The sequence below is a fragment of the Mirounga leonina genome, unplaced genomic scaffold (assembly GCF_011800145.1).
Source record: "Mirounga leonina isolate KUSES-001 unplaced genomic scaffold, KU_Mleo_1.0 Mir_199, whole genome shotgun sequence".
Classification (NCBI taxonomy): Eukaryota; Metazoa; Chordata; class Mammalia; order Carnivora; family Phocidae; genus Mirounga; species Mirounga leonina.
In genome coordinates, this window is record NW_023270498.1 from 10,847,420 (window position 1) to 10,919,508 (window position 72,089).

The 72,089-nt window shown below is 39.2% G+C and overlaps 1 long non-coding RNA gene across 2 annotated transcripts; it reads right to left on the reverse strand.

Moving 5' to 3' along the window:
- Positions 1-18,627: 18,627 nt before the first annotated feature.
- Positions 18,628-59,353, reverse strand: LOC118024547. 2 transcript variants are annotated; one of them, XR_004683134.1, is made up of 4 exons: positions 58,772-59,353; positions 50,104-50,254; positions 26,417-26,499; positions 18,628-20,546 (listed from the first exon to the last, which is right to left on the reverse strand). It is a non-coding gene; the product is annotated as an uncharacterized LOC118024547 (long non-coding RNA). The 2 variants fall into 2 exon arrangements; XR_004683133.1 differs by lacking the exon at positions 58,772-59,353 and adding an exon at positions 52,988-53,977.
- Positions 59,354-72,089: the final 12,736 nt, after the last annotated feature.

Sequence of the window (72,089 nt, forward strand, 5' to 3'; positions counted from 1 at the left end):
GGGAGTGGGAGGGAAGTTCTGCTCTACGCAGTCATTCAGAGAGCCAGGCCGCCTCCATCTTGTGATTCTACCATCTTCTAGAGCCCGGGGGCTCTCTACTCAGTCAGGGGGCTGGAGGAAAAGAATGAGAGGTTTTTAATGAGCCAGGATGGGGAGTAGGATGCATCACTTGCTACCACACTCCTTTAGTCAGAACTTGGTCATATGGACCCAGCTAACTGAAAGGGAGGTTGGGGAAATGTAGTCTTTTTATAGGTGAGAACATAAAGAATGGGTCTGGAGAACATCTAGCCGACTTCCAGTATACCAAGCTAAGGGACAGCAAGGGCCAGCCTACATTAGGAGGGACAAAGAGGGAGGTTAGCTATTTTGTTTTAAAAGATTAATGTGCTTTAGGCACTGATTATGTTTTTCAGCATATTCTTATCTAAACTATAATTGGTCAAAATTTCCCCTGAGAAAATACTTGCAGCTCATATATCTGATAAGAACCCTCATCTTGAATATATTAATATATTAATGTATTAATAACTCCTTGAATATATTAATATATTAATAACTACCAAAATCAATAAGAAAAAAAAAATTCACTTGTTTTAATGTTCAAAAGCCTTGAAAAGGCATTTCATAGAAGAAGATACCATAATGGTTAACAAGTGTGTGAAAAGGTGCCCAACATCATTTCTTAACAGGAAAACCCAAATTAAAATCAAAATGAGATCCACTGTAGAGCCTTCAGAATGGCTAAAATTTTCAATTATTATTTTTATACAAACTTTGGAGAGAAAGTAGAGCAATTGGAATTCTCATATGTATTGGTGGGATCATAAAGCATTACAACCACTTTAGAAAAGTTTTTGGAAGTTCCCACCAAACATATACATAAACTGTAACCCAGCAATTTCTAGCTTAAGAATTGAGTGGATTCCAATTCCAAAAAAAATCGAGGGTGTATATCCAGCAAGGGCCTTGTAACTGAGTTTGTATAGAGCTGTATTTATAATAGCAAATAACTGGGATTTTTTTTAAATGTCCATTAATAAGAAAATATACTAACTGAATGTGATCTTCAGTAGCTACACTGAAGATTTGTGCATTTCAATTGTATGCAAACATGTTTTAATTTGAATTTTTAAAAGTTCGGTTTTTTGAGGAATAGTTTATATACAGTAAATTTTCCCCTTTTTGTTCAGCTCAGATCCATGAGTTTTAACAAATGGATATACCACTATAATCAAGATACTATATTTCTCTATCACTCCAAAAAGATTCCTTGTGGCTTTTTGTAGTCAATTCCCTCATCCCACACCCCTAGCATTCACTCATCTGATTTGTGTTCCCATATTTTTTTGTTTTCTCAGGATGTCATATAAATAGAATCATACTTATGTAGACTTTTTTGTGTATGGTTTTGTCACTCAGCATAATGCTTTTCAGATCCATTAATAATGCACATATTGGTAATTATTTTTTTTTATTGTTGAGTGGTATTCCATGGTATGGATTTAGCACACTTTGTTAATATATTCACCAATTGATGTATATTAGAGTTGGTTCCAGGTTGGGTCAATTATGAATAAAACTGCTATAAATATTTACATATAAGTGTCATGTGGACATATATTTTTATTTCTCTTGGATAAATACCTAGGAGTAAGATTACCAGCTCATAAGTCAAGAAGATGTTGAACTTTATAAGAAATTTCCAAACTGTTTTTCCAAAGTGGCTGTAGTATTTTTTATTGCCCCCAGCAATGAATGAGAGTTCTAGTTGGTCTACATCCCCACCCTGCTCTTGGTACTGTCAATTTATTTTAATTTTAGCTGTTCCAAATGGTATGTAGTATCATTTTGATTTTAATTTGTCTTTACCTAAAACTAATGATATTGAACATCATTCATCTATTTATTTGCCAACTGCAAATCTTTTCTCCTGAAGTGACTATTCAGATCTTTTGCTCGTTATTTATTGGGTTGGTTGATTTCTAGCAAACAATATACGGAAATTATATATGTTATAAACAAGCTCTTTTTCAGTTACATGTTTTGCAAATAATCTCTTCCAGTCTGTAGCTTGGCTTTTCATTTTCTTTTTTTTTTTTAAGATTTCTTTTTAAAGATTTTATTTATTTATTTGACAGAGACAGAGAGAACATAAATGGAGGTAAGGGACAGAGGGAGAACTTCCCACTGAGCAGGGAGCCATATGTGGGGCTTGATTCCAGGACTCTGGGATCATGACCTGAGCCAAAGGTAAACGTTGAATCAGCTGAGCCACCCAGGTGCCCTGGCTTTTCATTTTCTTGACAGTGTCTTTCAAAAAGCAAAAGGTTTTAATTTTAATGATGTTCAATTTACCAGTTTTTCTATTATGATTTATGTTTTCTGTGTCCTAAGATATATTTTCTTAACCTAAAGTCACACAAATTTCTTCCATGTTTTCTTTTGGAAGTGCTAAAAATTTTAGGTCTGTGCCTTTATCACTCTATTATCTCTCAGCTCCAAATTAATTCTCTTTGCCTGCTCTGTGAAAATGGATCCAGGCCCATTAAATATTTTTCCTTTGCCTACGGCCGCTGAAGCCCTGTCAACAGAAGGTACTAGAGAACCTGCAGGAGGAAAGGGATTTTGCTTTCTGGTTTTAGAGTGCTCACACCACGGGCTCTTGGAGTACACACTGCTTCTCCAGGGCTAGCTCCTGCAGGGCACTGCAGTCAAAGCACCAAGCAGCTGGTGACATCCCCTGGCAGCGCCCATGGACATTTGGGTAGCCAGTGCCTCTGGTGAGACACGGCCTTGTGAACAAGTTGTAGAGGGCAGCTTCCCAGTATGTTCCACCAGCCCAGCACCACAGTGATTCTTTGCCATCCAAGGACCCACAGCCATGCCTTAACAATGTCTAGAACAAGGCCCTGGAGAAGATGGCTTCTCTTGATAACTGCTATGTCTCCATCCTCAGTTTTTATTTTTTACAAACCAATCGATTGTTACTTTAATCCCTGAATATAAAGTCAATCATTCTGTGTACTAACATTTCATATTTTTGTATGGTATCAAATATTAGTGAATGGTATTATGTACATACCTACTATTCTAGAGGTATTTGTTGGAAGGATTATTCCTTCTCCATTAATTACCTTGGAACCATTGTCAAAAATCAATTGACTGGGGAGCAAGATGGCGGAGGAGTAGGAGACCTGGATTTCGTCTCCTCTTAGGAATTCAGCTGGATAGGGATCAAACCATTCTGAACACCTACAAACTCAACAGGAGATCGAAGAAAAGAATAGCAACAACTCTCTCATCAGAAAAGCAACCACTTTCTGGAAGGTAGGACGTGCGGAGAAGTGAATCTGAGGCGATATTCGGGAGGATAGATGGCGGGGGAGGGGCCTCCGTCAGCCACTTCTGGCAAGTGATAGAGCCGCGGAGCACAAAATCGGAACTTTTAGAAGTCGGCTCCGCTGAGGGACGTCACTCCGGTGGCTAAGCTGGGGGTGGAACCCTCGCGGGACAGTGTGGTCTCAGGACCCTCGGGGTCACAGAAAGACCGAGGGAGCCTGAGTGTGGCAGAGCTCCCAGGTAACGGAGCGGGGAAGCTGGCTGCAGAGACGGAGCCGAGGTGTGGGCTCATAGCTCGGGATGGACATAAACCATGATCCACGGCACAGTCGGGCCACTGATCCTCCAGCAGGGACCCAACGAGTGGCAGATCCGGGGAGACTCCCCTTCCTCCCCCGGGAGGAGAGGTGCGGGGGCGCACCACAGGGATATGCTCGGTTTGGAGACTCCACCCGGGGTCGGGTGCCAGAGGTAGAAATGCTCGGTCACAGGCCGGGTGAGCACAGAGGGTGGCCGGAGACCAGGGAGATGGAAGTGAGTGACGGCTTTTCTCTGGGGGCTCACTGAGGAGCGGGTCCCCGAGTTCTCGGCTCCTCTGAGGCACAGATTGGGAGACCGCCATTTTTATTCTCCGCCTCCAAAGCTGTACGGAAAGCTTTCAGGGAACAAAAGCTCCGGAGAGCAAACCGGAACAGATTACTTAGCCCGGACCGGCAAGGGCAGGGCAATTCCGCCTCCGGCAAAGATATTTGGGAACCACAGCAACAGGGCCCTCCCCCAGAAGATCAGCGAGAACAGCCAGCCAAGACCAAGTTTACTGATCAATGAGAATGGCAGAACTCCAGCGCTAGGGGAATACTGCACATAGAATTCATGGCTTTTTTACCATGATTCTGTAGTCTTTCAAAGTTAATTTTTTTTAACTGTCTTTTTTTTTTTTTTTGAATTTTTCTTTCTCCCTTTTTCAACCAACATCTTCTCAATCCGTTTTTTAAAAAACATTTTTATTTTTCATTTTTAGAGTCATATTCTATCCCCTCATAGTAGTTACCCGTATTTTTGGCATATATATATAAGTTGTTCTTGCTTTAAAGTTTTGAGATAGTTTCTTCTAACAGATCAAAATATACCCTAAATCTCTAGTGTATGGTTTTTTCCTACTCCCCTGCCTGATCACATTCTCTCCCTTTTTTTTCTTTTTTTTTTTTAAATCCTCTTCTTGCTTTTTTCAAACAACTTCTTATCAATTCCTTTTATAAAATTTTTTATAATTTCCATCTTTACAGTCATATTCCATCCCTTCATCATATCAACCTTATTTTTTGTACATATATAAGTTTTTCTTTCTTTAAAATTTTGGGAGGCACTTTCTTCTAACAGACCAAAATACACCCAAAATCTAGTGTGTGGCACTGATCTATATACCAGCCTGATCATATTTGATCACATTCTGGGGTTTTTTTGTTGTTGTTTTGTTTTGTTCTGTTTTTGTTTGTTTTTATCTTCATTTTTTCTTTTTCTTGTTTTCTTTTTCTTTTTTCTCTCTTTCCCTTTCTTTTCCCACTGCTTCAGGTCTTTTCTGATTTCTTTAGAGTATATTTTCTGGGGACATAGTTACTCTGCTAGCATTTTGTTCTCTCATTAATCTATTCTCCTCTGCACAAAATGACAAGATGGAAAAAATCACCTCAACAAAAAGAAAAAGAGGTAGTACTGACTGCCAGGGACCTACTCAATATGGACATTAGTATGATGTCAGATCTAGAGTTCAGAATCATCACTTTAAAGATACTAGCCGGGCTTGAAAAAAGCATGGAAGTTATTAGAGAAACCCTTTCTGGAGAAGTAAAAGAACTAAAATCTAACCAAGTTGAAATCAAAAAGGCTATTAATGAGGTGCAATCAAATATGGGGGCACTAACTGCTAGGATAAATGAGGCAGAAGAGAGAATCAGTGATATAGAAGACCAAATGATGGAAAATAAAGAAGCTGAGAAAAAGAGAGATAAACGACTACTGGATCACGAGGGCAGAATTTGAGAGATAAGTGATATGATAAGACGAAACAACATTAGAATAATTGGGATCCCAGAAGAAGAAGAAAGAGAGAGAGAGGCAGAAGGTATAATGGAGCAAATTATAGCAGAGAACTTCCCTAATTTGGGGAAGGAAACAGGCAACAAAATCCAGGAAGCACAGAGAACCCCTCTCAAAATCAATAAAAATAGGTCAACACCCCGACATCTAATAGTAAAACTTACGAGTCTCATAGACAAAGAGAAAATCCTGAAAGCAGCTCGAGAGAAGAGATATGTAACCTACAAGGGTAGAAACATTAGATTGGCAACAGACCTATCCACAGAGACCCGGCAGGCCAGAAAGGACTGGCAGGATATATTCAGAGCACTAAATGAGAAAAATATGCAGCCAAGAATACTCTATCCAGCTAGGCTGTCATTGAAAATTGAAGGAGAGATAAGAAGCTTCCAGGACAAACAAAAACTAAAGGAATTTGCAAACACGAAACCAGTCCTACAAGAAATCTTGAAAGGGGTCCTCTAAGCAAAGAGAGAGCCTAAAAGCAACATAGACCAGAAAGGAACACAGATAATATACAGTAGCAGTCACCTTACAGGCAATACAGTGGCACTAAATTCCTATCTTTCAAGAGTTACCCTGAATGTAAATGGGCTAAATGCCCCAATCAAAAGACACAGGCTATCAGATTGGATTAAAAAACAAGACCCATCGATATGCTGTCTGCAAGAGACTCATTTTAGAACCAAAGACACCTCCAGATTGAAAGTGATGGGGTGGAAAACCATTTACCATGCTAATGGGCACCAAAAGAAAGCTGGGGTGGCAATCTTTATATCAGACAAATTAGATTTTAAACCAAAGACTGTAATAAGAGATGAGGAAGGACATTATATCCTACTTAAACGGTCTATCCAACAAGATCTAACAATTGTAAATATCTATGCCCCTAACATGGGAGCAGCCAATTATATAAGGCAATTAATAACAAAAGCAAAGAAACACATCAACAACAATACAGTAATAGTGGGGGACTTTAACACCCCCCTCACTGAAATCGACAGATCGTCTAAGCAAAAGATCAACAAGGAAATAAAGACTTTAAATGACACACTGGACCAAATGGACTTCACAGACATATACAGAACATTCCATCCCAAAAAAACAGAATACACATTCTTCTCTAGTGCCCATGGAACATTCTCCAGAATTGATCACATCCTAGGTCATAAATCAGGTCTCAACCAGTACCAAAAGATTGGGATCATTCTCTGCCTGTTTTCAGACCACAATGCTTTGAAACTAGAACTCAATCACAAGAGGAAAGTCAGAAAGAACTCAAATACATGGAGGCTAAAGAGCATCCTACCAAAGGTTGAATGGGTCAACCAGGAAATTAAAGAAGAATTAAAAAAATTCATGGAAACCAATGAAAATGAAAACACAACTATTCAAAATCTTTGGGATGCAGCAAAAGCAGTCCTAAGAGGAAAGTATATAGCAATACAAGGCTTTCTCAAGAAACAAGAAAGGTCTCAAGTACACAACCTAACCCTTCACCTAAAGGAGCTGGAGAAAGAACAGCAAATAAAGCCTAAACCCAGCAAGAGAAGAGAAATAATAAAGATTAGAACAGAAATCAATGAAATAGAAACTAAAGGAACAGTAGAACAGATCAATGAAACTAGGAGCTGGTTCTTTGAAAGAATTAACAAGATTGATAAACCCCTGGCCAGATTTATCAAAAAGAGAAGAGAAATGACCCAAATCAACAAAATCATGAATGAAAGAGGAGAGATCACGGGGCACCTGGGTGGCTCAGTCATTAAGCGTCTGCCTTTGACTCATGTCATGATCCCAGGGTCCTGGGATCGAGCCCCGCATCCGGCTCCCTGCTCAGCGGGAAGCCTGCTTCTCCCTCTCCTGCTCCCCCTGCTTGTGTTCCCTCTCACACTGTGTCTCTCTCTGTCAAATAAATAAAATCTTTAAAAAAAAAAAAAGAGGAGAGATCACAACCAACACCAAAGAAATGCAAATAATTATAAGAACATATTATGAGCAACTCTATGCCAGCAAATTAGATAACCTGGAAGAAATGGATGCATTCCTAGAGATGTATCAACTACTAAAACTGAACCAGGAAGAAATAGAAAACCTGAACAGACCTATCACCACTAAGGAAATTGAAGCAGTCATCAAAAATCTCCCAAAAAACAAAGCCCAGGGCCAGATGTCTTTCCAGGGGAATTCTACCAAACATTTCAAGAAGAATTAATACCTATTCTTCTGAAACTGTTCCAAAAAATAGGAACGGAAGGAAAACTTCCAAACTCATTTTATGAGGCCAGCATTACCTTGATCCCAAAACCAGACAAAGACCCCATCAAAAAGGAGAATTACAGACCAATATCCCTGATGAACACAGATGCAAAAATTCTCACCAAAATACTAGCCAGTAGGATCCAACAGTACATCAAAAGGATTATTCACCACGACCAAGTGGGATTTATCCCTGGGCTGCAAGGTTGGTTCAACATCCACAAATCAATCAACGTGATGCAATACATTAATAAAAGAAAGGACAAGAATCATATGATCCTCTCAATAGATGCAGAAAAAGCATTTGACAAAGTACAGCATCCTTTCTTGATCAAAACTCTTCAAAGTATAGGCATAGAGGGTACATACCTCAATATCATAAAAGCCATCTATGAAAAACCTACAGTGAATATCATTCTCAATGGGGAAAAATGGAGAGCTTTCCCCCTAAGGTCAGGAACACAGCAGGGATGTCCACTATCACCACTGCTATTCAACATCGTATTGGAAGTCCTAGCCACAGCAATCAGACAACAAAAAGAAATCAAAGGCATCAAATCGGCAAAGAAGAAGTCAAACTCTCACTCTTTGCAGATGATATGATACTTTATGTGGAAAACCCAAAAGACTCCACCCCAAAACTGCTAGAACTCATACAGGAATTCAGTCAAGTGGCAGGATATACAATCAATGCACAGAAGTCAGTGGCATTCCTATACACCAACAACAAGACAGAAGAAAGAGAAATTAAGGAGTTGATCCCATTTACAATTGCACCCAAAACCATAAGATACCTAGGAATAAATCTAACCAAAGAGACAAAGGATCTGTACTCAGAAAACTATAAAATACTCATGAAAGAAATTGAGGAAGACACAAAGAAATGGAAAAACGTTCCATGCTCATGGATTGGAAGAACAAATATTGTGAAGATGTCAATGCTACCTAGAGCAATCTACACATTCAAAGCAATCCCCATCAAAATACCATCCACTTTTTTCAAAGAAATGGAACAAATCATCCTAAAATTTGTATAGAACCAGAAAAGACCCCGCATAGCCAGAGGAATGTTGAAAAAGAAAAGCAAAGCTGGCAGCATCACAATTCCATACTTCCAGCTCTATTACAAAGCTGTCATCATCAAGACAGTATGGTACTGGCACAAAAACAGACACATAGATCAATGGAACAGAATAGAGAGCCCAGAAAGGGATCCTCAACTCTATGGTCAACTTATCTTTGACAAAGCAGGAAAGGATGTCCAATGGAAAAAAGACAGTCTCTTCAACAAATGGTGTTGGGAAACTTGGACAGCCACATGCAGAGGAATGAAACTGGACCATTTCCTTACACCACACACAAAAATAGACTCCAAATGGTTGAAAGACCTCAATGTGAGAGAGGAGTCCATCCAAATCCTAAAGGAGAACACAGGCAGCAACCTCTTCAACCTCAGCTGCAGCAACTTCTTCCTAGAAATATCGCCAAAGGCAAGGGAAGCAAGGGCAAAAATGAACTATTGGGATTTCATCAAGATAAAAAGCTTTTGCAAAGCAAAGGAAACAGTCAACAAAAGCAAAAGACAACCGACAGAATGGGAGAAGATATTTGCAAATGACATATCAGATAAAGGGTTAGTATCCAAAATCTATAAAGAACTCATCAAACTCAACACCCAAAGAACAAAGAATCCAATCAAGAAATGGGCAGAAGACATGAACAGACATTTTTCCAAAGAAGACATCCAAATGGCCCACAGACACATGAAAAAGTGCTCAATATCGCTCGGCATCAGGGAAATCCAAATCAAAACCTCAATGAGATACCACCTCACACCAGTCAGATTGGCTAAAAATAACAAGTCAGGAAATGACAGATGCTGGCGGGGATGCGAAGAAAGGGGAACCCTCCTACACTGTTGGTGGGAATGCAAGCTGGTGCAGCCACTCTGGAAAACAGTATGGAGGTTCCTCAAAAAGTTGAAAATAGAGCTACCATATGATCCAGCAATTGCATTACTGGGTATTTACCCCAATGATACAAAAGTAGGGATCCGAAAGGGTACGTGCACCCCAATGTTTATAGCAGCAATGTCCACAATAGCCAAACTGTGGAAAGAGTCAAGATGTCCATTGACAGATGAATGGATAAAGAAGTGGTATATATATACAATGGAATATTATGCAGCCATCAAAAGGAATGATCTTGCCATTTGCAATGATGTGGATGGAACTGGAGGGTCAAACAGAGAAAGACATGTATCATATGACCTCACTGATATGAGGAATTCTTAATCTCAGGAAACAAACTGAAGGTTGCTGGAGTGGGGGGTGGGGTGGGAGGGATGGGGTGACTGGGTGATAGACACTGGGGAGGGTATGTGCTCTGGTAAGCGCTGTGAATTGTGCAAGACTGTTGAATCTCAGATCTGTACCTCTGAAACAAATAATGCAATATATGTTAAGAAAAAAAAAAAGAAGAGAAGAAGGTAGCAGGAGGGGAAGAATGAAGGGGGGAAATCGGAGGGGGAGATGAACCATGAGAGACGATGGACTCTGAAAAACAAACTGAGGGTTATAGAGGGGAGGGGGCTGGGAGGATGGGTTAGCCTGGTGATGGGTATTGAGGAGGGCACGTTCTGCATGGAGCACTGGGTGTTATGCACAAACAATGAATCATGGAACACTACATCTAAAACTAATGATGTAATGTATGGGGATTAACATAACAATAAAAAATTTTTTTAAAAAGAGTACTATAGAATAAAAGAACTTGAAGACGAAAGCATGTATTGCTTTCAGAAAGCTGACAAAAATGCAATTGATTATGAAAAGAAGAAAACAATTTTATATCAGAAAAATAATGACTAGGTATTGTTTATTGCTTCTTTGAAATGGACAAAAGCAGTATAAAACAATGAATGAGTTGGGGGATATGTTTTGTAAAATCAGTAAATAAATCAATCACTATTAAAAATAATCAATTGACTGTACATGTGCAGATCTATGTCTGGTATTTATGTTCTGTTCCATCGATCTATTTGTCTGTTATTTCACTGATACCATGCTACCTTGATTATTACAATTTTAAGTTAAATCTTGAAATCAGCTGGTATGAATTGTTCAAGTTTGTTGTCTTTCAATATTGTTTTAGCCATATTAGGTCCTTTGCTTTTAGGTGTGGAATCAGCTTACCAGTTTCTACCCAAAAAATTGTTGATTGGGATTACATTGATCAATTTGGTATGAACCAACATCTTAATATAGAGATTTACAATCCATGATCATGATAAAGCCCCACTTTTATTAAATCTACTTTGATATCACTCATGAATCAATTTTAGCATACATATCTGGCACATATTCTGCACTAAGTATTAGGTATTTTTAGTGCTAAGTATTTTTATATTAAGTATATTAATATTAAGTATATTAATATTATATTAAGTACTCCATGTTTTGTTATTATAAATGGTACTTTAAACTTTTTTAATTTTAATTTTTAACTTTTTTAAATAGTGACTTTGTATCCTATGACCTTGCCAAATTTATGTTATAGGAGCTTTATTTGTAGATACTTTTAGATTTTCTGCTGCCTTAAGAGGCATTGATTAATCCTTTAGTCCCTTGGGATTGAGCTGCTATAACAAAGTACTATAGATCAGGTGGCTTATAAACAACAAAAATTTATTGCTCACATTTCTGTAGGCTGTTAAGTCCAAGATCAGAATATCAGCATTGTCAGGTTCTGGTGAGAGCCTTTTTCTGGGGTTGCAGACTGCTGATGTATATCCTCACATGGTAAAAAGAGAGATAGCTAACTTTCTGGCCTTTTTATAATCCCATTCATGTCAGCTCCATCTTTATGATTCAATTACCTCACAAGGGTCCCACCTCTAAACACCATCACATTGGGATTAGAGTTTCAACATATGAATTTGTGGGGATCACAAACATACAGTCCATTGCGTCCACAAAGACCATCGTTGATCTGCAAATAAATAGATTTTTTTTCTTTCTTTCCATCTGTACACCTTTTCCCCCCTTTTACTTCCCTTATTGCATTGGCTAATAACTCCACTATAAAGGTTGAATAGGAGTAGTGAGAGCAGACTGACTTTCTTTGCTTAAAAAGAAAGCATTGTTTACAAGTATAAAAGCATTCAATCTTTCATTAAGACACAATAATTAGAAATAGCAACTATAAGTTTTTCCTATATGCCTTTCACCAGGTTAGGGAAGTCCCTGTTTATTCCAAATTTTCTGAGAATTTTATCATAAAGGGATCTTAAATTCTGTTAAATGCCTTTTATGCATTAATGAGATGATCATATGATTTCTCTCTTTTAGTCTGTTGTTAATGTGAATTACATCACTTGGTTTTCTAATGTTGAACCTTGCATATCAGGGATTCCTAGCCCATTGCTTAATCTAAAACACCTATCCTTGGTTTCCAGGAAGATGTTATTCAGATTATCAATGAACATAAAATCAGTTATTGTTAGTTATGATTTATGACACAGACTTTATGTTTCATTCATTCAGTCCATCAACAAGTATTTATTGAGACCTACCATTCTTCTGAATTAGGTAGTTAGGGAGATCTGTGCTTGGCTTTCTGATGAGATAGTTTCTCAGTTTTTAGCAATATGACTTTCAGCAAGTCATTTAACTCTTCAAAGCCTCATTTTTTAAAATCCATCAAACAGAAACAGTAATTACATGACCTTTTCCTAAATCCCCACAGGGCTCATTTCTTTCAGTTCTGTTCTCATGGTACCATTGTACAGAAGCCTTCCCTGACCACCCATGAAATTATGGCCCTTCGCTCACTCTCTTATTCCCAGCTTTTTTCCATGAAACTTGGAGTATGAATTCATACCTTCTGAGCCCCTCCAGTATAATTTAAGCTCCACAAGTTCAAAGCCTTCTTCTGCTTTGAACACTAGTTCCCAAAGCCTAGAATTATACTTGATACACAGATATAATCAAAATATATGTTGCATGAAGAGTAAACTAAGTGAGACTCTACATGTAACCTTATCTGGCCCAAAGTAAGTGTTCATTAAAATTAATTATTATTATAAATATTTGTTCTTCATTGTGCTTTCTCATATATGTTCTTATCATAAATTGTCAGGTGGCACACTCAAATAGGGTATTTAAGGAGACAAATATATAAATGGATTCTTTAGAGAAGGTGACTTGAGGTGGGCAAGTTGTCAGGAAAATTAACAAGGGAAAGTAAGGTCCCTGGGACTAGCAGCATCGAGGAGCCCTTGCCATTGTAGATTTCAGGGGCAAGGAGAGGGAATGGTTAGGTAATGCAGAAAGAACAGCTGTAGCTGGAAGAGAGGGTCATCTGACAGCCCTGGCAGACTTCGGTGGAATAATACCATCCCCCAATGCCATGAAATGGATACCCAACATCACTGCTTCCAACCACTGGCTGAGCCCAGAAACTAGAGGGCAGGGGAACCCCAGTGAGTCACTCCATAAAGGTCAGTCTCTCAGGGAACCGAGCAGAGTAGAGAGGTACGGAATCAGTCTAGAGAGGAACATGGAAACCATCCACCACCCATAACACATAAAGCAATTGTATGAGTTCAAACTGTCAACAACCAGGAAATTTTACTAAGTGCTACCTTTCCAGGCGACCTTCCAGAAACATCTTTTTGCCCAATCCTTTCCTCCCTGACCTACTAACTCCAGAAGTGTTGCTTGGCTGGGATGTATGCCTTGGGTGAATATGCTTTGTTCCTCTAAGACTCTATGAAGAGCATGTGCATACAGACGGTGGTAGTGCTCCCAGGCAGTTTCCTGATTCTGTTCTCCTGATCTGCATCTCTTGCCATACAAAATAAAAGAGATCTGTGAACCCAGCAGCCTCCTGTATTCATGCTGCGGTACACTATGTCTGTGCATTGTTAAGCAGCTGCCATAATTTCCCCCAGAGGTTGCTACATTTCAGAGCTGGATGAGGTAATAGGGATATTTAGCCCAAGTTAAGCTTGTAAAAGTGCTTTGGGAATCTTTGGAATGAAAAGAACTGTGCATACCCAAAGAGTTTGTTATTAATTACACAATATATGCCCAGGATTGGAAAAAGATCTTCGCATGGGTGTCTCCTGTTAGTAAACATGACTACTTCTTTGCATGGATTAATCTGAGAACTGAAATGCAATAATAATAATAATAATAATAATAATAATAATAATAATAATAATAATAAACTTTAGGCAGTGATTAGTGATGGAAAAACTTGAGATCATTTCCCTACCTACAAGATGGAAATACTGATGACTGTCATGTCATCAAGACTGGGGGAGAGTGTCATGGCAATAGCATGTATGAATTAATTTATGAGGAGTTCTTTCAAGGTGTCAGATAATGTTCTTGGAAAGTGGCTAGATCATTCCAAGGACCCTTACAGAGCCATCCTTCTAAAAACAAAATATAACTTCTCCCTCCATCTGGGTTATATCTTGGAAAACAGCCAGGCATGACTCAATTAATTGAGTGGACTGAGGAGCTTGAAGACAGTGAGACTGAGGAGCGGCTGGGACCTTAAAACCAGTTCTTCCCTCCTGGGGTGGGACAGGTGGTAGGCAGCTTGACCCAGCTGCTGATGCTTGGAGGAAGTCCAGCCCAGCAGGCAGAGTTAAATGTCCAAGAGAGAGAAAGAGACCAAGCCAACAGTCAATTTCAGAGGGTCTAACTGAAGTGTCCTCACTGAGTAGAACAGTACAACAAGGAATGGCAGATACAGGGATGTTCAACCAGACCAGAGCCACTGTGGATGTCCTTCAGCAAGGACAGTGACCACCAACATGAGGCTCAAGTGCAGAATTTTATTCTACAGAGAGAAGACTAGCAATTTTAAGCCAGGGTCTGTGATGACATAGGAAGTCCATGATGAAAGACAACTAGCTGCAGGGAACAGTCCCAGACTGTTCCAGAATGATCCAGAATTCCTAATATAGAGTGTATTTGGGGAAGGCAGTCTGGTTGGAAGGGGAGATTTGAGGCTGTATTTACATATAATTTTATCTAAGGTTGATAAAATAATAGTTTTCCATATCACAGAATGTAGTAATTACAGAAGAAAGGGGACTGGAGCCCTACTTATAGTCATTCTTTCTCTCTCTCTCACACACACACATACGCACTCACAGGCTACCTCCACGCACTTGTACTAGCCCAAAACTAGCCATCAGAACTGAAGTCCCAAATTAGAACAGACAAGCAGACAGCACTATTGTGGTGAGTATCTCAGCTCAGTCAGCTCTGCCAAGCGCCAGGTGGTGCCTAAAAGGCCCATCCTAATACACACCCTGTGTTTCTGACTTTCGCTCCTGATGGTCCTTTTCCCCAGCATGCACAATACAAATGAGAGTCTTGTTGAATTATCATCTTTGCAGCATTCCCTGAGGCACACAATCATACATATAGTAAGTGATCAATAAATATCTTAAATTAGACACTTGAGCAGAATGATGCATTCAAGACTCTTCACATCTGATATATTCCATCAGCCACTTCCCTTTCTCTCTCTCTCCCCAGTAATCAAATGCCTGTTTGACATGGAGGTGGTTCTTGAGCCCCATTCAGTTCAGGGGTTTCTGGCCCTGGAGCACTTAGGCAAACCTGTTTGACTTCAGTCTCTTTCTTCAGAGGTTGGGTCAGTTTCATGGGCAAGAAGAGTTTTTGGCTGAGAATTCCTATGGTGAGTTATCAGTTAGAAAACCCCAGCTCCTGGTAGAGAGCTGGTTCCTTGTGACCATGACCATTGGCATCATCTTTAACACAATTTTAATGAGATAAGTAAGATGCCCCAGTACAACCCTAAACCTGGGCTGTGCCCAGGCATCAGGATTACCTATGCTAATAAATAAAGGTGTCTGGACCCACCCATGGAGATCCAATTCTGTAAGTATGGGATGGTATCTGGGCACTGTAACCAGAGGCAGGAATGCAATCAAATTCCAGATGACAGCCATTTTGGAATGAAAAAGATTTCTAAGAGTTCCAAGACAATGTACTCTTCCCTATGAAGCAATGAAGAGGGTTTGAATCCGGGAGCCTCTGGCCCTGTGTTGTGTGTGGATTTCATGGATCTGTCCTAAGTGTCAACTAAATTCATCTTGACCTTAGAACAGATGTTTCCACTTAATTTTTCAGAGCCATAGATGGTAATCAACTTACAGCAAATCTTTGTCTCAAGTACAGCCACCTGGCTTCCCAGAGCAAAATCGGCAGCATTGCAGCAAATCTGTGGGTGGAAAACTTGGAGAAAAGCAGAGGAATGGAATGCATTGTAAATGCCAGGCATTGTAGGTACTCAGAAAGAAAAATTGATTTAGATCAGAAAGATTGCAAGATACATTTGATAATCAAGGACCTTGGTGGCCAAGTAGGATTTGAGCATCAGAATCCCCTTAGGAGATAAAGCTCAGACACTGGGGGATAGTGTTCCTCAGATTTTAATGCGCATACAAACCACCTGGGGTCTTGTTAAGATGTAGATTCAGCTTCAGTAGTGTGTCCTGAGACTCTGCATTTCTAAAAGTGTTCTGGATAATGCTGATAACACCGCAGATCCAAGGGCCACATTTTGACCCAGCAGCCACAGGCCTCTGAGTCAACTTCTGTAGACAAATTATCAGCTTTGGTGAATTATCAGCTAAAGGCCACAGTGACTTTAAGACCAAAGAGAAATTTGCCTTACATCAGGTCATCCAGGGAACAATGACTTTCTTACCCATTGAGATGCAAAGTAATTTTGTATCCTCTGGTACCCCTTTTTCTGATCAGAGAACGTGTCATGTAGACTCTGATGTTTTGCAATTGTAAGTAAAGGTAATATCAAGATGATTTCAAATATGGAATAAAAATAGAGTCTGTTTCTTAGGCAATGTTTAACTCAAGCTCCGCTTCATTTTATTTTATTTTATTTTATTTTATTTTATTTTATTTTATTTTATTTTATTTTATTTTATTTTATATTTGTTTGGTGGAAGGAGTTTTGATTCAGTAACATCATCATTTCCACCTTTTTTACATTCAAATGAAGAGCTGGATTTTAGTAGGACCTGGGTAAGTATTCAGCTCAGTGCCTCCACCATATTCTGTTCCCCCAGTTTTGTGGCAAATGGTGGCTGGCTGAGTTTTGGACTGCTGCCTCCACTCACAGGTCCATGTAGGGGTTGCATTCATGACTGGAACTCATTAGAAAAGCCATGGTAAAGAAACTGAGCAATCAGCCAGTGAATGTGACTAACCGGGGAGAGCCAATTCGGTTAAGGTGGGGTCTCATATCCCCAAATATGACACACAATGGCCCAACCCATTCCCTAAAGGATGGAACCATGGCTGCAGTTTTATATGCCCATCTGAGCCTGCTCTGACATTTCATGTGGCACTATCCTCTTTACCACGGCATTTCTATAAGTCAAAATTTAATATATATTGTTTAAGAACTTTTTCAGTGTAGTCATAAAGAGGGAAAATGAGTTGTTCCCCAAAAATCTTGCTAGGATTTATGAGTGGAATATGGAATTTATTAGAATCAAGCTCATAGAAACTACCATGTGGTCTATCACCTTGCTGTAAGAATGGCTAATACTTATATACCCCAGATGATTAAGAGCTTATATGCTACATATAGTAGGCAGTAGAGAAAAGAATTCTGTAACTTTCTTGAAGAATGTCACTTGCAGTTAAGAGCCCCCACAGTAAGGAAATTCTTCTGCCACTTGATTGTATTTCTTTGCACTGAAAGTTTTAAAAGAAAAAAGGAACAAAAGATCACAACCCAACTATCACGAATCCATTTCCAATATTACACTTGTTAGTGTACATCTTTTTTAGCGTATTCCCTTTGGGGCCTAGAACAGAATGACAAAACCACCACTCAGTATGACAAACAAACAAGCCTTTGTGAGCAAAACCACAAATGTCCTGTACTAACAGCTTCCAGGCATTCTTTTTTGATCAATACAAATAAAATGTGTGGGTTTTTTTTTTTTTAAATCTATGTTTATAAAGAACATATAGACTTGCATATCCCAAGAAAAGAGAGAGGCCTGTACCGGCCAATATGGCAGCCAACAACCACATCAGCTATTTCCATATACATCTAAATTAATGAAAATTTAATTATATAGAAAGTTCAGTTCCTCAATCACACCAGCCACATTTCAAGTGCTTGGTATGTATGGCTAGGAGCTATCACGTATTAGTGCAGACATGGAACATTTCCACCATCAGAAAAGACATAGAACATTTCCACTATCAGAAAAAAGTTTTATGGGGCCACGTTGGTCTAACAGGATGCAGACCAGACAGTGATTACCACTAATAATCTGGGATTATTATCTCTAGAAGTTGAGATTGAAGAGTAGTGGAAAGATTGTTGTTTTTTTAATTTATACACCTGTTTATGTCAGTTACTTCAAAAAACATAATTTACTTTTTTTTAACATGGAAACCCTGAAATGTTAGTTAGGACTCTAACAATTAATTAAATGTGCTTTGGAACCACATTTGGTCAATGTGTCCTGTTTCCTATGTGCATTCAGGAACAGAGCTCTAATTAAGTAGGTATGATATTACCCAGCTGAGTACCACTGTTCCATATTCAAAGCAGAATCACTCTCACTGTTTGTTTTTTTTTTTAAGATTTTATTTATTTATTTGACAGAGAGACACAGCGAGAGAGGGAACACAAGCAGGGGGAGTGGGAGAGGGAGAAGCAGGCCTCCTGCCGAGCAGGGAGCCCGATGCGGGGCTCGATCCCAGGACCCCGGGATCATGACCTGAGCCGAAGGCAGATGCTTAACGACTGAGCCACCCAGGGCCCCCACTCTCACTGTTTTTATTCCATTTCGATTTTATAGATAAAGGAATGAAGGAACATGAGCTTGGAAACAAAATTCTAAGTCGAGTTGAGTTTGATTTCACACAGGGCTTCTACTGTGGCCAGGCTCTGTGCATCAGAGCATGAGGTTGACTATGGCTCCCAAGCATCTTACAGTCTAGTTGGAAGACAGGTCTATAGATAGATCTTTCCAAGTCAGAGGAGCAGGTGTGATGATGGAGGTATGTGCAGCAAGTCCTTTAGAAATCCAAGAAGCTCTGCTCTGAAGACCAGAAGAATCATAGTTCAGCTACCTTAGAAAAGGTGGAGTACATAGTAAGGAGGAAAAGAAGGGACTTGGGGAAAGAGAAGAACCCCATGCTTGCAAAACAACATGAGCTAAGGCAGGGACTTAAAACAGGAGGGAGGTGGGGCAGTTCCCAGGCAGGTTGATCCCAGTGGGACACATCATCCTTTAGCCAAAAGTCTTATGCTCCTCATGACTCCAGAAGGGGTGGACACTGCACTCTTGGTGAAAACGGCATGAACCGTCATGTCCAACAAGCCTGGGTCTGAATCCTGGCCTCTGTACTTCCCAGCTGATCGACCACGTAAGCCACTTCACTGTGCAGGCCTGCTTTCTCCTTGAGCAAAATGCTCAGTGATAATGGACTGGTGGGATGAGGTGTGGATCAGGTGAGGTCCCACTGGCCCTGATGCCCCATGCTCTATCACTTCCCTTTTCTATTCCAGTTGTACTATATGATAAGTATTTGATTCCTGGGACTCAGTGAAGAGGTAGAATAGTGAAAATAACGTCACCAACATCGATAGCTGCCTTGTGCTGAGCACTCATTGTACTCGTTGTTCCTGTGCCACAGAATATCACACTACTTATCTTCATCCTAGCAAAGCCCTGAAATAAGCATCATTTGCCCCACTTTGTAGCAGGGAAAGCGGAGGCTTGGAGAGGTAAAATAACTTTCCCAAGCTCCCACGCCCAGATGGAAGTGCTGGGACCTGCACCCACGTCTGCCTGGCTGCCAAGCCTGTCCAGTCACCTGTCCTAGGTGCTTCTCCAAACAGAGAAGCCACGAGTCATTTGGGTGTAGCTGCTGGCCCACTTCTCAGAAGAGATTTTGGAAACAGTTCAAATGACAAAGAATTATCATTCACAATCTTAGTCTCCTGAAGGACCGCACATAGGACTCTGCTTTAAAAGAGCACAAAGTTTCTCTCAGGATAATCTGCCTGCATGACTCAATTTTTTCCGAAGTCCAAAAGGACAGCCTAATTTAGACATTGGCCCTGGCCAGCTGTGCTCAAGCAAGACTGGGCAGACTTCCCATCCAGCCTCCAGGGGCTCTGGGCAAGGAAGACTCTAGGACCCCCACTCCAGACCCTAGACTCCAGCCACTCAAATTCTGATCAAGGAATAATTTAAATAATAATAATTTAAGTGATAACTGCAAGCAGTTTCTCCATTTGACAGTAGCCAACATCGGCACATCTTCAACCCCCAATGCCCAACCTCAGGCTCTGACTCAGGCCAGGTGTTGGCCACGCCCTAGAGCTGACAGGCTCTGTCCCCAGAGCATCTCTACCATCTTCATCTGGGGTTGAGCCCACCGTCACCTTCTCCTGCACTGTCCCTTTCCCAGCCCCTCCCTGAGCCCCTCCACCTCAGGCCAGTTTCTTATTTCAAGAGAGAACAGAGAGAGCCACAAACTGGGAAAGACATTTTTAATCAGTTGCCAGACTGCTTTGAACTTCAACATGAGCCCCATCAAGTTGTGCTTCAACTTTAGAGTAGAAGCTGCCAAGAGAGAAGCAGTCTGAGATCTGATGAACTAGAATGGCAGAAGGGGCACGTGCCCCCTGTCTGGCAGACACAGACATCATACACGGGCTCCAGGAGCTCTGCCATGTTCGCTCTGTGATGCTGCTTCTGGTAGAGCTGGGGAACGGTCCCAACTGCAGCAGCTTCTCATCTGCAAGCACGAAATCCAGATTACCATTCTTAATATTGATGTGTATTACTTGCATTTCTATGCTAAACAATTACTCTGAGCCAGCAAACATTGTGAAAAGCACCTGAGCAATAACACCTCATTTAAACCTCATGAAAACCTTGCAAAGAAGATAGCATCATCCCCACCATACAAATGAGGAAACTAGGCTCAGAAAAGTGAAATGAACTGCCCCAGAATACACGGTCATGTGTGGTGGGACAGGGGTTACAAGAGCATGTTGTGATTATCAGGAAAGCAGGGTTGGAAAGCAGAAACCTGGCTTTAGAGGAAAGGATCTAATTGCCTTTAAGTGACATCTGTGCAATTAGCCCTGTGTCAAACTGATCTTAATTTCCTCTGGGCCACAAAGCTCCCATCAGGAAAATGGGACTCATGGCTCGGCCCATTAAAGACCACCTCACTAATTAATTGAGTCATCAATATCCCCTAGGTGCAAGGTCCTGACTCCTTATTGTGAGGCACTTAAATCTATCTGCTGAGTATTTCAAAGAACACTTTACAAAAGGCGTGCGGATGGTATGGATCATGCACACATGGGTTGAAAGGTGGTATCTATTTAATGAGCGGTCACCAAATTAGGCAATGTACTGGACACTCTGGAAATCAAATTTAAATGATGGGGGATGCTGAAAAGAATACGTTCCTTTAGAAAAAATAATGAGGGCTTTGCCTAATTGCTCATTTATCACAGGATTTTATCTCAGTCTGCCAATAAGAAAAAGGAAAAAGGTGGCAACTGATTTAGCCTTGTTCATCTACAACTTTAACCAGCATGTGCTTCTAATGAAGCCAAGACTTTCTGAGCTGGAGAATTTACTGGTCTAGAAGGTAACCGAATGTTCTATCACCTCCTCTAATTGAAAAGTAATAAAAACGTCACAAACAGTGTCAATTACCCACTGATGGGTTACTTTCCTCCTATTTACCTTTTAAGACATCCAGCGGTTCTGGAAAATACTTTAGGCTGCTTTTTTCCTCCACCCCTCCTACCCCAGTAATATTTCTTTCAGAGGTGACAAGGAGAGACAGTGTCCCTTGTTGGTGCCTGGTCATTAAGTATCTGTCGGAATCCATGACTTAGTTTGGGTCCAGACATTCAATCACAAAATGGGGGGGGGGAGAAAAAAAGTCAAAATAACTGCAAAAAAAGTGAGTGTTGGTTAATTATGATCTGAAAGTCAATAAAGTCATCTGATGGCAGATTTAGGGGAACTCATTAGAGAGTGGAATTCAATTGCGGAGAGCGGCAAGCTGCTACAGCTCAGCAACCAGCCCACTTCATTAGGGTCTTCAAATGGGATGAGAGAAATGCCTCCAGGGCATGAGTTTCCCCCTCGGCAACCTCCCAGTGGAGCATCTGCAAAGCATTTGCTGGAATAAGTAAAGAAGTAAGTAAAGGATAAGATATCCAGGTATCCCGCATGAGCTACTTTTTCTCCTTTCTCAGAATCGAAATTACTTAAAAAAAAAAAAAAAAAAAAGCCAGTCCAATTTAAGGGCCATAAGAATTTCAGGAGGCATGCTGGCCAGCCTCAGATATTTTAGAGTCTCAGGCTCTGGGGAGAGAGTTGTGGGACCATTTTGAGTGGGGCTATTAATAGGAAATTGAGCCGTCTTAAGCTGCCATGGTTGCCTTGTGAGCCATATAGAATATATTTGTTTAAGTGTGGAATTAGTTTGGCCCGCCCTGGAACTCAAGTCTCCTGAAGCAAAGCTATAAAACAGGCAATGTTTATCTTTGGTTTCTAACTGCCAGAATCCTCTCCTTTTGGGGCCCTTCTGTTCCCTGCTCATTTGTCCTCATTGCTTAGGGTCGTGCTCCTCCGTCTCTTAAAACCTCCCTATCAATCTTTTCTGCATCAAGCACCCATCGTGTGACACCTTGCTAGGCTATGGGGGTGGAGGGTAGATAAAAAGATAAGCAAATCAGTCTTTGTCTCCCAGGATCTGTTAATATTGGTCAAGAAGAAAGAGATGTACATATGACAAGCATCCAGCCTACTCCTTCTGAGGCATTCCCTAGAAGAAAGGATCCTGCTCTTCCCTTTATCAGACAAGGTGATATAATTTGAAAGCTCACAAAATCAGAATTCAAACATATATTTCCAGATCCCCACACTAAAAAAATATAAATAAAAGCAGCCATGAAATCAGAGCATCTTCTAGAACCATCAGGCCCAAGAAACAGGCAGGAAGCAAGGGTAAGTTTGTACCACTCGGTTGGCTCACATGTTTGCATTTCTATTGTGCCATCCCTAAGGAACCAGATTTTTTTCTGCCTTAAAATATGGAAATAAAGAACTGGAATCCACATTTCTATTGTGCCATCCCTAAGGAACCTGATATTTTTCTGCCTTAAAATATGGAAATAAAGAACTGGAATCCCACCCTCAAAGGTAGCGACTTCACAAATAAATATGAAAGAGGTGAGCCCCAAAATGGGAAAAACTGCACAGAGCAATTCAAAAAAGAAAAAAACACACGCTTGTTAAAAGTGAAACAAATTCAATTCCGTTAATACTCAAGCACAAAATTAAACAGCCATGAGTTGTCATTTTTCATCTACCGTCTGACACTGGTGAGGGTTGGTGAAAAGGGTCCAGCAATTTGCTGCTTAGTGGAAGTATAAAGCAACACAGTCCTTTTATGGAGCAATTTCTGATCAGTAATCATAGAAACGTTCATAGCCTTGGGCCTGGTAATTCTCCTTCCAAGAACGTATCCTCAGGAAATAAGCTGAGATGCACGTGAGGCTCAGAGCACAAACACCACGCCTCACACCCTGTGGTCCTCCACAGAGCTGCCTCGCCCAGCCTGGGCTGCAGGGTAGCCTCTATGCACCAGTTCAGTTCCCCGGAGGGAGCAGCTGACACTTTTCAAACACACTGAAGGAATCCAGATGTGCTCCTGACCTCCCAACGGTCTAACCTCCTGCCGGCCCTGGCTCCTTTAACCTAAGGGCTGTTAGCAGGTTTCTGCCTGTGTCTCTGCCACTTTACTCTGTCTGCATCCTGCCCCTCTTCCACCGAGGGAGAGTCACGAGTTTGCCTTTTCATTCAATTCATTCTCCTCTAACAGAAATTCTTGGAGATGCAGTGTGCACTTTTCAGCCTTCCCAGGTGTCAGCACCGGGTGCAGGTTTTTCTCTTATTTTTATACCTATCGGTCATTTTAATGGGGACCTGGAAGGAGAGGAATTAGACACTTGTGCTGACATCACATTCTTACCCAGAAGTCCTGGGTTGCCTTTCTAAAACAAAAGAAAATCAGAGGCAGAGGGAGGTAGAAGGGGGGGAGGGAGGGAGGAGGGTGGTGAGAGGGGGAGATCCATTTACATGGCTCCCCCTCACAATGCTAGACAACTCGCTGCAAGTTTGCATATTCATGTGAATTATTTTAAACGGTTTGCCACTGGTGTAGATGTTAAGGAACAGGGATTTGCTGGGGAGGGGGCTACGAACAGAAAGGAAAGTAAGTGCAGAGTGGCAGACTTCAGGGGAAGAATAGATTCAGGCCTGATAGCGCAGGGCATGGCGCGCAATGGGTTTACCATTGAGGACTTTCCAAATCCGGAGTCAAGATGACTGGTATCCTGAGAAGTCACAACGTGAGTGAAGTGCACCAAAAAAGCAGAAGTGAAGGAGTTTCCCAAGAGGAGAATTTTTTTCCCCTTTGCAATGTTGCCTCCTAACCTGGACATGGCGACGGCCATGTCTACAATCTCTGAATCAAAGATTCACAATGAATTGCATGAAGATGTTTGGCCACACAAAACCCATTTCCTCAGAGAGCGTTTAATTTTGTTGGCTGTTTGGAAAATGAGTAGTGGATATCCAATTGCTTTCAAAGTAACATAGAGATTTGACAGAATACAGCCAGAGTTGTGTGGAGGAAGACTTGGCGCCACCAAAGGCTTCAGAGCATACGAAACCATGCATTTGTCATTTCCTTGTCTTTTACTAGCCCTCTGAGCTCTACAGACCTCTCCTCTTCTCCATCTTCAACATAACCCATACTTGATCTTCTGTAGATGGTTTTTAGTTCTACATGGTACATCAGAGTAAAAATGGAAAATCCAGGCTTGATTTTGCCATGACTATTTTTGAATTATTCAGAACTCTCACAAAATTGTCAGTCATTCAAACAAAATCCCTTGTAACATCCGTAGTGCTTCTGTGTGTGTGTGTGTGTGTGTGTGTATAAAAGAAATAGTTGTTCCAACCAGGCTCATTGTAACTGGGAAATGCTTGAGGAAAACAAAGCTGATCAAGGAAATCTTGGTGATGTTTAGCAGCTGTTTCCTGGGTACATATCTGTTATATTTTTTAAGCCACAATTAAATGTGATTTTAATGATCATTTGGTATTTAAATAATATAGTATGATTGTCATATGGAATTTTAATTAGATACACATTTGCAACTAAAATATGAAGCGTTACCACTGTGAAAAGACCTTTCTCTCTTAAGGATACTTTTTAAAAAGTAATGTTCCTTGTGATTCAGTAAAGAGCAAATTCTTTTCCAATATTATTTACCCTTCTACATTAATCCAGCATTTGATGAGTCTTGAGGGAATGAAAGACAAGAATTTTAAACTAAATAAGTGCTCTCATAATCCCCTAATGAGGATAATGAAAACAGTACACAGGATACATTTAAGATAAAACATGCTTCAAGTAAATAGCACATAAGAAGCCTAAGTTACTTCCATTTTATCTCCATTCAAAGCATTTCCTGGACTCCATGTTTGCAAAGCAGCCATAGTCCATCTCCTTTACCTTTGTTCTCATTTTCTTTAGGAAACTTTATATCTCAGACGTTCCCCCCTTCAGCATTCAAAGGCTCTGAACTTGGATCTTAGTTAAAATCGAAGCTTATAAATGTAACTGTTCAAATCACCAGCTCTTCTTCCCAGACTCCCCAAACCAGTGTTTTGGTGCTCATCACATTTGTATTCTGAAGACCCCTTCACTTTTTATAATTTAATAGAGTTCGTCTTCAAGCATCATTTTTCTGGTGTTGTCCTTTTAGGATTTCTGCCACCTGGTCAACCTATTCTTACCACTGGTCTCAGTGAGGTGAACACTAACGATGACAGGCCCAGGATCTCAGGGTTGGTGTTAGAAACCCAACACCTGATGAATTCAATGATCATTTAAAAGTAAAAAAGTAAAAAAGCTAAAATGTGCAACTCTTTTCCTTTGTCAAGGAGTGGCAGCTCCAGCCCCTGTCTTTTCTTTTTGTCCCTGTGTTTGCTTTTCATCTTCCTGAAAGTCCAAGATCCCTTCCTGCTAAAAACATGTTAGCCAGATTTCAGCCTCATTTCAGGGCAAAGGACATTTGCCCTCCAAGTGGCAAATACTGGAAAACTTCCAGCCATTTTATAAAGCCAAGGGTTAGCATAAAAAAGAAAAACATTGTGCCTCTAGGTGTTATGAAAATGCCAACACCTTTCTCTCAAATATATTTAACCTGTAAAAACCTTTGGAAGGTCACCTGGGTTTCTAATATTCCTGGTCACCATTTTCTAGTGATAAAAAAACAAAAACAACAAAACAAAACAAAACAAAAAAACCTGTATTTTCTAAGAGTGAAGGAATTACATAAAACATAGCTGATTGATTTTCTCTCTTCAAGTCTTAACTCCCCTAGAGAGAGAGCATTTCAGTTGAGTCGAACGTTTGATCACAAGCTGTGTATCAGGTACTGTGGAGGTAATCCCAGCTAGACTATCTCACTGAAATGTGAATAACTACTGAATCTCTCTCCTATGGCTGTGAGGAGGGAGAGAAATATGAGACGGGGGAGAGGCAACAGGAAGACTCACCTGGTTGGGAGGGATTCCTTGAGCCTCAGGTAGGTAAAAGAATGTCTCTTCCTCACAGCATAGGGAGCCTGACACAGGCTGAGCTGAGAGAAAAACAAGAAGTTGAGGTCTGTAAATCACAGAAGGGATTCTACGTGAGCCACCAAATGCAGGGAGCAGAGCAGATATCACAGGATTAAATAAGGAACCAAGGACTAGAGAGCCAGGGAGCTAAGATCATGGAATCAAGTGCCAGAGCTTTCCAGAATGTCAGCCAGGGGTCCTTAGTGACATTGAAATGTACCTTCATGGCCAGCAGGACAGAGCACCAGGATGAGGTGTGGTGGGCAGGGTCTGGGATGCAGAAGCAAACACCGAAGGGTGGGGATGAGAGGGATCTCTGGTTCCTGGAAAGCCCACAGGAATCCTACGTGGGGCATGGGCAGGTGGTGTATAGATGAGAAGGTAGGCTAGGCTAAGCTATGATGTTCAGTAGGTTAGGTATATACGATGCATTTTCAACTTGATATTTTCAACTTACAATGGATATACAACCCCATGTAAGTCGAGGAAAATCTGTGTATTAAAAATAAGTACATAGGGGTGCCTGGGTGGCTCAGTTGGTTGGGCAGCTCCCTTCGGCTCGGGTCATGACCCTGGAGCCCTAGGATCGAGCCCCACATCCTGCTTGATGCCGGATCCTCCCCCATCTTGTGCTCTACCTCTCCCATTTTCTCTCTCTCAAATAAATAAATTTTTTTAAAAAGTACGTATTTAAAAATTCCTCACTTCTTAACTATTTTCCTATGACCTATGCCCTTGAAGTTATCCCTCTATGCTGTCTCTGTATGGCAGGAAGGCTATGTAATGCTCTACCACTGTACATATCTGCCTCGCTCCACCTTTCAGTGGCAACACTGGTGGTTTGAAATTGGCCAGGATGAAAGAGGCAAGCACTATAAATCAGGGTTTGTCCTCCCCCCAGGACAGCCAGTTATTTAAACATTTACCAGCACACTATTGAAGACAGTAGTGGTTGAATGTGGGGGAAAAGTTGGAGAAGCGGAAGCCAGACATTTGAAGAGATGTCATCTGAGTAGAAGAGCACAGAGACTTTCTGCGAGAACTGGCATTTCATCTCAGTGTGCTCCATGGGCAAATCATCGGCATTTACAGGGTCAGCGAAAGGGTAAACAGTCAATGTCTCTGAAAGCACCATTCATCTCACCAAATGAAAAAGTGCATCTCAAATGATGGATTTTTCTGTAAACTGTCATGAAGAACCCTTGAGGTTATTCTCACAGGAGAAATGAATACAGTGCAGGTGGCCCAGAGAGGAATGGAAATTAATATAAATCAACATGAAGGAACTACAAGAGGAAAAGAGGAATGGGGATAGCATTGAGGATGTAAAAAATAGGTACATGGAAGATTCCCAAAAACAAATGTTTTTAGAAGAAATATTAATGCAAATGGAAAAGTCAAAACCATGGCACTGCTCCTTTTTTTATGATGTTTGATAGGTTAAGCCAGTGGATTTCAGCTGTGTTCCCTAGATGGTTCAGAATCTAGGTCAGAAGCTAAGAGGAGGATCAAGCTGACAGAAGCCCAGGTTCCATTATCTTACCAGGGCAACTAATTTTCTCATTTCACATTGGGCTTTCTAATAAGATTCCATTTGAAGAAGGGTTTCCTCTGCTTTTAAAAATTGAAGGGAAAATTAAAGAAAAATTGGGTTTCTATCTCTTTATTGAAATATGAATTTATGGTCAAAGTCATTATAATAATACTATCAAGCATTATCATTAAAATATTATTGAAAAATAATGCAATAACTCTAAATCATCTACCTACCTGTGAAATCCTGAATAGTGGTGTGTTTCATGAAGAGAAATTTTTTAGGACATTGAAACACATAATCTGATTAATAATTTTTTTTACAATCTACTTGTATGACTTGCTGATTTTTTTCAAAGTAGGAATCAGGTGTGAAAGGCTGAACAGGCAGAAAAAAGCTATTCCGTGTAGGGTCTCTTTAGAATCTGGGTCCATAGGTCCATAGGTCACCATAGGGGTGACATGATTTGATTTGCATTTTGAAAACACACTCTAATTCAATGTGGAGAACAGATTTGAAATGGCTAACAATGGAGATGGGAAGATTAGTTAGGAGACCATTAAAATGGTCCAGACTTACTCTGGTGGTAATGTAGAGATGTACAAAAATGGATAAAAGAGAAACCCAGGAAGGAGAATGGGCAGGACTTAGTTAAAAAGAGGGAAATATAAAAAATGACTCTTGGGTTTCTGAACTATACAACCGAATGAGAGAACAGAGTTGTACATTGATACAGAGAAATCTAAAAGCGGAACAAGAGGCGAGGGGTAGATTATTAATCCAGTTTGGATATACTGTTTTGAGACATCTTTGAAGTATTCCAAAGGATATTTAAGGTGAGCAATTGGATAGTATGTCTCTGGAGCTCAGAATAGACATAATTCTCATATCATAATCATATTCATGTACCATAATTCACCCATTTAAAGTGTGCCATCGAATGGTTTGAAGAATATTGACAGAGTTGACAACCATAACCACAACCAATTTTAGAACACTTTCATCACCACAAAAAGAAGCCCTGTTTCTATTAGCAGTCATACCCAATTTCTCCCTCCCCCGTTCCTAGGCAGCAACTATCTATTTTGAAATCTGTGGATTTCCATATTTTGAACATTTTATATAAATGGGATGATACAATACATACCTTTTGTGTCTGGGTTCCTTCATTTAGCATGTTTCCAAAATCCATCCATGAATCAGTTAGAGGACTGAATACTATCCCATTGAATCGATATAATATATATACCACATTATGTTTACCCAATCATCAGTTGACAGACATTTAGGTTGTTTCTACTTTTGGCTATTATGATTAACACTGATATGAACATTCATTAACAAATTTTTCTGTGGGCCTATGTCTTTATTTCTCTTGGGTATCTACACTTAAGAGTGGAGTTTCTGGGTGATATGATAACCCCATGTTTAGGGTTTTGAGGACCTGCCAAACTGTACTTTGCAGTGATGGCACTATTTTAGTTCCCTCCAGCAATGTACAAAGGTCCCAAGTTCTCCATGTCCATGCCAAGACTTGTTATTGTCCATTTTTTAAGATATAGCTATTCTTGTAGGTGTGAAGTGATATCTCACTGTGGTTTTGATTTGCATTTCCCTAATGATTAATGATGTTTTCATATTTCAATAAACATATTTTCATGTGCTTATTGGCCTATTGTGTATATTCAAATGAGAAGTATCTATTCAAATTCTTTACCGATTTTTAATTGGGTCCTTTGTCTTTTTACTGTAAGAGTTCTTCATATATTCTAGATACGAGTCCTTTGTTATCAGAGACATTATTTGCAGACATGTTCTCCCATTCTGTGGGTTGTCTTTTAACTTCCATTATTGTGTTTTCTGATGCACATTTTTTTTTTTTTTTTTAGTTTTGATGAAGTCAAATTCCTTTTTCCTTTGGTTGCTAATGCAACCAAAATTTTATCCAAAAAACTATTATTGGAATTACATCCAAAAAACCATCACCTAATTCAAGGTCACAAAGAATTCCACCTATGTTTTCAAGTTTTACAATTGTCACTGCTACATTTAGCTTTTTGATCAATTTTGAATTAATTTTTGTATGTGTTGTGAAGACTGAGTCCTCCTTTATCCCTTCACAGGTGGTTATCCCATTACCCAGTACCATTTGTTGAAAGGACGATTTTCCCCCATTGAATTGTCTTAGCACTCTTGATGAAAAACAATTAACTATAAAAGTTAGGGTTTTTTCTTTGATTCTTAATTCTATTCCATTTATATATGTCCATTATTATGCCAGTATCATAATGTCTCCTTACAAAGCTGACTACTGAAGCTTTGTAGTAAGTTCTGATAACAAGAAATGTGAATCTTCCAAATTTGTTTACCTTTTTCAAGATTGTTTTGGCTATTCTGGGTCCCTTACATTTCCCTATAGATTGTGGGATCAGCTTGTTAACTTCTGGGGGAAAAAAAGGCAGTTGGGAATTTAATAGGGATTTCATTGATTCTGTAGATCAATTTAGGGAGTGTTGCCACTTAATATTAAGTCTTCCAATCCATAAGCATGGAATGTCTTTCTACACGGTCTTTTTAAGTTTCTTTCAAAATGTTTTGTAGTTTACAGTGTGTAAATCTTACATTTCTTTCATTAAATGTATTCCTAAATATTTTATGTTTTTTAGGTTATTTTAAATGGAATTTTTTCTTAATTTTATTTTTAGACTGTGTATTGATAGACATACAATTTATTTTGGTATTTAGATCTTATATTCTATAACATTGCTGAACTTGGTCTTTTTTTTTTAAGATTGATTGATGATTTGTTTGAGAGAAAGAGAGACAGAGTGTGAGCGGAGAGAGAGGCAAGGGGAGAGGGAGATAGAGAGAAGCAGACTCCCCACTGAGCAAAGAGCCCAACACAGGGCTTGATCTCACCACCCTGAGATCATGACCTGAGCCAAAATCAAGAGTCAGATATTTAACCGACTGAGCCACACAGGCACCTCTGAATTTATTAACTCTAATAGATTTTCCTTCCGGATTCCTGAGTATTTTCCATATAAAAGATCAGGTCATCTGAAAATAATAGTTTTATTACTTCCTTTCCCATCTGAATGCCTTTTTCTTTTCTTTCTTTCTCTTTTTGTTTTTTCTTGCTTAATTGTCCTGGCTAGAAACTCCAGCACTATGTTGAATAGAAATGGCAAGAACAGACATCCTTGTCATTTTCCTCTCCTTCATTTTGAAAGATTATTTTACTGGACATGTAATTCTTGGTTACTATTCTCTTTCAGCACTTTGAATATATGATTTCACTGCTTTCTGGCCTCCATGGTTTCTGATGAGAAATCAGCTGTTATCTTATTGAGTCTTGTACATGATGCTTCTCTCACTGCTTTCAAGATTCTCTCTTTGTCTTTGGCTTTTGCCAATTTGATTATAATATATCTAGCTGTGGATCGCTTTGATTTTAACTTGGAGTTTGTTGAACTTCTCGGGTACATGGATTTATGCTTTTCAACAAATTTGAGAGGTTTGGGGTTCTTATTTTTTCAGATATCCTTTCTGCCCCTTTCCTTCTGTTCTGTCCTTCTGGGATTCACACTATGCATGTATTGGTACTCTTTAAGGTGTCCTACAGGTCTCTGAGATTTTGTTCACTTTTCTTCATTCTTTGATCTTTCTATTCCTCAGTCAGACTAAGTAATTTCAATTGACCTCTTTTCAGGGTTGATGATTAGTTCTTCTGTCTGTCCAAATTTGCTGGGGGTTCCCTCTAGTGAATTTTTTATTTCAATTTTTGTACTTTCCAACTCCACATTTCCTCTGATTTTTTTTATCATCTGTATCTTTTTATTGATATTTAGTGAAAATATTTAGTGAAACATTGTTTTCATACTTTCCTTTAGTTCTCTAGACATGCTTTGTTTTAGTTTTAACTGATTTAAAATCTTTATGTAGTAAGATCAATGTCTGTGATTATCAGAAACCATTAATATTGGCTACTTTTTTCCTGTGTATGGGCCATAATTTCCTTTTTCTTTCTATATCATAATTTTTGTTGAAAAACTGAACATTTTAAATACTATTACATGGCAATTGGAAATAGGATTCTTTTCCTTCCTTGCCATTTGTTGTTATTGTTTATCGTTATTTTGCTGCTGCTGTTTTTTGGCAACCCCTCTGATCTAATTCTGTAAACTCTTCAAATATTTTGTGGAATTAATGGCAATCAATCAATCAATAAATACATGAGAGGGGGGAAGGGTAGAATAGGTGATGGGAATTAAAAAGTACACTTATCAGATGAGTACAATGTATAGAATTGTTGAATTGCTATATTGTATACCTGAAACTAATGTAACACTGCACGTTAACTACACTGGAATTAAAGTAAAAATTTTTAAGATAACTAATTAAATAAATAAATAACTGATACTTCTGGAATCTGATAATCAATCTCAAGGTGAATTTTCTGTTAGGGCATTATAAATACTGAAAGAAAAAGAAAGATCTGATAATAGAGATAGATGTACCCTTTGTTGACAAGCTTGATCCAGACTATTTTATTTGCTACATCTGAAGTCCAACCTTCAGTGGACATCTTCCTTCCAGTGTTGTTATCCTTCTTTTCTTGATTACACCAAATCTACTGTGTAATGATACATAATTAAGAATTTGATCCTGTCCTCACTTCATAACTCTAATACTTTTGGTTTCTTGATTTGGCATCTTTCTTACCCACACAGAACTTCGCTAGGATGTTTTTATTCTGTGAAAGTGTATTTCACCCTTTCTTCCTATCCTGAACACTAATGAGTGAGATTCATTTACAAAATAAAAATTTGAAAATATGATATTAAGTCTGCTGTGGAAGCATCATGTGAAAGAGCATTATAACTATCTTAAATATATATATGAAGTGGCTGCCCTGAAGCTTTCTTAGATAAAAGGCTCTTTCTTTCCTATTAATGATCCTGTTTTAAGTGGAGATGCTATTGTTCAAAGAAGTTATGTAAAATCAGACAAGTTCAGCAAATGCAAGTAGGTGCAAAACAAGAACCAAGAAATTTTGACCTCATACTCTTCTAGGACATCATGCATGTTTAAACTTTAATCTTCAAAAGTCAATAAAGAGGAGGAAGGATTATCTACACTTGTTGGAGCTTCCTCATGCCATGGATTAGTCAACACTTACGTATAGGTGAATTTATCTGTCCAGTGATATTGTGAAGAATCAGAAATATGGAGAAGTTAAATAATTTGATAAAATTGCACTTCTAGAAAATGTCTGATATACAGAAGTTGTTCAGTAACAATTTATTAAAGAGACAAATGAAAGTGGCAGAACTGGCCCTAGCTCTGATGGACTGCTCATTTTTCTTCTATAATACCATCTAGATATGCACATAGGCAGAAAACAACATGTCTGATTTTTTCATAGACAACCTTTTTTTTTTTAACCTATTAAAGAACTAGACCCTGAAAGAATCAAATTCTTGCTTAGGTAGGGAAAGGAGATAAAAAAGACAGGCTATTGCAGTGCCCAGAGGAACAGGCCAGGATAAGACCATGGCAAATGCTACAGGTAATCCTACAGGGCTTGTGGCAATCGGTCTGTGCTCTGTACCTACGTGGAAGGCCTCTTAAAAGCCACTCTTTCATTAGTCTTAAATTCAACCAATGATTTTGCAACAATCTTTTCTACTTTCATGATCTGTAAAGATGAAAGATTCCAGACAAGGTGGGAAGAGAACTTCAAAAGTTCATCTCACAACAATTTTGGATCAAAGGAAATTTATTTTCCTGGCAGTGAAAACCTGAAAGGTAAATAAAGAGACACAGTATTTTATAGGGTTCTTCAGTGATGGGCTATTCTTTAAATGCTGAGGAAAGAAACAAGTAACACTTCTGATTATTTAATTAAAGTGTGCATAAAGCCTGTGTGCTGTTGTGTCAGAATACTTTCTCAGCCTTGTTAACAGGTGGGTCCAAGTTAATGCAGGAGGGCCCTTCTACAAATATTTTAACAATTACTACTTAACTGCCTTCAGCCTCCTTCCCCTAATCTTAAGGACATAAATAGTAGATGAAAAAGCACAGTGACTGGATTTACCTACAAGATCAACCTGGAGGACAATGTTAGATTAGTGATGATTTTCGACAAGTAAAAATAAGGGATCTATGGTGAGGGAGGGCGAGAAATCAACAGAAGATCAGAGAAAAGGCCTTTCAAAACCTGACCCCTGGCTACCAATCTGGCCTGATCTCTGCCACCTATGTGTATACTTCTCTCATCTCTAATAAGCAACCTGGTTTTCCCAGGTCAGTGAGGGCAGCTCTAAAATGCTGCCTTCACACCCCAAAGTTCCTCTGGATTTCCAGGATGTGCTTTTCTTCAACTGAACCACTCTAATTTGTGCTCTCATTCTCCTCTCCAAGAAGACTCTGTTCCCCAAACTGTGAAAACATCCTGTTCCTCCAATTCTGTCTTTGTAGATGAGACTCTCCATTCCTTTCAACTTCATTGTTCTGGGGTCATCCCACATGCTCATCAGGGCCTGATCCAATAACGTTTTCTTCCCAGAAGACTTACCAAGTAAGTCCTGCTCATTCGCCTTAACCCCTTAGCTTCTGAGGACACAAAACATTCTAGTGTAGTCCCCTCTACCCATTTCTAGGCATCTTACATTGCCTAGATGTAACGTCTAAAATCTACCTTGCCTAGATGTAATTTCTAAAATCTACCTCCAAGATTCAGGTACAGACTCAACACCCTGTTGATTTTTTCCACTGAAGCTTTCCAGACCCTTTTGTTAACTTCCTGGGACTTGGAAACTAAAGGCCCTTTGATATTCTAAACCCACATTTCTTTGCATAAAAGTGAATTGATTGTTAGAAATGACTGATAAGGTAATCATTTTTGAATGATATGGCTTTGGTAATTTATAACCATGACTGAAATGTTTGAGGAGCTATTCTATTCCAGGTTGTAATGATTTGAAACTTCTTACTATATTTGCTTATGTAATTAACTTTATTAGACCCATGTTGCTAAGCCATTTTGGTAAGTCATTTTAAAAGTAAAGGGCTAAAACTTATGATAAGGTCCAGAACTAATAGCTAAACTGAGAAACAATTCTGTGCTGTGCCTGCACTAGGTGCCAAGGGAATAAAAAAGCATGACACCTACATGCAGCTAGAAATGCATTTATATGTACCAGTTGGGGTCTTAGGAGGAGCCAATTAAACAATCTATTATGGGCTGACTTGTGTCCCCCCAAAATTCATATGTTGAAGTCTTAACCCTCAGGACCTCAGAATGTGACCATATTTGGTGATAGGGTCTTTAAAGAAGTAATTAAATTAAAATGAGGTCTCTAGGGTAGACTCTAAACCAAAATGCCCAATGTCCTTCTAAGGAGAGGATGTTAGAATGCAGACATGAACAGAGGGAATATGAAGTGAAGACACAGGAAGAATATGGCCTTCCACAAGCCAAGGAGAAAGGCTTCAGGAGAAACCAGCTCTGCAGACTTGATCTTGGACTTCTAGTCTTCGGAACTGTGAGGAAATAAATTTCTGTTTTTCAAGCCACTTAGTCTGGGGCACTTTGTTATAGCAAACTAATATAAGGCCCCTTTTCTTCTTCCAAGTTCAAATTCCACTGAGAGCCAGACACAAGTGTCAGTCATACCAACAGGAAAACACTGTGTTTATCCCCAAGGGAACTGGTTGAAGGCCAAGGCTTTAGTTCTATGGTTCAAAGGCTTGCTAGTACCTCTTTTTTAAATAGACAAAATTTCCTACCCAGTTACTTACTATGTGACAGAGAACCAAACAGAATGTATGCCTTTTAAAAATAGGAAGATCTGAAAGAGAAAGAGGAGCTGAGCTCACTTTCCTTTAGAAAAGTTATCATCCACGTAGGACTGAGGGTATAGACAGGGGCCAGGAGTGTTAGTAACAGAAATTGCTTGTCATAGAAACATGAGGAATGGGGAATAAGTACCACTGCAACAATCCAATGTTTTTTGCTCTCTTGATTCATTTGGTGCAAGCTCTAAGACTCTGGTCAGCCAAGGAAATGACTGACCCTCCTAGGAGAGGAGTAGAGCAATCTCAGAGCTGATTCTATCTGCATACTTCCCAAGCCCCATTGATCTCATCAAACATCATCAAGGTTATCTGGAGAAATGAGAGGAGCCAGAGGCCAGTCAATGTGAGTTGTCCAGGATGGACAGTGATGAGGTTACCTGTGGAACTGTGAACTGTGTTTACCGTATCTGTGGTGAGAGACGGAGGACGGGGATGGACTCCATCTATGCTACTCCCCCAGAGAAGGACAGCTGAGGAATTCCTGCTTTCTTACACAATTCAGAACTTGGTAATGGTGGCATCCCATGAGCCCAAGGCATCTTTCTTTCTCATCCATTGTGTTCAAGATCATTAACACCCATTACATTGTCGGTTGGATTTCTGGTCCTGAGCATAGGCTCTTTGCTGTGACCTTATTTCCTGTGCTCTGGATTTGCTTAGGTCCATACACCACAGTTGCTTCTGGGGATAATTTTGCTCTTGTCTCTAAATTGGCTTCAAGTAGACAATCACCACAGCAGATTCTTAAACTGAAATTGCTATTGCTGTTTCTGAAACCTGTCCCTCCAGAAGCCTGGTATAGACAAATATCACTGCCATGTGTGTGTTAGTTTTAATACTGCCATGATGAAATGACATCTATTTCTGTTACATATGGTCCCATGTCAATTTCCTCCATAGGATGAACTTCTTTTGAAATGCTGAATTTGTTTTTTTTCTTACCATATATGTAGTTAGGATTGTTTGATATAATTAGGTGGCTTATTTTCTCTTTTTTTTCTCTGGTATCAAATGGAGACAATAGGTTTTGAAGGTTTTTATTTTTTAGAAACATTGCTTTAGATTTTACTGTGAGAGGTTCTCCAAAAAGAGAGACAGAGAATCAGGGTAGCCAAGGTCTGCCAAAGTCAGCAGTGTTCAAGCAAATCTCGCTCTCCTTGACTTCCCTAGAAATTAGAAAACAGTACACAGGAAGGATTCTCTAGTTAGACAAAACATCTGCTATTATTTTCGTGCCTTGATCCCCTTGACTATGTTTTACTTTCCCAGTGCCAGCCCCTAGACCCACAGTTCCAAAGATTTCTTAGGCACATTGCCTCAGGACATAGGAAGTCTCTACGTCTTCAATTTCCATAGAGGTGTCCCTATAAGACTCATTTCCAGTGATTGAAGTGTTTTAATATGTTAATATGTATTGATAGTCTCAGAATCCATTCTGAAACGTTTGCTTCTGAAACCTGTTTTTAAGGTGACCTGGTGGGACTTGTTTTCCATGGAGCACACTTTGGAAATACTGGCATAGATGCAAAGTCTTAAGAGGAAGATCCAGTTTCCCACATAAAATCAGAAAGACAAGGCTTCTGCTCAGTGGCCATAGCAAGCCCAAGGTACTTGGGAAAAATTCTTCACTAGGTCAACCACATAATAATAATTTCTGTAGTAACTTCAGTTCTCTCATCTATAAAAGGAGGGCTTGATCTCGTAAACCTCTAAAATCTCTTCTGCATTTGCATTTTACGATACTATGTTTAGTATTATGATGGAAGAGGAAATGCTAAACAACTATGGAGAGGTTATTAAATTTAAGAAAAACTAAACATTTGTATAATAAAAGCCTGACTAAAAAAAGAAGGAAAAAATTAACAATAACAAGTCAAGTACAAACTAAAATGATATTCATCAAAAATAAAATTATTTTTATATTTAAAATCAGGTGTACTTTCAATTCATTTATTAAGTTGATAACCTTCCCCTTTTTTCTAAACTTTTACTGAAATGAGAGTAAGCATGAATAAAGATGAACAAGTTTATAAAAGCATAGAGAACAGGAGGGAAGCCATCAGAAGACAAGATTCTTTTTTTTTTTTTAAAGATTTTATTTATTTATTTGACAGAGAGAGACACAGCGAGAGAGGGAACACAAGCAGGGGAAGTGGGAGAAGGAGAAGCAGGCTTCCTGCGGAGCAGGGAGCCCGATGCGGGGCTCGATGCGGGGCTCGATGCGGGGCTCGATGCGGGGCTCGATGCGGGGCTTGATGCGGGGCTCGATCCCAGGACCTGGAATCATGACCTGAGCTGAAGGCAGACGCTTAACAACTGAGCCACGCAGGCGCCCCAGAAGACAAGATTCTTGATTAGTTTCTTGAAAATACACAGAGATAGGACTGTTTCAAAAGAAAGCAATAGCTAAGAATATGCTTAGGAATGGTTGTAGTAAAGGTGGGAAACACTGATTCTCCTCAGTGGAACCAGAGGGCTTCCAAGCCCGGTCAGAAAGTACAGAATGTAAACGTGAGAGTCATAGGCAGAAACCTATGGGGCAGGTAACCTAATTAAAAACTGCCCACAGAACAGCTGGACCCATATTCCCATTCATATTGCTGAGAGATGGGAAAGAGTAACATTTGTTGTCATAATAAAACTGGAAGTTTGTCCTGCAAAGAGAGTGAGCACTCTGCCCTGGGAATGCCAGACTCCTAATATCAGCACCCCAAAAGAAAGGTGCTTCATATTCAACATTAAGGAGGATGATCAGTGTGCCTGCACTTTCTTCCCATACACCCTAGAGTATTTCTCAGCAGTGGCACTGTTGACATTTTAAATGTTTGTTTTTTTTTTTAAGATTTTATTTATTTGACAGAGAGAGCACAAGCAGAGGGAGAGAGGGGGAGAAGCAGGCTCCCTGCTGAGCAGGGAGCCCGATGCGGGGCTCAATCCCAGGATCCTGGCATCATGACCCGGGCCGAAGGCAGCCGCTTAACTGACTGAGCCACCCAGGTGTCCAAGCACTGTTGACATTTTAGGCAGAATACTTCTTTGTTGGGGATGTTGCCTTTTGAACTGTACTTTGTACTGTAGGGTATTTAGCATCCACAGGCCCACATCCATTAGATGCCAGTAATAACCCCTTTTGTAGAAACCAAAAATGTCTTCAGACATTGCCAAATATACGTGGGGAGAAGAATCATCCCCAGTTGAGAACAACTACCCCAGAGGAACAACTAAAGATAAGCCCGGCCCACAAACACAAAACTGGAGATAGCAAAAAACAAAAAAAACTTACAACTTAAATGAAGCTCTAAAAATTAAACTCAAAGGAAGTATTCTGAAACTAGAAAATATCAGATATAGAAAATATAAAAGAGGCGTTAGGAAACACCAGGGTAAATCCCGAAGTTTAAAATCTATGTTAGTTCTGGAAAAAGAAAACAGAATGTAGGAAATAAGAGGAATCTTTGGGAAATCTCCTCCTCATTCTCTCCTCCACCTCCACCTCCACCAAAGCTTAAGAGAGATGCTAGTGTTCACCCTGAAAGCAAATCTTACCCTTAGACACCTCTTGACTCAGAACAAAAAAAACAAAACAAAACAAAAAATACCCTAAAATTTTCAGGAGGGGGAGGCCTGCCAATGCTTATTTACAAATGAAAGGTACTCAGAATAGTGGAGTTCTTGTGAGCATGCTAGATGGAGAGAGAGCAATGTTTGAAATTTTGAGGGACATGATTATTTTAAAGATTTATATATTTATTTTAGAGAGAGAAAGAGAGAGTGTGCATGGGCAGAGGGAGGGGCAGAGGGAGAGAGAGAATTTCAAGCAGATTCCCTGCTGAGCACAGAGCCCCATGTAGGGCTCAGTTTTAGGACCCTGAGATCATGACCTGAACCGAAATCAAGAGTAGGACACTTAACTGAGTCACCCAGATGCCCCCTGAGGGACATGATTTTTGAACCTAAAACTCTATGGACAGCACGACTGTCAGGTGTTTCTCTACATACCCTTTCTGGAAGTGCTATTGAGGATATGCTTTGGAAAAGGAAATTGGGATCTAAGAAAGAAAGGGCATAAGATACAAGAAAAAGTACAACTAAGCTAAAAGTGAAATGAAATTTCAAAATGAAAGCTCTTCAATCAGTCAAAACTGGAAATGAAAAAGTCACTTGAAGAAGAAAGTGGATTCCACTCAACCAGTGATTAAGAACTTGAGAGACTGAAGCAATAGGCCAAAAGATCATGTTTAACAAGTAACCATTCATTGATAAGGACTGCTTTGCCATCAGTACATAAATGATTTTAATGCATGTTCCCATGCATGCGCACACACATTTCTCAAAATAGCAAGGGAATGTACAAAATAGATCTGGGGAATCAGTGCTGGAATTAGGTTAATCTGCAAATTTTACAATACCCTGTCTTGGTCTCCTCAGGCACTACAACAAAATACCATAGACTGGGTAGTTTATAAACAACAGAAATTTATTTCTCACAGTTCTGGAGACTAGAAGTCCAAGATCGAGGCACCGGCATGGTCATGTTCTCGTGAGGGCTCTCTTTATGGTTCAAAACTGGCACCTTCTTGCATTGTGGAAGGGACTAACGATCTTACTGGAGCCTCTTTTAGAAGACACTGATCCCATTCATGAGGGCTTCACTGTCATGAGCACCTTCCAAAGGCCCAACCTCCTAATATCATCATGTTGGGGGTGTTAGGATTTCAACATACGAATTGGGGGACAGAAGGGAGACACAAATACTCAGACCATAGCATGTCCTGTCATAAATGTAAGACTTGAAGGTTTAAAAATTGATTTAAGGTGTTGAGAAATTGCAATGATAGTACAAAAAGTGACAAGTAGGAAGGGAAGCTAACAAGAATTTCTATGTCAACACATGAGGAAATAGTTGATATTTGTTGAGCAATTATGGTTCATTTTTAGTCACTTTGTGAGCTGTTTTTCAGTCATTATCAGTTTAATCCTCACAATAATATTATGAAGTGGTTATGATTATCCCAATTTTACTTATGAAGAGATTAAGTAACTTGTCCCAGGTCACAAAGCCATAAGTAGCAGAATCAGCCTTCGCAATCAGGCCCGCTTATTATTATAAATTCCAGGCTTTCTTTTCTCCATTCCACCTGCATGAGAGACAATATAAACCTAATTTAGCAGATGGGAGGTACCAATTATGACTGAGGAAGGTCACAAAAGTCATCTCAGACACTTCTCTAAAGACCTGAAGCCCCATAGTTAGCTCACACTGGGACATCCTCAGGAAAAAGGACTACTTCCCTCGCATTGTGCACAACAATAAAAGGCCATCTACAATGTGTCTCCATATAGTTCAAGAAAAGCTTCATAAAATAAGAGAAAGTCCAGGAAAAAAGCAGTTAAAATGCCAAAGGGTTAGATGTGCTGTTTTATGAAGAAGGACTAAAAAGATTGAGAAATTATTAGCATAAGGAAAATCATGAAGACTGTAAACAAGAAATATGTAATACTGCCAGAGTACTAGATCAAGCAAACATCTCAGAAAGTTTTCAAAAAAGGAAAATTTAGAGAAAAGCAAAGGAAGAAAAGCAAATAACCCAATTTTAAAATGGACCAATGATTTTAATAAACATTTCTCCAAAGAAGATAAACATGAAAATGGCTGAGAAGCCATGAAAAGATGTTCAACAACATTAGTTATTAACGAAATGCAAATCAAAACCATAATGACATATCATAGCCACCCACTAGGATGGCTATAGTAAACAAACAAATAATAATAATAAAAAAACCCCACAATAACAAGTTTTGACAGGGATGTAGAGAAAAAGAACCCTCATATGTTGCTGGTAGGAATGTAAAATGGTTAACTGACTCTGGGAAAAAATGTCAGTTCCTCTTTCCATATATATACTTACATATACATATACATAGTTGCCATATGACCTAGCAATTCCATTTTTAGATGTACACCAAAATGTAATGAAGTATGTCCACACAGAAACTTACACATGAATGTTCATAGTACCATGATTCATAGTAGCCAAAAAGTGGAAATAACCCAAATATCCATCAGCTGATGAATGGGTTAAGTAATGTGGCATAGCCATACAATAAAATATTATTTAGCAATAAAATAAATGAACTACTTATACATGTTATAACATGGATAAAATTTGGTAACATTATGCTGAGTGAAAGAAGTCAGACACATAATACCCCATATTGTGTGATTACATTTATATGAAATGTCCAGAAAAGGCAAATCCATTAAAGTAGAAAGTAGATTAGTGGTTGCCTAGGGCTAGGAAGAAGAAGGAATAGGAAATGACAGCTAGTGGGTACAGGGTTTCTTTTAAGGTGATGAAATATTTTAAAATTAGACTGTGTACAAAGGTTGAATTGCATAGTTTAAATGGATACATTTTATGGTATGTGAATTATATCTTAATAAAGCTTTTTTTTTTAAGTAAAGGATAATTCAATAACCATTCATGATAAAACTGTTGGTAAACTAGGAATAGGGGAAAAACTTCCTCAACTTGATAAAGAATACCTTCCAAAAAATCTGCAACTAGCATCATACTTAATTATGAGAAATTTGAAGCTTTCCCACTAAGATCAGGAACAAGGCAAAGATGTCTTCTCTCACCATTCCTTTTTACCATTACACTGGAGGCTCTAGCTAATGCAATAAGAAAAGGAAATAAAAGGTATACAGTTTGGGAAGAAAGAAATAAAACTGTCCCTGTTTGCAGATGACATGACTGTCTATATAGAAAATCTGAAAGGATCAAGAAAAGAAGTCCTGGAACTATTAAATCATTATAAGCAAGATTTCAGGATATAAGCCCAATACAGGTTAAAAGTCAATCACTTTCCTGTATACAGTAATGATCAAGTAGAATTTGAAAATAACAATAACATTTACATTAGCATCCAAAAATGGAAATACTTAGGCATAAATCTAAAAAAATAAGGATAAGATATATATATTTATAGATATATTTATAGATATAAATATATACTTTTATATACATAATTATATATACGTATACATGGAAAACTAAAAACCTGGTGAATGGAATCAAAGACCTAAGTAAACGGAGAGATATTCCATGTTCATGGCCAAGAAGACTCAATTTTTCGAGATATCAGTTCTTCCCAACTTGATCTATAGATTTAGTGAAATCAAAATCCAAATCTCAGCAAGTTATTTTGTGGATATCAACAAACTGATTCTAAAGTTTACAGGGAGAGACAAAAGACTTAGAATAGCCAACACAATATTGAAGAAGAAAAAAGTTGAAGGACTGACACTTCTTGACTTACTATAAAGATTTGATAATCAGGAGAGTGTGGTATTAGCAAAAGAAAAGACAGGTAAATTGAACAGAATAAAAAGCACAGAAATAGAATCCCATGAATACAATCAACTAATCTTTGACAAAGAAACAAAAGCGATGCAATGGAGCAAAGATAGTCTTTCCAATAAATGATGCTGGAAGAACTGGATATCCACTACTTGCAAAAAAAAAAAAAAATGAATCTACACCCAGACCATGCACTCTTCATAAAAATTAACTCAAAATGGATAACAGACCTAAATGTAAAACACAAAACTATAAAACTCATAGAAGATAACATAGGAAAAAACCTAGATGACCTTAGCTTTGGCAATGACTTTTTGGACACAACACCAAAGGCACAGTTTATTAAAGAAAAAATTGATAAGCTAGATTTCATTAAAATTAAAAATTTCTGCTCCACAAAAGACACTGTCAAGATAATGAAAAGACAAACCACAAGCTAGTAGAAAATATTTGCAAAAGACACATCTGATAAAGGGCTGTTATCCAAAATATACAAAGAACACTTAAAACTCAAGCATAAGAAAACAAAAAAGCTAATTAAAAATGAAATACCACAACAGACACCTCACCAAAGAAGATATACAGATGGCAAATAAGCATATGAAAAGATGCTCCGTATATGTTATGAGAGAAATGCAAATTAAAACAACAATGAGTTACCACTATATAGCAACTAAAATGACGAAAATCCAGAACACTGACACCAAAAGCTGTTGAGGATGTGAAGCAACAGTCCTCTCATATCCTACTGGTGGAAATGCAAAATAGTGCAGCTACTTTGAAAGATAGTTTGATGCTTTCTTTAAAAACTATGCACTTCTTACTATACAATCCAGCAATAGCACTACTTGGTACTTACCCAAAGAAGTTGAAAACTTATGCCCACCAAAATAATCTGCACACAGATATTTATAGCAGCTTTGTCTATAATCACACAAACTTGAAAGCAACCAAGATGTCCTTCAGTAGGTGACTGGATAAATAAACCATAGTACATGGAATATTACTCAGCACTAAAAAAAAAAAAAAAAAATGAGTTATGGAGCAAGGAGAGGACATAGAGGAACTTTAAATGCAGATTACTAAGTGAAAGCAGCCAATCTGAAAAAGTTACATACAGTATGTCTAACTGTAGAACATTACAGGAAAGGTAAAACTATAGAGACAGTAAAAAGATCAGTGGTTGCCAGCATTTGAAAAGAGAGGAAAAGATGAACAGCAGAACCCAGAGGATTTTTAGGACAGTGAAACTGCTCTGTATTTTACCATAATGATGGATACATGTCATTATACATTTGTCTAAATCTATAGAATGCACAAGACCAAGGGTGAACCCTAATGTAAACTATAGACCCTGGGTGATAATGATGTGTCAATATAGGTTTATCATTTGTAACAAATGTACCACTCTGGTGGGGGATGTTGATAATGCAGGAGGTTGGGGAGGTGGGGCAGGGAGTATATGCAAAATTTCTGCACCTTCCATTCAATTTTGTTGTGAACCTGAAACTTCTATAAAAAATATAAAGTCTATTTTTTAAAAAAGAAAGAGAAAACCATTTTATACATTTATAGAATTCTTTTCCCCCAAGAGATAATAGAGTTCAGAAACATGGGTAAGCTTAAGCACAGTGAGGTGGTAAATAGCATATAATGTGTTCTTAAGGAAATTAAGGCTATTGGGAAGATGTCCAGAATCTTTAGAATTTGAACCTTTTAAGGAGATCATCATCATCTCCCACAGAACGTTTCCTTTGTGTTAGTTTTATGAAACAAAATATTGGGCAGAGTTGACCATTAGACAGAAGTTGGATAATTTTTGCTCTCTCTCTTCCTCTTCACTATCCCCAAAATTTTCCCAGTAGAATTAACAAAGGTTACTAATTACAAGGTTAGAAAAGAGAAATAATAGCATTTCTCTTCTATGGTGGACCTAAAAATAATATAGTACAGAATAGCATAGGGACACAAGACACCTGAAAATGCTAAAAGTTTCTACATGCAAACTTTGCAGCAAAATGAAAAATACTGCAGTACAGGTAATACAATCAAAGGAAATATTTTCTCCACACTGTTGACACTCTCAATCCCAACAAAAACAAAACTCCCACAAGCACACACTCAAGACAAATTTTTATGTGGATGGAAAATCAGTTTTTCAAGTGTTTTTAAAAGAAGTCACTGCAGTATTATTTTGTTAAGGTTGGGAAATGATGAGCAATTGTTTGTTCAATGAACATTTAAGTAGCATAGTTTACCAAAGATTCTCGCCACAGAGCAGTTGTATGTGTGCAGCCCAGCTGGAAGTAAAAATGCACACAAAAGAGAAAAAACAAACCACTGAGTTATTAAGCTGAGACAGTAGAGTAGCTCTGGATTTTTTTTCCTTTTCCACATAAAGATACCATTTGGTTGAATAAACAGTGCATTCTTTGCATTTAAATAAACTTAATTTTAAACAGCAGAGGGAGGAGGGGAAATGAAACTAAACCAAACATAAAACAAAACCAGAGATCATTTAAAAAGGGACTTCAAACCAAATTTTTATTTTAATTAAGACAACACTCAACAATAGAAATCTGGGAAGGAGGTTAATGCAAGAAACAAAATATTTTTCTTCAAATTTAGCTGATCAATTTAAGTGGATGGCTTCCAACCATATATATAAATGCAAAAGATCACCATGTGCCCCAGTGGGACAATGGAGAAAGGGAAGCTTTTATTGCTTAGGAGACTTGGTGGTTACTTACAGAAAGCCTAAAAACAATGTGTGCTTCCCTTCTCTCTAACTTAGAACTAAAACCCAGGAGGTTACAAAAACAAATGCCACATTCTTGCTAGTCTAAACAAACTCCTTTGAAGTATCTTCTGCCATATGAAATGCACCTCTGTCCCCTTCTGGGATGGGAGCATAGGAAGATTACATAAAGAACTCCTCTGAGGAAGGAGAAACTTTTCTTGCATATTTTAGAAATAGGTGGTTGCCTCAAGGCACATCCATTATCTTAATCTTGCCAAAGCCTCAGCTGCTTCTTAAACTCTGGCCAAAAGCCAGAGCTTCTCTAACACATTCTAATCATTGGATTAATCTTTGCTCACTCAATCTTTGTTGACTCATCACCTTCTTTAGCACAGAATACCAGTATGACACAGAGCAAACTACAACCAGGGTCTGCTTCTTTACCTTAAGGAAACGTAACTAAATTAGCTTATCCTTAAGCTAGATAGCAGGGGTTAGACAGGAAATGTGACCACCTGGAAGCTGGGAGATAAAGACCTTCCAAAGAGAGAACTAAAACCATCATGGCAGCCCCAGTCCCCACAGCAATGAGAGGCTCAAGAAAAGCAATGATCAGATCTCTCTCCTTTATCTTTGGCTGTAGGTTGTTTTTGTTTTGTTTTGTTTTGTTTTGTGTTCCCAGCTTTGAGGATTGGCTAGAGGAAAATGTGATGGAGATTTTTCTGGCAAGAGAAAAGAAAAGCCTAAAGAACAGGTGAATTTGTGCGTCATTTATTTCTAGAAATATAGACTTCATAATTCCCTCTTCAATCTCCACATACCTTTCTCTGTTGCTCACGTAACACTAAAAGAGGAAAGGAGAGCCAAGCATTTTTCAAATTAATGTCTTTAAGAAATGCAGAAATATTGGAGGATTCAGTAACTTGAACCAACTTTCTTGCTAAAATAATTAGAAAATCAGTTCAAAATATCAGAAAATATTTATAAAAGCAGTGCAGAATGTATTTGAAAGCATCAGAGAGCTAATAAGTTAGTGCAAGGATGTGATAGAGGATAAAGACTCAGGAAGGTGAATCCAGCATGTGGAAGCATTTTTCCATTGGGGAAATATCAAGGCTATTCTATACATGCATAATCTCAGGAAACACTGTGTTCACAAGGCATTCCTAGGATGCTACTTAAGGACTAGCTTCATATAGTCAAGAGATAACCAGGCAAAATTCAGCAAAAGAGTTGTTGATGACAACTGAATATATTTAATTATTGATCTAAGACCAAAGCAAAAGCAGGGACAAGGAAAGGATAGTATGTAAATATTATATGTTATGACAAAGTAGGAACAACTAAAATAAATGGAAAGAATAGGGAGGAACAAAAGAGGAAAGTAGAAAAAAATCTAATTTACTATTGCACTGAAGACATGTGAAAGTCAAAGAATATCTTTTAAACAAACAAACTAAATAGTAGAAACCTAAATGAGGAAAATTAAGTGCTAAGAACATTGTATAATGTAATAGTAATTAGTAACCAATAGAATAAAAATGGAAACTTTCCTAAATATCAAAAATCCCTATAAAATAGAGCAAAGAAAAGAGGTCATGTAAAGAAGAAAAATAAATACAATAAAATGTACCAAATAAATAAAACAAAATAATGTGGAATAACAGTTGTATCAATAAATATTAATGAACATGAAACACCCATTGGAAAAAGGACTTCCAGATTGGTCCAAAGGATAAAATCCAGTTCTATAACAAAGTGATTCATAGAGGCTAAAAATAAAGGGGATGAACAAATGTATACCAGACAAATGCAAATACTAGGAAATTGAGGATAGAGAGCTTGATATTAGATAAAACTAAATATAGGTCAAAAAGCATTAAACATGGTAAAGAAAAACATTTTATAATGCTAAAGGCAACAATTTCCAGTTAAGATAACAGTTATAAATGTCTACGCAGCAAATAACTAAAGATTTCTTTGATAAAGTATAAAGATGCAAGGAAAAAATGGACAAAAATATATTAATAGTAAGAGATTTTGAAACAACATTCTCAGTCTAAGATAAGCCAAGTGGACCAAAAATAAGTTATACTATTAAAGTTCTAAGCAATATTACCCATAAAGCATAACTTTTAGGTATATATTGAAATTTTCCTAGTGATGTTGATTTTAGTACAGACCACTTACAAAAATTTACCATACCTAATTAGATCACAAAGAAAAATCTCAAAAAATTCTATGCAAGTTTTAAGTAGAAATTAATAGCAAAATTTTAAATGTGTTAGAATTTAAAAAAAAAGAAAAAACCTCTCCACTAAAAAACTAGTGTAAAAAGTGGGAAAAAAAAAAGACTAAAATTGTAGAATGTCTAACCTAAACATTAACACTACCTACTGGAATATATGAACTGCAATTAAATAAATGATTAGAGAAAAATAATAGCCTTAAATAGTAGTCTTATAGCCATCAAAACTGAAGAATAAAATTATAAGAATTAAATGAAAGCCTCTAAAAACTAGAAAAAAGTATAAACTGAACAAGGGTCGAAAAAATAATAAAAGGAGAATGAATGTGGTAGAAAATAGAAAGATAATGTAATTAGTGAATAAGCCAAAATGCTGTTTCATTGAGGAAAAAATTACTAACATAGACAAACTACAAATTTCTACAATAGAAATTTATTTAAGAGAAAAAAGGGAAAATATATAAAATAAGAAATGATAAGGGAGTAATAAACATTAAAAGAGATAAAATTTTCAAAATAATAAGGCACTACTTTGCAAAACTATGTAATTTGAATACCAAGATCAGATGAAGTAAATAATTTCGTAGGGAAATACAATTTGCAAAAATTTACCCCAGTAGAGACAGAAAGTCTAAACCAATCAATTTCCATATAGAAAATTAAAAAATTGTTAAATAACTATCCCACAAAAAAAGTCCCAGTCCTGATAATTTCCTAGGAAATTCTACCAAATATTCAAAGACCAGATAATCAAAATACTACAAGTATTGTTCCAGAAAATAGGATAGCAAAAGTGAAAACCTCAAAACATTTTTATGAAGCTAGTATACAATGATACCTAAAACAAATAAAAGTAGCATAAACAAAAGAATCTACAGATAAATTATTAGAAATAGTACTTGAAATAAACATCTAAAATGTAATGGCATTTCTATATATCAGCAATCAAATTTACAGTAACATCGCTTGTTATAACATCAAAATTACCAAATACATATGAATATATCTAATGAAGAACATACCACATTCTATGCAAAAAGAAAAACTATAAAAAATTGAGAGTTCAAGAGAATGAAAAATAAACCAGAGATTGGGAAAAAAATACTGATTAACTGATTTGATAAAGGATGTGTGTTTAAAACTATACAAAGAACTCTTAAACTCAATTAAAAAAACAAACAACCCAATTAAACAGTTGGCAAAAGATCTAAATCAACAACTCACCAAAGAAGATATATAGCAAATAAATATATGAAAGGCTTATCAACATCATATGTAATTATAGATTGCAAAATAAGACAAAGCGACATCACTATACATCTATTAGAATGGCAGAAAAAAAAAAAAACAGAAAACAATATCAAATACTGGCGAGAATGTGGAGCAATAGGAACTCTCATTCTTTGCTTGGGGAGACCACAGATTGGTATAACTACTTTGGAAAATTCTTTGACGTTAACTACTAAAACTAAAAATACATTACAACATGGTCAAAACATTTCACTCTTGATTTTTTATCCAATAGAAATATTACTCCAAGAGACATGTGCAAGAATGTTTACAGCAGCTTTGTTTCCAATGGCCCCAAAGTATAAACGTAAGTATCCTTTTACAATAAATGTATAAACTACAGTATATTCATTCACACATTGGAATTCTGTGCAGTGATGAAAATGAACAACCTATAACTATGGGGCAACACTGATGAGTTTCACAAACACAACATTGGGCAACAGAAGCCACACACAGAAGAGTACATACTGTACTAATCCGTTGGTATAAAGTTCAAAGCATATGTAAAACTAAGCTGCAATGCTTTGATGGGAAAAAAAAAAGCAGAAAAGTGATTATCCTGAGAGTCAAGATCATGGTTACCTCTGGGAGGGGGGAAGGGCAGTGCCTGGACGGGGTAGAGAGCAGCTTCCAGACTGTTGACAGGATTCCACTTTTTCCTCTGAGTGGTGATTGCATACAGGCTCATTTTGGGAACATCACCAAGCTGTACCTTTTCTGTTTTGTACAAGTTCTGCTGAGCAAAGAAAACAGTTGAGAGAGAGTTGACAGCTTATTTCATAATAAAAACATTCAAATAAAAAGTTATAAATGCTTTTTTTTAAACTTTGTTTATTTTGAGTTTTTATTTAAATTGTAGTTAGTTAACATAATATGGTAAAATTAGTTTCAGGGGTAGAATTTAATGATTCATCACTTACATTTAACACCCAGTGCTCATTACAATAAGCACCCTCCTTAATACCCATCACCCATTTAGCCCATCCCCTGCCCACCTCCCTTATATATGCTTTTGATATGATAAAATTTAAGCAGTACCAAAGGGTATAGGATGAAAATGAAATATCTCTCACTAGAGACAACCACTGGTAATGTGTCCTTGTATATCTTTTTAAAGTTTTCTATATGTAAGTAGAAGGAAAGAAGGAAGGAAGGGAGGGAGGGAGGAAGGGAGGAAGGGAGGAAGGGAGGAAGGGAGGAAGGGAGGAAAGGAGGGAGGGGAAAAGCAGGGATGGAGGGAGAGATATATAATAGAGTATAAAAGATGATAGGTGATGATGATAGATGATAGATAGATAGATAGATGATAGATAGATAGATAGATGATAGATAGATAGATGATAGATACATACATACATACATACATACATACATACAGGGAAGGAATAAATGTCAGAAGGATGGAAAAATAGGTGTTCTAAAGTATAAATATGCCATGAAAGGAGGAACATAAACTGTATTCACACTGTTCTGCATCATACCTTTTCCAATGAACTAAACGTCTTGGAGGTTATTCCATATAAGCATATATAAATATACCATGTTCTTTTTAATGACAATATAATACTTGTATAAATGTACCATAAATTTTTCACCCAATAATTATTGATGGAGACTTAGATTGCTTCTACTCGTTTGTCAATACAAATAATTCTGCAACAGACCTGGTATATGTTTTGCATTGATATATGAAAATATATGTAGGTACGTTTCTAGAAGAGATCCTGCTATGTTATAGAGCATGCTGATAACTACCAATCTCCAAAAGTTGGATCCATTTACATCCCACCAACAGTGTATGAGAGAACCTGCTTCCCAATCTCACCAACACTGTAATCCTTAATGTTTTGATCTTTGCGAACTGAATATGTAAAAATTGACCTCCAGTTTAAACTTATGCTTCCTGGGGTGCCTGGGTGGCTCAGTCAGTTAAGCGACCGCCTTCGGCTCAGGTCATGATCTCGGGGTCCTGGGATCGAGCCCTGCATCGGGCTCCCTGCTCTGCGGGAAGCCTGCTTCTCCCTTTCCCACTCCCCCTGCCTGTGTTCCCTCTTTCGCTTTCTCTCTCTCTGTCAAATAAATAAATAAAACCTTAAATAAATAAATAAATAAACTTACGCTTCTTTTGTTAAAAGTTATTTTGCACATCTTTTCATATCTTTTCATAAATGTTGCTATTTCTTTTTCTGTAAACCATTCATCTCTAGCTTTTGTCCACTTATATTTGAAATAGATAACACATTTTCTTGGGTTGAGAAGTCAAAGGTTACAAAACAAGACACAGTAAAATTTCCCTCCCATCCTTCGACCCCCACACAACCCAGCATCCCTCTCCCATAAGCAACCAATTCCATTACCTTAGCATATATCCTTCTGAAGAAATCCTATATAGGTGTGTAAATATAGGCATGTGTGTTTGTTTCCCTTTTGTTCCTCAAAGAGTAACTCACTCTACACATTCTTCTGTACTTAAACCAAGAATTTCCAAAGACTTTTGAGGCTTTCCCCGCTCCCAGCTAACTAAGTAGAGGCTTGCAATAGCCAATAATTCCTACCATCCAGCAACAGCAAGGGAGGCTTAAATGTGGACGGCAGGAAGAAACCAAGAAACCGGGAGAAAAGAGATCTGTTTCTAAGATGTTTTTCATAAGGCTCTGCCCTGAAACGATTTCTTCCCACCAGAAACCACAGGGATAAACAGCCCCTCCCAAAGTGCTGAGGAAAGCGAACAGCAGATGGACAGCAGGGACCTGAGCACATCGGGAGGGACGAGGCACAAACGCGGGAGTCCTAGACAGCAATGGGATGAAGGATGGTCAGTGCGAGGCCAGACAGGTGGGAATGTAGCTCGCACGGTCAGGTTGGCAGCACAACGGAAGCAGAGCTCTGACCCGGAAGGCAACCATCAGTCCTCTGCCTGGGTGTAGGGTGATGCAATGCCCAACGGCAGAGGCTGGGAGGAACCAGCCATCAGCAGGAGCACGAGCCAGAGAAGCACGAGATGTCCTATAAGAGTGGGACAAGGACTTGGCCCCGAGTGTGCAGAGCACCGAGATTCCAGAACAGACAACATGAGTCAGGCGCCCAGGGTGGGGCTTAGTCCCACACCAGGATCCCAACAGAGACATGGCTGCTGGGCACTGTGATTACCAGAGCAGGGATGAGTGATTAAACAAGATCTTACCTGCACTCTGCATATTATAATTAGCTGTGCAGGTCTAAATTAATTAGGAGGTAGAGTTTTATGTACCTCCTCCATAGGATTGTCTGGTTCTGCTCAACTTAAATGCCTTTCTTGTTTTCCAATATTCCTAGCCAAAGAACTTCACCCGTTATTGGAGAACTGAAATACCTAGACTAACTATCCCACCTGACCATCCAGTCATGCTTGAATGCATCAGCAGAGCTACCTTCACATCAGTTCAAGCATCCATTCTTCATACATTGATCAGTATTAAGCACCTACTGTGCTCCAGGCCAAGGGATAGAAGCTGAAGGCAGAACAAGTGAAGCAGGGAGTCCTTACTCTCCAGGAATCTAACCTGCTGTGGGTAAGAGAGACAGATAATTAAAGTAAATCATTAAAATTCAGTACAAAAATTCTGCAACAAAAATATTAACTGAGTGCTTTACAAGTACAGAGGAAGGAGTCACACCAATCCTGCCTAACGTTGTCAGAAAAAGACTCCCAGAGGAAATGACATACGAGCTAGGTCTTAAAAGGGGGTTTACAGGAGCTTTCTGGCTGAGAAAGGGAGGAAGACATTCTGGGCTGGGAGAACGGTGGTTATAAATGTGGAGTCATATCTAGGCATAGCATTTCCAGGGGAGACTTAGAAGTTCATTGCAGCTGAAGCAAAGATGAATGGTGAGACAAGGTGCCAGAGAAGAGGGAAGTGAAGCCCAAATTGCCAAAGCTTCTGGGAAACCAGCAAGACACAGCCTGCATGGATTTGAATGAGAGAAACCAGGGGCCAAGAAGGTAATGCAATCAACTGCAGAGAACAATGAGGGCCACCAGTGATGCAGACACTTGGGACGCACTATCCAGCTAGGACCTGCCTGGGGTGGAAATTTGTAGGTCATGCTACTTTACACATCAGTACTGAGCAGGAATTACCCCTCCCACCCTTATCCTACACCAGTGGTTCTCAGCCGAGGAGGAATGGGGGCGAAGTGTCACAAAGGGGGTGCTATGGGCATCTAGTAGGTAGAGGCCAGGGATGCTGCTAAACATCTCACCATGCACAGGACAGCCCTCACAATAGGGAATAAGCTGGTCCAAACGTCACACATGTGGACATTGATAAACCTGTCCTACATATATAATAGAAATATTTAGCCCACATGTGGATTTCACATTAGAGGCATTACTGCATAATGGTTACATCTCTTTTAAAATCCAAGAAATGAGGGCGCCTGCGGAGCTCAGTCAGTTAAAGTTTCCAACTCTTGATTTTGGCCAATGATCTCAGGGTCCTGGGATTGAGCCCCACGTTGGCTCACTTAGCAGGGAGTCTGCTTGAGGATTCTCTCTCCCTCTCCCTCTGCCCTCCCCCCACTGCTCACATTCTCATCTCTCTCTCTCTCTCTCTCAAATAAATAAATAAATCTTTAAAAAATAAATAGATAAAACCTAAGAAATGTTGCATAATCATTTATTTCAACTTAGGTATCTCTTTCTCAATCTATCTCCTGCTCCTGCCTCCCACCTTTAACTTCCTGAACTACCATTTTATCTGTTTTTTTTTTAAGATTTTATTTATTTATTAGAGAGAGAGAGAGAGAGAGAGAGCTCACAAGTAGGGGAGAGGCAGGCAGAGGTAGAGGGAGAAGCAGGCTCCCCGGCAAGCAGGGGCCCTGATGCGGGATTCGATCTCAGGATCCAGGATCCCAGGATCTTGACCTGAGCTGAAGGCAGATGTTTGACTGAGCCACCCAGGTGCCCCCATTTTATCTATTAACCACCTACTTCCACAATGCAATATCCTCAAGCTCTTGGCATCATGTCTTTTTGTGTCCATAATAATATCCTGCATTTATATTGTCTCCACAATGTTCAGCATGCTCTCACCTGCATTTTGTAGTTTGATCTGAATAGATAGTTCTCCATAAAAGATAAACATATAAACAACAAGAACAGGAAAATATACTGAACACCAGTAGTCATTGGGGACTAATCAAAACCACAATAAGATACCATTTAATACCCATGAGGAGGGTTATAATTAAAAATTTTTTTAAAAAGCAAAAAATAACAAGCATTGGCCAGGATATGAAGAAGCTGGAACTCTTCTACATTGTTGGTGGGAATGTAAACTGGTTCAGCCACTGTACTAGTTCAGGCTGCTAAGACAAAATACCATAAACTGGGTGGCTTAAGCAGAAAATATTTATTTCCCACAGTTCTGGGGGTTGCAATGTCCAAGATCAAGGTGCTGGCAGACTCAGTTCCTTGTGAGAACCCACTTCCCAGCTTCAGACAGATACCTCCTCCCTATATCCTCACATGGTGGAGAGAGAGGGAGCACTGGTCTCTTCCTCTTGTTATGAGGACATTAATCCCATCCTGGGGGTCCACTCTCATGATCTCATCTAGACTTTCCACAGGCCCCACCTCCAAATATGATCATATTTGGGGTTAGGGCTTTAACATATGTATTTGTGGGGGAGGAATACAGAGATTCAGTCCACAACTATTTTGAGAAATAGTTTAACAATTCCTCAAAATGCTAAACATAAAGTTAACATATAGTCCAGCAATTCCGCTCCTACTTATATATCCAAGAGAAATGAAAGCATGTCAACATGGAAACTTGTATACCAATATTCATAATAACGAAAAGGTGGAAACAACAACATCTATCAACTGATGAACAGGTATAAAACGTGGCATATCTATACAATGGAATAGTATTTGGCAAAAAAAGGAATAAAGTACTAATACATGCTACAACATGGATGAACCTTGAAAACATTATGGTAAGGGAATAAGTAAGCCATAAAGCCACAAATTGTATGATTCCGTTTCTGTGAAACGTCCAGAATGGGCAAATCTAGAAACAGAAAGCTGATCAGTGGTTGTCAGGACCTAGTGGTGTTAATGAAGATGATGAAAAATTGATTATAAAAATCAAAATCTAGGGCACCTGGGTGGCTCAGTTGGTTGAGCGACTGCCTTCGGCTCGGGTCATGATCCTGGAGTCCCGGGATCGAGTCCCGCATCGGGCTCCCTGCTCGGCGGGGAGTCTGCTTCTCCCTCTGGCCCTCCCCCCTCTCATGTGCTCTCTCTCTCTCATTCTCGCTCTCTCAAATAAATAAATAAATCTTTAAAAAAAAATCTAAATCTAAAATCAATTCTAAAATCGATCGTGGTGATTTGCTGCACAACTTTGTGAATATACTAAATTCCACTGACTTGTAAATTTTAAATGGACTAATTGTATGACATGTATTGTATCTCAATAACGCTGTCACAAAATGAAAAGAAATGAAAAGGGTACCCTGATGGTAGTCTCAGGTTTCAATCCACTCCGAAAGCTCAGCCCTTAGGATTTGGGAGATATTGTATGCTAATAATTATGTTGCTTCTCTTGAGTAAGCTGGCTCAAATGGATCTACAGTAGTTGTTCCCAAAAGTATAGTGTAGGACTGCATCACATGCCAAGAATGGGTGTGTTTCACATCAAGGGAACACAGTAAATATTACACTTTGGTCTCTACTTGAGCTGATCCTAACACGTCCTTTATCTCCAGCCTTTGGGGTTCCCTGCTCACCGCACAGTGTTTTTATGAAGTGCCAGTGACATACCAGATGTGAAAGCTTTTTGTAAACTTACAGAGATATGCAAATGCATAATATCATCTGGTTCCTGGGCCTTTTCATTTTGATATTAGTTTTTCCATATATGTTAATAGCAGACAAAGAATGCTTTCATTTTACGGGCCAGGTACACATTCTTTTGTAAGTCGACACGCAGTTCGTTAAAGCTAGGTCTTAAAAATTGAGATACAGGATCAGGGCCTAACAGAATTGATAAAACTTTGCATCTGAACAGACAAATGTAGACACCCTAGTGAAGAGGTGTTTACACATTGGATTACATATGACTACACCAGCCTTCCAGAGATCCCACTCTGGTGAGGCCAGCAGAGAGAACTGGCAACTGATCTCTCCCAGCACTTCCGAGTATACTGAGGGGACAATAACTCTTGCTTAAAGGTCACTAGGCCTCTTCTGTTTCTTTAGGATAAGTGTAGCATGCAGACATTAGGCATGGCACGTACAGGGCCCTTCACATCTGGCTCAGCAATCAACCCTTGAGCCCACTGAAGGTGCTCGCGTCCCAGCACTCTCTCGTGCTGACTTGCTGGTCACTTCCTGACTGGCTGCATTCCTTCACACGTGCTTCTAAGTCATTAGCTCCACATAGAGTCACACACAGAATGAACAAAGACCATTTCAGCATTATTTCTCATGTGAACCTGCTCTAATTTCCTCAAGGGCTTCAGCCATCCTTTCTTCTAAGTTCTCGTCCCTCCTTGTGCAAGTCTCCCCTTAAACCTATATGATACTAGATTGCCATTCTCTGCAAGAATACCAACTTTCTAGACAGTGAGATTCTTTGTCCAAGTCTCCTTCACCAGGGTCCCAGGAAGGGTGGACAGATGACAGGCTGTGGGTCTAAGGCCAGGACTTGGTCAGAGGGATAGTGCCCAGGCCAGCAGGCACAGTTGACAAATCAGTGTCCATTGTGAATGGTTGGTGCCCATAAAGTCTGGTTGTTAAGTATTTTGAATATCAGCCCTCGCATGGGCTACTCAAATCAGCCTGGAGCAGGAAAAGCTATGTTCCTGGGCTTAGCAAAGTGTCAAAAAGAAGTTAAAGCTTTAGAAATAGAAGGTCAGGAGCCAAAGAGACACAAGAAAAGAAACAAAACCGAAGTGAAGGGAAGGACCCAAGTAACAAGATCTAAGTAGAGGGAAAGTGATAGTGGAAAGAATGTGAGCATTTCATTCCCAGTTCCAACCCCAAACATTCTCCTTACTTGCTTGGGTCAACCTCACTGGTTCCCATTTTCCAAATTAGTAAAATAGCCATTTTAAAGCCCGCTTTTCAGAATTGCCAAAAGACCCAGAGGAACAAACATTCTGTCTTCTATAATTAAGTAATAAAGCCCTACTGGGGCATGTTCACATGTGGTCTTAGAATATTTCAAAGAACACAGTAACTAGCTATTAATCAGCAAAAACTCACTGTTAATCCCATGGTATCTCTATTTCTTGTGTATATTTCTATCACTATGCTTCTCAGGGTGCGTTATCATTAATTTCCTCTCTTTCTTTCTCTCCCACTAGGCTGTGGGCTATTTATGGGCAGGTACGTTATCCCAATTGCCTAGCACAATGTATGCCTATCCCAAAGGAGGTGCTCCATAAGGATATGGTGAATGATTTAAGTGAATTCACCTTGGCAAGATCCGGAAGAAAGAGCAGAGGGAGAACAATATAAGCAAATAAAAAAGTTACTATTATAATAAATTTTCCATGCCCAGAATGCTATGGAAGGAATGAGAAGTATGTGTATGCTGCCTTTAGCTGAATCTTAAGGAATAAGTAGGAATTAACCAGGTAAACAAGATGGGGAAAGGAATTTCAGGCAGAGGGAACAGTATGGTGGTGTGAAAATGTGAACAGATGAAGCACATAATTTGTGTGCATTTGGGGGAGTGAAGGGAGCAGAGTTTGTGGTCAGGAGCAAGGCCATGGGCCTTGCCAAGGACTTCAAACTTCATCCTAGGATATGGGAAAGCTGTTACTGGGGTTCGGGCAGAAAAGTGATAGTATTACCATGAAAGAAAAGCCAATATGGGTCACAGCAGATCTGATGGAAGAAGGGAGGCCAGTTTGGAGGCTACTGCTATCCTCTAGTCCTGGGAGATAATGAGAGGCTGACCAAAGCCAGAAGGGTGGGAATAAAGATGGGGCTGCTCAAGAATTCTCTGAGGTGATTCACTAAAGCAGGGCTCTGTTTATAAGCACAGAACTTTGCCAATGACAGTGGAGTATTAAAAGGAGACAGTTTCTTAATTAAAACGATCTCTTCTGAGTAATATCAGAGCTGTCCTAATTGAGACATAATTTACATAAGGTAAAATACAACCTTTCTAGTGAACAGCTCTAATAAGTCCAACAAATGAATACAATATATAACCACCTCCACGACCGATACGTAGCATAGTTGCATCACCTTGAAACATCCTGTCAAAGCTTCTGGGGTCAACTCCTCTCTCGATTCGCAGCCCCACCAATCTTGACTCTGTCGCCATGGTTCTGCTTTTTCTAGACTGTCATATAAATGGAATCACACAGTATGTGACTTCTGAATATGGCTTTTTTTTTTTTGACTTGTCACAATGTATTTGACATGCATTCATGCTGTTGCATGTGTAAGTAATGTGACCCTTTTCACTGCTGAGTAGTATTCCATTGTGTGGATTCCATTGTTTGCTTAGCCATGTGCCTGTTTGAAGACATTTGGGTGACTTCTGGTTTGTGGCTATTATGAATAAAGCTGTTATAAATACATACGTGCAGGTTTTATGTGACCATAAGTTTTCACAGCTCTTGGGTAAGTAACTAAGAATGGGTTCGCTGGGTGGTAATGGTAAGTATATATTTAACTCTAGAAGAAACCATCAACTGTTGTCCAAAGTGACTACAGTATTTTGCATCCCTACCAGAAGTGTAATGAGAGTCCCAGTTGCCCCTGATCCTCTGTAGGGTTTGGTATTGCCAGTATGTTGGGTTTTTTTTTTTTGGCTTTTGTTTTGTTTGGGGGTTTTGTTCTTATTTTTAGCCATTCTTTTTTGTTTGCTTTGTTTGTGAGCGTGTATGTGTTTTAGCCATTCTAATAGGTATATGCCAGTAACTCATTGTAGTTTTAATTTGCGTTTCTCTAATGCTAATGATTTCAGCATCTTTTCATGTGCTAATTTGCCACTCATATATTATCTCTGGTGAATTGTCTAATTAAACTTCTGCTCATTTTTTTAAATTAGATTGTTTGTTTTCTCATTATTGAGTTTTGAGAGTTCTTTATGTATTCTGGATATAATGTCTGTGTCAAATAGGTGCTTCATAAATATTTTCTCCCTGTTGTTGGCTTGTTTTTCATTCTCTTAATAGTGGCTTTCAGAGAGCAGAAGTGTTTAATATTGATGGAGCCAATTTATCTTTTTTTTAATCTTTTATGGGTTGTGCTCTGGGTACCACATCTGAGATATCTTTGCCCCACCCAAGATTACAAAGTTTTATCCTTTGCTTTACTCTGGATGTTTTATAGTTTTAGATTCTATATTTAGGTTTATAATCCCATCCTGAGTTATTTTTAATATATGGTGCCTGATAGTACATTTTTAACTACAGTCTAGAAAATGGTAGTTTGTAGTCCTAGTCCTAATAATTTTGCCTAAAAACTAAGGAAAGAAGTTCCTTCTCTTCAAACTTTCTGCAAACAGATCAAAAGGGGAAGAGATAACACTTGGTTAGATCCCTTCTAAAACAGTAGACAGATGGGTTTCTTAAACATTTCTTGTTTATCTAGAGTAAATAATCAGTGAGCCCTGCTTTATCATTATACTTACTTTTTATGATTTCTATAAAAATATCCTAGTATAATACTCACCTCAGGATAACTCTTTCATTGCTGTTTGTTTCTTTTTTTTTTTTCATCTCCAATTTAAGAGTTGTATTCTAGTGGCAAGTTTATCTTTTGTATGTCCCTGATACTATTCCTTGATAAATTTTTGGGAATTAAATTAAAAGCCTAAAATTCGGGCGCCTGGGTGGCTCAGTCGTTAAGCGTCTGCCTTCGGCTCAGGTCATGATCCCAGGGTCCTGGGATCGAGTCCCACATCGGGCTCCCTGCTCCGCAGGAAGTCTGCTTCTCCCTCTCCCACTCCCCCTGCTTGTGTTCCTGCTCTCGCTATCTCTCTCTCTGTCAAATAAATAAAAAAAATAATAATAATAATAATAAAAGCCTAAAATTCCCCACCAAAAAAATCTAATGTGGTTTGTTCTTCTGACCCCAAGCTCTTAGCCCTGGTGATACATTCATTAAGAGGACCGCTGGTTGGTTTTATAACCAAAATGGTTTATATTTTGAGAAATAAATCTCACTATTTAAACTAGACAGCAAAACAGTAACGGGCTTGTTTGCGGAGGTCAACAATAACAGTTTGAGGTGGTTTGGGTGGTTTTTTGTTTGTTTTTGTTCTTTTTTTTTTTTTAACAAGATAGAACTAAACACTTTCAGCTAGATGAGGTGACATTGAACTTCAAGATAAAGTCGTGTGTTTTGTATTTGGGCCGGTATTTAGAGTTGAAGCTGAAGTTAGTAGGCTGGTCACTGAAGGCTTTTAATTAGCATTACCATTAACTGAGCTAGACTCAAGTGCAGGCCAAGAGGAACTAGGCTTCTAGTCTAAGAGGGACAGAAAAACATTACTGTGACCTCCAATTATGCTAAAAATCTAAAGAAATGGGGAGAAACCTTATTTTGTAGAGTTCTCAAAGAGAAAACTGTGATTAGAGGAATTTTGGTGGGTCACTTACAGGGTGTGTTGGAGGTGGGGATGGAGGCTTCAATGACCACTTGGGCATGTGAACTGCCTGCTAAGGGGGGAGGGGTTTCTGGGACAAGTGGGCATGTGAGACCCTGGGTTCTCCTTTTCTGCCATTTGGTCTCTCCCCTAAATGGAGGTCAAATACCCAGTTTATAAATATTATGTTATGGTCCCCCAATTTATTAGCCTGTGTGGAGGTTCACATATTACCAGCTTTCCCTTAATCTTGAAGAAGTAGATGACATTGCTGATGCATTAATCCAGATGTCAAAGGATTTCAAGAGAGGTTTAGTAAAGATGGATATATGCCATCTAAATTTGATGTCCAAATTAAGCTTATACCTTGAGCTGCCCCCATTTAGACATTAGTTAGGAGAGACATCACACCTGGAATCAAAAGATGAGCTCGTTTGGTTGTTTGGTTGTTTGGTTGATTTGGAGGCTATGTTTCAGTTGGGGGAGGGGAGCAAGGGTCTAATTCCAGCCACCTTAAAGTCTGATTATCTTTAAAAAGTAGATGTGTGGGACTCCTGGGTGGCTCAGTCAGTTAAGTGGCTGCCTTCAGCTCAGGTCATGATCCCTGAGTCTAGGGATTGAGCCCTGCATCAGGCTCCCTGCTCAGTGGGGAGTCGGCTTCTCCCTCTGTCCCTCACCCTGCTCTCATGCTCTCTCTCACTCTCTCTCTCTCAAATAAATAAATAAAATCTTTAAAAAAATAAAAGATAGATGTGGATGCCCATGATCTCAGAGGTCAATTGGAATAAAGGAGGAAACCCTCACACCTTCCTATAAATTATTACTGAGAAGCTGCTCATATCCCCAAGCTCTGGGGATGTGATAGAAGTTGGCATTACCCCCTTTCATGGAGTGACCAATGTTGCAGGGAGATGTGGAGCAGAGCTGGGCTCTGGATCACATCTCCTGAGGATCCCTGCCCCATCTCCCAGAGCTCCCCACTGCAAGCCCCTGAGGGAGGGAAGAGCTCCTTCTTACCTCTCTATTCCAGCAGTATCTAAAAAAAAAAAAAAAATGACTCCATTAGGGGCAGTAAATGTCCAAAGAGGAATGGGGAGTGGGAGCTACACAGATCTGCCCGGGGCAGGTACTTAGCTGGTGAAACAATTCAATATTGGTTTTAGGACTTGGAGTTCATGTTAGCTTCAAATCTCCATTCTGCAGGATCTCCTTATCATTGTGGTAGAAAATTGAAAATGTTTCCTTTTATTTTAGGTTGGCTGAATTCCCTAAGAAGAACTTATAGAAATACACATGACAGTGTTAAGAATGACTATGAACCCTGCCATTTGGGAAGAGTGCAATCATTCCTAGAAGTGGAAGCTAGCTTGCATTTGCTGTCTTTTTTTCTTTTAATTCTGTAAGGAAATGTAAACCATGTACTCATATTGTATTTAAATGAATCATTCCCATGACAAGAATCTGAAAGTGTTGCCAACCACTGGGCATCTAAACCTCCATGGGCTGCCAAGAAGAACAGCTACTGACAGCCATTAGGCCTGGACTTCAGCAAATCACACGCCCTCTGACGCTTTCTTTGCCCTGGTCATAAAGTAGTGCGTTAACATTTGCAGTTGCTACCCTTTCCCTCCTGCCCCCAACACACACGAAGCCGACTCTGAAGATAAATAACACGTTGCGAAGTCACTGGGGATGAAAGGTACTAAAAGAACATAAAGGGGCATTAGTGAACCAACGTCCCACCCTGCAAACTCAACCAGGGGAGAGCTGAGCACCCATTATTATTAAATAATACTGTCCTGGATAGGAGCCAGGGCGTCCAAGACTCTTTCTATATAGCACCATTAAGAGCATGAGAATCAAAAGGAGGCAATTTCCCACCTATAATCAGCCTTTAATCACAAGCCAGTTCTGGGGGTGATTAGTCTCTTCCTCAGGATTATTTCCATCACCCCTTACAACACCCCTACCGTACACCATCACTGTGACTTGCCTTCCAGAAGGACAGCACACCTGCCAGTCACCCCCCTCCATCCTTGAGACATCTCTTCATTTCTGAGTTTCTTTGCTTGTCTAGAACAGCCAGGATTTACTTCTGTCTTTTTCAACTACAGGCATGCCTCGGAGACGCTGTGGGTTTGGTTCCAGACCACTGTAATAAAGCAAATATCGCAATAAAGCTAATATCACAATAAAGCAAGTCAAATGAATTTTTTGGTTTCCCAGTGCATGTAAAAGTTATGTTTACATTACATTGTAGTCTATAAAGTGTGTAATAGCATTATATCTAAAAACAATGTGTGTATCTTCATTTAAAAATACTGACACAGGGACAGGACATGAGCAGATGCTGCTGGATAAATGGCGCCAATAGACTTGCTCAACAAAGGATTCCATAAACCTTCAAGCTGCAAAAACTGTGGTATCTGCAAAGGGCAATAAAGTGAAGCACAATAAAATGAGGTGTGCCTGTGGTTCCTCCTAACGCCAATTACTGAAGGACGGCCTTCTGCTTCTAAACACACATGCTAACAGGCATAAATCTATAATCGGTTTTTGAAAGTGATTAAAAAGAAAGATATACTTAATTTGTGGCAGTAGCGATGAAGCAGAAGATAGATGGGTCTGGGAGAAAGGCATCTGGCCATCACCACCGTAATGGGGTCCACATGTTCCGAGAGCTGGACCCCAGTGAGCGAGGGATGGAGAGTGGACTTTGTCAGTTTTTCACAGTGTACCAAACTCAGGGGATATGATGCATATTAACCAACCATACAAAAAAATGGCTTAAGAAACAGAATTTCTGCTCATTAGTTTTGCAGGGTAAAAAGGAACATCCAAGCAGACTCTCCTGTTTCTATCAACTATTAGAACATTCTCTCCTCTGAAGAAAACCCTCGCAGGAAGACAACAGAGAGAAGGTTGTCTACTGCAGTCCCTCTGGAAGTGGGTCCTCCCAGGGGTGGCAGGCATCAGCAGCTTTGGGAAAGAGCCTCTGCTTTAAAGAACTCTCGCAGGCATCCTTATGTCTGCTGGTTTAGCCAGCATGGAATCTGAGCAAGAGGTTCCACAGAAGATCTAGTCACCCAGCAAACATTAGTGACCCGTCCTCTGTGGGAATGCAGTGGTAAAATCCCCGGTCTTATCTGGAGACAGATTGTGTGGAGCGACACCGGTCAGCACAGGGCAGGGTGCTAGAGTGTGCCCATGCTCCCGCAGAACACCTGGCCGGAATATCCAACTGGGTTGAGTTTAAAAAAAAAAAAAAAGAAGAAGATTTCCCCTGGGGATGGGAGAAAACATCTAAAAGACTCTCAGTGAAAGAATATGAATTAGCTAGATAAAGAAGATAGGGAAAGTGCTTATCATAAAGGAAAATTGGGAGCAACTTAAATACCCACAGTAGGGGCACCTGGGTGGCTCAGTCAGTTAAGTGTCTGCCTTGGGTTCAAGTCGTGATCCCGGGGTCCTGGGATCGAACCCCGCATCAGTCTCCCTGCTCAGCAGGGAGTCTGCTTCTCCCTCTCCCTCGGCTGCTTCCCCTGCTTATGCTCGCTCTCTCTTAAATAAATAAAATATTTTTTTAAAAAATCCCCAACAGTAGAAAACTAGTTAAGTCATTCAAATTGAAATTTGAAAACTTTTTTTAAATTATGAACGCTTCCCAACTTTAAACAAAATATGAAGGAGAAGCTCAATATGTAAAGCAGCTGAAAAGAAAGTTGCACTGTCCGAACTCCAAATGAGGGGAACCTAAGCCCCTTCCCCATTTCCCCCACTCCTGCAGGAGCTCTGGGGAACCCCAGGTGTGAGAACACTTGTGAAAGACCACAGAGCCCTAGAGAAACTGCGCCCTGTACTACTAAGTGCAAGAAGCAGATCACAACTCCAGGCAGCCTCTTGCCAAGGTCATCTTCTAAGACAAGTGCACATCCCTAGGCCCGAAGGGTGGACCCACGGCAGGTGTTGGGATCTTGTTGGGAGACAAGCAGGCTGGGGGGTCACACAGTGCCAGGCCCTCATGGGAAGCAAGGCTGCAGCTGGCTCTCACTTTGTTGTCACATTCCATCATGGAAATCAGAGTTGTCCAAGAATTCTGCTTTTGACCCTGGAATTCCAGATTGTTCTGAAGGTTTATGTGTCAAGGTAAAAGAAGAAAATGTGTTTTAGGGGCACCTGGGTGGCTCAGTCAGTTAAGCGTCTGCCTTTGACTGAGGTCATAATCCCAGGGTCCTGGGTTCGAGCCCCACATCGGGCTCCCTCCCAGTGGGAAGCCTGCTTCTCCCTCTCCCATTCTCCCTGCTTGTGTTCCCTCTCTCATTGTGTCTCTCGCTGTCAAATAAATAAGTAAAATCTTTTTTAAAAATGTGTTTTATTTAAGTTTGTTGGCTTGACTTTTAACTTTTGAAAACTGAGGCACATGATACGTGGACCTCCATTTCCACTTTTATCCCAGGTCCTGCAATATCACCGGTGACTTGTTTTTCTTAAATTGGTGATGCCATCTTTTGTTTTCTTTTGGGTTGTATTTGCTGAATAAGTATTCATTTAACCTTTCATTTTAAACTTTCTGTGTCATTACACTTTAGGTGTGACTTTCAAAGGCAGCATATAGGGGCACCTGGGTGGCTCAGCTGGTTAAGCATCCGCCTCTTGATCAGGTCATGATCTGAGGGTCGTGAGATTGAGCCCAGTTGGGCTCTGCACTGGGTGTGAAGTCTGCTTGAGATTCTCCCTCTTTCTCTGCCCCTCCCCCCACTTGCACATACTGTCTCTCTCCTGCTAAGATAAATAAAATCTTAAAACATAAATATATAAAAAATTTTAAAAAGTAAAAGCCGCATATACTTCAATATTGTCTTTAACTTGATCTGACTTCTTTTTATCTTACTTGGGGAATTTATTTATTTAGTTTTATTGGCATTGCCAATGATTATCCTTATTTGTTATCTTTTTGTTGCTTTCTATTATTTATTATATTGCTTTTCCTCTTCTTTTCTTTGTCTTGCTATATGTTTATCTTCTCCAAAGGTTTCAAAGGTATACATCCTGTCTCAATCCTATTTCACGTTATCTGTGAGTTTTAAAAAACTTTTCTGTCAAAATAAATAATAAAACACCCAAAATAATATAAAGCTGTATGTCAATTATATTGCAACTAAAATTTTTTTTAATTTTAAAAACATTAAAAATGAAAAGTTCTTTTTGACTCCTCATAGGTAGAAAGATAAACCATTCCTGTTTTATTTCCTTCACTTCCCATTCTTCATTCATATAAAATGAGGTTTTTAAACCAGATTGCTGCTGTTAATTTTTTTCATCTTACATAGTCCTTTTCAGAAATTACTGACATTAGGATTTGATTCTATAATGACATTTATACTTTCTTCCAAATTTCCACCCTTCAGATCTAGATTAACCTTTCAGTAGGGAGAGTACATTGCAAGTAATTTTTTGCTGGAACTTTAGTTGAGATAACTAGATCTGCATGCAGTTGTAAGAAATCCTACAGAGAGCCCCCATATATACTTTACTTGATTTCCCCCAGTGTCTTGCAAAACTCCAGCACAGGCATACTTCATTTTATTGCTTTTTGCAAATATTGTGTTTTTTTACAAATTGAAGGTTTGTGGCAACCCTGCATCCCCCAAGTCTAGGGGCCCCGTTTTTCCAACAGCATTTGCTCACTTTGTGTCTCTGTGTCATGTTTTGGTAACTTTTGCAATATTTCAAACATTTGATTATTATTATATGTGTTACAGTGATCTGTAATCAGTGATTTTTGATGTTCCTTGTTTTTAATGTTGTTACTTGGTGTAAGTTTTTGGGGTGCCATAAACCATGCATATGAGACAGTAAATTTCATAAATGCTGTGTGTGTTCCAACTGTTTCACCGGCTAGCTGTTCCCTCATCTCTTTCCCTCCCTCTCCTCAGGCCTCCCTAGTCCCCGAGACACAACATTATTGAAATTAGGCCGGTGAATAACCCCACAATGTCCTCTAAGTATCTGAGTGAATGGAAGAGTCCTGAGTCTCTCATTTGAAGTCAAAAGCTAGAAATTATTAAGCTTAGTGAGGAAGGCATGTTGAAAGCCAAGACAGGCCAAAAGCTAGGCATCCTGTTCCAAACAGTTAGCTAAGTTATGAATGCAAAGTAAAAGTTCTTGAAGGAAATTACTGGTGCCACTCCAGTGAGAAACAGTGTTATTGCTGACATAGGGCAGGTTTTAGTGGTCTAGATAGAAGATCAAACCAACCACTACATTCCGTTAAGCCAAAGTCTGATCCAGAGCAACTCTTCAGTTCTAGGAAGGCTGAAAGGTTGAGGAAGCTGCAGAAGTCTGAAAAGTCTGGAGCTAGCAGAGGTTGGTTCGTAAGGGAAGAAGCCATCTCCATAACATAAAAGTGCAAGGTAAAGCAGCAAGTGCTGACATTGAAGCAAGTTCTCCAGAAGATCTAGCTAAGAGAATTAACGAAGGTGGCTACGCTACACAAGATTTTCAGTGGAGGCAAAACACCCGTCTATTAGAAGAAGATGCCAGGTAGGACTTTCGTAGCTAGAGAGAAGTCAATGCCTGGCTTCAAAGCTTCAAGCCTCAAAGGACAGGCTGACTCTTGTTAGGGGCCAGTGCAGCTGCTGACTTAAAGTTGAAGCCAATGTTCGTTTACCATGCCCCAAATTGCAGAACCCTTAAGAATCACACTAGAGAATAGCAGGGGGGCCCTGAGCTTGCCTCGTCCCACAAATGCAGCTAGAGCAACCCCAAATCATTTGAACAACTAGGAAACTGATCTGAGGATTAAGAAAACAATCTGCACATTTGGAGGGAGAGAGCATGGCAGATGTGAGGTTTGGAGCCCTGAACTAGGGAAGAGAAAAGCCGAGGTGCCACTAAGGGGAGGGAGTCCTTTTCACGGACGAAGGCAGGGAGAGAGGGAGAGAGCAGGAGAGAGAGAGAGAGGCATGTAGGGTTCACACAATATGCCGTGCAGAGGGCCTCCCCTAGGATGCACTGGCAGAGATCGCTCCCCTTCCTGGAGAACATTTGCAAGAGGGTATTTTGCCTCTCCAAGGACAAAAGGCCCACCAGGAACCACTGAGTGGCCGTTCAGCAGCAGCAGCCAGGGGCACACACCGAGGGCAGATACCCTGACTGCAGCTTTCCACCGTACATCACAATAGACTCCAGCCACCGTGCACATACTGTGCAACTGCTTTTCTGGAACAGAACGGGGCTGAGCCTTCCAGCAGTCTCCTTTCCAGGGGAGGGAAGCAGGTCCGCACCTTGCCAGGCCCTTTAAGATTTGGACTTTTGAATCCCAGCTGCCGGCCAGAGATAAAACACAGAATTATGGAGCCAGGCAAGTCAATGGCCAGCCACAAATAGGTTGAGGGGAGGGGTATGACAAAAGCCTGGGACACAGGAGAGGAGATTCTTCACTTTTCTGTGAGGGCCTCCTGAACAGTGGCAGCCACAAGTTCCACCACCCCCTGCCCACCAGCACGGTGAACTTCAGGGAGAAATACAGCACCTCCAGTGGACGTTGGAGTCAATGACACCCAACCCTGCCCCACTGTGCTGGGCAGGGGCATCTTTACAAAGGCAGATCTGACTGTGAGCCAGCGCAGCAGGCCTCCCTCTGAGAATAGCAACACAGGCCCCCACAACATATACCAAGTCTACTGATCACAGAGTACTCCAAAGAGTCAGCTTCAGTTCTGGTGCAAATAGGACCAGGCTTTTTATTTATTTATTTATTTATTTATTTTACTTTTTATTTTATTATTTTTTTGTTATTTTATATTTTTTAAATATAATTTTATTTTTTTCTCTTTTCTTTGGTATCAGGCTAATAGTATTTTATTCATTTGTTGGTTGGTTGTTTTGTTTCCTTTTCTCGTTTTTTGGATCAGGCTCTGTTTTTCTTCTTTTCTTTTTTCCTTCTTTCATTCTTACTCTTTGGAATCAGGCTTATAGTTCTTTGTCTGTCTGTTTGCTTTTCTGTTCCTTTTTCTCTTTTCTTGGATCAGGGCTTTTTATTTATTTATTTATTTACTTTAAATCAAGCTTATCTTAACAAACAAATCAAAGCACACCTATTTAAGAATCCAGACCTCCCGCCCCCACTGCAAGCAAGGAGGAACTCTGTAGAGGACTGACCTGTGGGAAACAGCAGCCAAAACGCAACAGCAGAGTGCACACAACATATATCAGAAATACCTCCTGAAGTGCCAGGCCCTGGACAGTGTATGACCCCTTTGTAATATACTATTACTTTCAGGAGCAGGAAACATAACAAGCTTTCATAATACACAAGAGACAGAAACCTAGACATAATGACAGTATGGAGGAATTCTCCCCAAAACAAAGACCCGGAAGAAAATCACAAATCACAGCCAGGGATTTGTTCAAAACAGATATAAGCAATATATCTGAACAAGAATTTAGAACAACAGTCATAAGAATATTAGCTGGGCTTGAAAGAAGCATAGAAGATGCCAAAGAATCCCTGGCTGCAGAAATAAAAGACCTAAAAACTAGTCAGGCCAAAATAAAAAGTGCTATAACTGAGATGTAAAACTGACTGGATGTAATCACAATGAGGATACACGAAGCAGAGCACTGAATAGGTGATATAGAAGATAAAATTGTGGAAAATAATGAAAATGAAAAGGAGAGGGGAAAAAACTCTTAGATCATGATTATAGACTTAGGGAACTAGGCAATTCCACAAAGCACAATAATATCCATATCATAGGAGTCCCACAAGAAGGAGAGTGAGAAAAAGGGCAGAATGTTTACTTGAACAAATTATAGCTGAGAACTTCTCTAATCTGGGGAAGGAGACAGGCATTCACGTCCAAGAGGCACAAAGAACTCCCCTCAAAATCAACAAAAATGGGTCAACCTGTTTGACATGCCATAGTGAAACTTGCAAAATACAAAGATAAAGAGAGAATTCTGAAAGCAACTAGGGAAAAAAGAACTTTAATTTACAAGGGTAGACACATAAAGTTAGCAGCAGATCTGTCCACAGAATCTTGGCAGGCCAGGAAGGAGTAGCATGATATAGTCAATGTGCTAAATGGGAAAAATATGCAGCCAAGAATACTTTATCCAACAAGATTGTTGATCAGAATAGAAGGAGAGATAAAGAGTTTCCAAGACAAAAAAACTAAAGGAGGTCGTGACCACTAAACCAGCTCTTCAAGAAATACTAAAGGGGACCCTTTGAGTGGGAAAGAGAGACCAAAGCAACAAAGACTAGAAAGGAACAGAGACAATCTATAGCAACTTTACAGTTAACACAATCGCACTAAATTCATATCTTTCAATAATTACTCTGAATGTAAATGGACTCAATTCTCCCATCAAAAGACATAGGGTATCAGAATGGATTAAAAAAACAAAACCCATTGATATGCTGTTTACAAGAGACTCATTTTAGACCCAAAGGCACCTCCAGATTGAAAGTGAGGGGGTGGAGAATAATCTATCATGCTAATGGACATCAAAAGAAAGCTGGAGTAGTCATTCTTATATCAGACAAACCAGATTTTAAACCAAACACTGCTATAAGAGATGAAGAAGGGCATTATATCATAGTAAAGGGGTCTACCCAACAAGAAGATCTAACAATTGCAAATATTTATGCCCCCAACTTGGAAGCAGGCAAATATATAAATCAGTTAATAGCATTATCATTGATAATAATACAACAATAGTACGGGACTTTAACACCCCACTCACAGCAAGGGACAGATCATCTAAGCAGAAGATCAACAAAGAAACAATGGCTTTGAATGATACACTAGAGAGGATGGACTTAACAGACATATTTAGAATATTTCATCCTAAAGCAGAAGAATTCACATCCTTTTCAAGTGCACATGGAACATTGTCCAGAGGAGATCACATACTGAGTCACAAATCAGGCCTCAACCAGTACAAAAAGATTGAGATCATACCATGCATATTTTTAGACCACAATGCTATGAAACTTGAAGTCAACCACAAGAAAAAATTTGGAAAGACCACAGATACATGGAGGTTAAAGAACATCCTACTAAAGAATGAATGGGTTTACCAGGAAATTAAAGAAGAAATTTAAAAAATGCATGGAAGCAAATGAAAATGAAAACAGTCCAAAACCTCTGGGATGCAGCAAAAGCAGTCTTAAGAGGGAAGTACATAGCAATACAGGCCTACCTCAAGAAGCAAGAAAAGTCTCAAATAGACAACATAACCTTACACCTAAAGGAGGTGGGAAAACAACAGCAAATAAAGCCTAAAATCAGCAGAAAAAGGGAAATAATAAAAATTAGAGCAGAGATAAGTGATATAGAAATTAAAAAAAAAAAACAGTAGAACAGATCAATGGAACTAGGAGCTGGTTCTGTGAAAGAATTAACAAAGTTGATAAACCCTTAGCCAGACTTATTAAAAAGAAAAGAGAAAAAACCCAAATAATAAAATCACCAATGAAAGAGGAGAGATCACAACCAACATTGCAGAAATACAAGCAATTAGGAGAATATCATGAGCAATTATATGCCAACAAATTGGGTAATCTGGAAGACCTATTTCCCAAGAAACAATTGTCCGGGGCCAGATGGCTTCACAGGGGAATTCTACCAAACATTTAAAGAAGTAATATTTATTCTTCTCGAACTGTTCCAAAAAATAGAAATAAAGAAAACTTCCATTCTATAAGCCACATTACCTTGATTCTAAAACCAGACAAACACCTCACTAAAAAGGAGAATTACAGACCAATATCCCTGATGAACATGGATGCAAAAATTCTCAACAAGATACTAGCTAATCAAATCCAACAATACTTTAAAAGGATTATTCACCATGATCAAGTGGGATTTATCCCTGGGCTGCAAGGTTGGTTCAACATCTGCAAATCAATCAATGTGATACACTACATTAATAAAAGAAAGGATAAGAACCATA